The sequence below is a fragment of the Schistocerca nitens genome, unplaced genomic scaffold (genome assembly GCF_023898315.1).
Source record: "Schistocerca nitens isolate TAMUIC-IGC-003100 unplaced genomic scaffold, iqSchNite1.1 HiC_scaffold_495, whole genome shotgun sequence".
NCBI lineage: Eukaryota > Metazoa > Arthropoda > Insecta > Orthoptera > Acrididae > Schistocerca > Schistocerca nitens.
The window spans coordinates 176,792-248,880 of NW_026046028.1; positions in this window are offsets into that span (position 1 = coordinate 176,792).

Here is a 72,089-nt window from a genome sequence, read left to right on the forward strand (position 1 = left end):
AAGCGCGCCAAGTCACCAATGCGCAAAGCAGGGGCGCCCGTGCTTCCTCTATATTTCCAAACACAGACAGACATAGATAGGGCGGACACAGTTGCAGGGACGGCCACTCGAGGCCCAACCAGCATATCTGTGAGGAAATCGACTGCGACAGACGCGACTCCCGCAGACGTATTAGCGACAGACGGGACTGCAAATGACGAAACAAAAGCAGGCACGACTGCGACAGACGCGCCTCCCGCAGACGCACTAGTGACAGACGAGACTGCAAACGACGAACCAAAAGCAGGCACGTCCTCCGAAACACACAACACACATGACACACCGGCCCAAATACACGACACACCGGCCACAGACTCGCCCCAGAGCCCAGAGCCGGCACACACAGCCACCAGCGCTGCCGCAGAGAGTACGCCCGCCACAGCCGAGGAACCGGAAGATAACGGGACCTTCGAGCTGGCGCGGCGCACGGCCAAGGCCACGCCACCACCAACCGCGGCCAGCACTGCATGCGCCACACACAATAAATTCGCCGCGCTCGATGAAGACGCAGAAGCACAAGCACCACTACCACCAACGACACAACAAAACACAAACACCCCAAAGCACGAAAAACTGCCACCCATAGTAGCTACATTTCCTGACACCTACAAAAAGATGTATGATCTTATCACCGCCGCCATAGGAGACGAGCGTTTCCACGCAAAATCTGCCGGCGGTGATAAGATCAAAATCACACTAAAAACCCTAGACGACTACACCACCATCAAAAACACCCTAAAAACACACAATATAGCACACTACACGTACCCGACAGGCGCGCAGAAGACCCTCAAAGTCGTTCTGAGAGGCTTCCCCACACGCACCGATCCCGTCGATATCAAAGAAGCCATAACGGCGAAAGGATATGATGTAAGATCGGTGCGTAAACAGGGCTCAAACAACCGAGACCCACTATACTGCGCCGCACTAATCGACACCCCACAGCACCGGAAGTTGTTCCAGGAAACCCGAATAATGGGCCTTGGAATAACCACGGAACCACTAAAACAGAAATCAAGGGCACCTCAGTGCTTTAATTGCCAAATCATTGGGCATGTCAATTACCACTGCGAAATGCCACCACGCTGCGTGCGGTGCGCTGGCAACCATGCGTCTAGGGAGTGCCGAATGACGCCCCAAGACAAGCCAAAATGCGCAAACTGCAGCGGCGCCCACACAGCCAGTTACCAAGGCTGTCCAGCACACAAGAGGGCCAAGGCCCGACAAACAGGGCAGATCACAAACAACAGGAACACCAACCAAGCAATAACACGAAACAACACTAACAAACCAAACAGCACCACACAAAAAACGCAAACAGAAGACACTAAAACAAAACCGCGAAACAAAGAAAAAGAAGACAACACAAACACGCAAACTTCCAGCCCAAGTACACGGACACAGGACGACACACGCTCCTACGCAAGAGCAGTATCACCCGCACAGACCCCCACAACGGAATACACGAACCCAGCAGCAACGACAACACAAACAAGCAACACACCCATACACCACTTCTCCCAAGCCCTGACGGAAGTCATCAAGCTCATGGACAAGCTCATGCAGACCATGACAAAGAAATTTGACCAGCTCTCCGCCGACATTTCATCGGCAGTTAGGACCTCGCAGACCACTGCGACAACCAGTGATACAACACCGCATCATGGCTAGGCCAGCAATTCAGGGTTTTAAACTATGCACGTTTAACGCCATGAGCCTCTTCCCTCAGGGTCTAGAGTTTAGACAATTCCTGGCGGAAGAAGAAATAGACATATGCATGGTGCAGGAGACCAACCTGAAACCGGGAATCAGAGTTTCTGCACCAAACTACCTCTGCTACAGACGAGACCGACCAACTGCAGGGGGCGGGGTAGCAATCTATATAAAAAGGGGGATTCCGCACCACCAGATTCACACACCAGAAATGACGCAGTTGGAAACAGTAGCACTAGAGGTACAGACATCCACAGGACCGGTAACTGTGGTGTCAGCATATCGACAACCCAAAAACCACAGGTTAGTTGAAGACGACATCGTCAAATTAGGACAAATTGGAGGCAAGCTGATACTTGGAGGAGACCTTAACTCCAAGCACTCCGACTGGAACTCCAGGAGGACGAACCAAGCCGGCCGACAATTGAAAAGCATCGCGCGCATCCACCACATGCACGTGTGGGCCCCCGAGGAGCCCACACACTTTCCCAGAAATGGAAATAACCCGGATGTAATCGACGTAACAATCACTAAAGGTCTCGCAGGATTTGTGACGGCGCATTCACTGAATAGAATGTCGTCCGATCACAATCCTGTCACATTCGAGATTGACATGGGCGGCTGGCTACCGCACAACCAGCGTTCAATCTCGTACAAACGCATCGACTGGGAAAGATACAAAACACAAGTTATGGAAGAACTTACTAACACCCCGCTCCCGACAGAGGATACAGAACAAACGCTGAGTACTTTCACTGACACGGTCCTGCAAGCAGCACAGGGCGCAACACCTGAACTACCTCCGGCCCCTCCCCAAACACAGCGACTGCCACCCCAGCTGCTTGCCCAGATTAGGCACAAAAACAGGACCGCGAAGGAATGGAAACTTACGCGAAATCCGGACACCAGGAAGCTGCTTAATAGGCTACAGAGAGAACTTAAGGTAGCGCTCACTGAGCACAGAAACCAGCAATGGTCAAACCGCCTTACAGCTCTCAAAGTGCAGGATAACAGCCTCTGGCAAGCCACCAAGCAGTTCACTAAAAGACGCGCAAGAATGCCGCCTCTGCACGGCGAGAGAGGACTAGTGTTCAGCGCCCAAGATAAAGCCAACGCACTCGCCGACGTCTTCGAGAAACAGTTCACACCAGCAGAGGCGCAGGACCACGAACACGAAAGAATGGTCCGCAGACAACTAACCGCATTTCTGGCAGCGGATGACGACGTCGATGAAGATCCACCTGCCTTCTCCACGGAGGAGGTAGCGAAAGCCATCAAATCGCTGCCCAACAAGAAAGCCCCAGGTCACGATCTCCTCACCAATGAACTGCTTAAGCACCTGCCCCAGGTAGCGATAGAAAAATTGACAGAAACGTTTAACGAAATCACGCGATCACAAAAATTCCCTAAACAGTGGAAACACGCGGAAGTGGTCGCGATCGCTAAGCCTGGAAAAGATCCCATCTTTCCCCAGCACCACCGCCCCATAAGCCTACTCCCAACACTGAGTAAGCTGTACGAGCGCCTCTTCCTAGTGCACATAGACAGGCACATAAGGAGAGAGAACATGCTCCCCAAATTCCAGTTCGGATTTCGCAACCAACACTCAGCACCCCAACAACTCATGCGAGTGGTCGAAGCCGCAACAGAAGCCTTTAACCGGAAAGGCTTCTGTGGACTAGTGCTACTAGACGTAGCCAAGGCCTTCGACAGTGTGTGGCACACTGGACTACTGTACAAATTGTACACGTTAGGATTCCCCGGCCATGTCGTTAAGCTCCTGAAGAGCTACCTAGCCAACCGCACATTTTGCGTCAAAGTGGACACTGCGAGGTCCACAAAACGCACCATCAAAGCTGGAGTACCACAGGGCTCGGTGTTAGGCCCAATACTGTACAATCTGTACACGGCCGACACACCGTCTGCCCCACAGACCCAGACAGCCCAATACGCCGACGACACGGCATTCTTCGCCGTTAGTACAAATAGGAGGATAGTGACGACAAGACTCCAAAACCTACTACACCAGACGGAAGCCTGGGCCAGGAAATGGCGAATTACAATAAATGGGGAGAAGACCCAAGCGATAATGCTCACCCAAAGGAGAGGCAAACGCAACCCTGCCCATCGCGCACGACAAAACAGACAACTACGACTACACAGACGCGACATCCCATGGAGGGCCACGGCCAAATACCTGGGTGTCACCCTTGACAAAAGACTGACATGGCGCGCACACATCGACGACATCAGAAGGAAGGCCAGCGCCAGACTCCACGACATCTACCCCCTTCTAAACACCGAAAGCAGCTTGGCGGCAACTACAGGAGTGAGGCTGTACTGTACGCTTGTCCGCCCTATCATCGAATATGCCTGCCCAGTCTGGGGCTATGCAGCCAAAACGCACCTACTAAGGCTGCAGCGAGTCCAAAATCGGGCACTCAGACGGGCAATTCACGTTAGGACGCGCTTCCCCACTGCCGACACCCACGAGGCAACGGAAGTAAAAATGTTGAAAGATAGGTTCAGAGAACTCGCGGTAGCATTTTACCAAACCGCGAGCCACTCTGAAAACCAACTGATCAACAACTTAGGGAATTACAACACCAACAACCTAAAATACAGGAGGCCAAAATGCATCCTAAATTAATAAAAAAGATTAACAAAAACACAACAGCGGTTCACAAAAATCAGCATATAAAGCAAGGATAAAACAAAAAGCAAGGTGCATTCACATGCAAATTTTAACGTACAAACTGGGAGGAAATGTCAAAGGACAAGAACCTCCACCACAAGACGACTCAACGTCCGAGAACGTCAAATATGCAAGCAGCAGCAGCCGCCGCCGGCACACGCACGCACTCCGCTGCTCGACTCGCTGCGGCTCGCACCGTTACGGTTACGTGTTTCACGCTTACGCCACTAGCCAAACGCCATGTCCGGACGCGGAAAGGGAGGCAAAGTCAAGGGCAAGTCAAAGTCCCGCTCAAGCAGGGCTGGGCTCCAGTTCCCGGTCGGCAGAATCCACCGCCTCCTGCGCAAGGGAAACTACGCCGAGCGCGTCGGCGCCGGGGCGCCCGTCTACCTCGCCGCCGTCATGGAGTACCTCGCGGCTGAGGTGCTCGAGCTGGCCGGAAACGCGGCCCGCGACAACAAGAAGACGCGCATCATCCCGCGCCACCTGCAGCTCGCCATCCGCAACGACGAGGAGCTCAACAAGCTCTTGTCGGGCGTCACCATCGCACAGGGTGGTGTCCTGCCCAACATCCAGGCCGTCCTGCTGCCAAAGAAGACCGAGAAGAAGGCCTAAACAGGGACCGCGGCGCTGCGCTTGCGTGCTCCCTGCACGCAAACGCAAACGCGCCTTTGCCTTGCCGGCTCGCCTCACAACAATCGGCCCTTTTCAGGGCCACCACACAAACCTACGTCCAAAGCAAAGTTTCCGTCGTCCTCGCCGCACTTTACAACAACGTCCACAGTCATTCATTCGCAGCCGGCGCCGGCGCACGTCCGCCATCTTGTCCACAGCCCGTGTGGCCGAACACACACACACATTTTTTCTGCACCCCTCCACGCACGCACAGTCGCGTTCCAAACAACGACAACGACATCAATACACCAATAATGTGATGTGATCATTGTTAATATGTTCATAATTAAAAGAGCGCGCGCGACACACACACAGCGCGTAACGGCCCGACGACGGACGACACGCGGGGCCGCCGCGCGCGCTCTCCAAACACACAGGCACAGCACAAACCAAACCAAACAGCTGATCCGATCGATGGTCCCGGCCCGCGCCACAAACAAACCACGCACACACCGGACTCAGCCGCGCCCTCCCGCATCCATCACACACACACGTCACGTCGAATCTCCAAACGGAACGCACGCACGCAAAGCAACAGAGGCGCACAACAACAACAAACACAGAGGCAGGCAGGCAACACAGACCCTTTCGCACTTTTCAATTTCCGAACAGTGTGGTGGCCCTGAAAAGGGCCGTTTTTCGTCTCTCCCACCAAGCACGGGCAACGGCACGGCCGCGGGAAGGCCACAGCACAGCACACCGGCTGCCTGCCTAACCGCCGAAACCGTACAGGGTGCGCCCCTGCCTCTTCAGGGCGTACACCACGTCCATGGCCGTCACAGTCTTGCGCTTGGCGTGCTCAGTGTACGTCACCGCGTCGCGGATCACGTTCTCCAGGAACACCTTCAGCACTCCGCGGGTCTCCTCGTAGATCAGACCAGAGATGCGCTTCACGCCGCCCCTGCGAGCCAGGCGGCGGATGGCGGGCTTCGTGATGCCCTGGATGTTGTCGCGCAACACCTTGCGGTGCCGCTTGGCGCCACCCTTCCCCAGCCCCTTTCCTCCCTTGCCGCGGCCTGTCATTCTTCCTCCTCCTCAAGCAAAAAAAGCACAAGCGGCAGCTCCTCACCCGGCGCTAGCGAGTCGGCTACGGTGCGCCGTGAGCTTTTTTTATATAGGATGGGGCCCCTCCACGCCCGCACCAACGTGGTGACCAACACAAAAGTTTTACTGTCACCTCCGTAAGCATGTTAGTTTAGAATCAGGCGTCACAGGATGCAGGCTGTGATGTTATCCATGCGTCTGGGTAAGGCTACTCATTAACATGGTCCATCAGGAGATAGTAGTGGTCGAAAACGATCGAAGGGTAGCGGTTTTAAGAGCAGAGGAAAAAAAGTGCCAAGGCCAGCGCCAAGGGAAAAAAACCTCTGCGACAGTAGGACGGGTGGTAAGGGCAGTAGCGGCTTGCTAGCTGCGACAGAGCATGCAAGGTGAGGGGTGGTTAGCGTGAGGTATCGTGCAACGTTACCTATGTACTGCGTGGTCGTTAGCTGGGTCAGGCCGGTGCTGCGGCTGGGCTCGCTTGTATTCTCCTGGGCCGGCCGCAATGGCTTCCTCCCTGTAACATAAAAAGTTCGGCGCGGCAACGCATGCGCTGCTGTTAGGCCCTCTGCTGCGCCTTGTCGTCAGTGACTTGGTGCAGCTTCATCAGGCTGGCGCAGAACGACGGCGATCGGCTACAGCGTCCTCCTCTACTGCACGGCGCAGCCCTTCTGCACTGCAGCTGTGAACTGGTCCGCTGTTCCACTGATCTGCGCCGCTTCAGCGTCGGAGAGATGCAAGCCGCTCGCTCGCGCTTGCGCGATGACGGCTGCCTTCCTCTCTTCTCGGCCCCTTGAGGGGTCGAATCCCGCAGCGGGCGGCGTCGCCACCGGCTCCTCTGGGGCGGCGGTTGTCTTCCCTGCGCCTCTCACCTGCGGTGCTGCTGGAACAAAAGCAGGGATAGGGGCGCGAACTTCCTTCTGCGAGGTCGCAGGAGTGTTCGCGGGTACGACTGCACTGAGGCCTTGGGCGAAAACTGCTCGCAGTTGCCTCAAGGCCTCTTCCTTCTCTGCAGCCACGGCGGCTGCGAAGGCAGCCCTCTCCGCCGCCATTACGGCTTTGAGGGCTGCTGTGGCCTCCTTCACGGCGGTGCCGAGTTCGAGGTCACATCTCTTCGCAGGAAGGCGAGCTGCGTCCTGGCTGCCCGTTTCCGAGCGGCCGTCCCTGCCCCTGGCAGGTGGATCTGCTGCTGCGCCGTCCCTCAGCTGCGCCGGGCTGTTCTGCGCCCTACGCCGTTTCCGACGTCGTCTTCTCTTCTGCTGCTGCGTCGGTGCGGCCGCGGCCGCCTCGCCGCCCCCGGCACGGCTGCGGCTTGAGAAAGCCGCACAGCCGCGCCAACTGGCGACGTGCGGGCCGCCACACCGGACACATGTCGGCAGAGCGTTGCTGCCGCGGTCGCAGGCGCGGCTGTCGTGCTCACCTGAGCACTTGACGCACCGCGCCGCGTTGCGGCAATACTTCGCTACATGGCCCTCGCCCTGGCACCTGAAGCACTGGGGCTGAGGATCCATGGCGGTCGGGAGAGCCTCCGTCGTAACCGGGAAGCCCAGCAACTTCCGCAAGTCGAAGATGTCACTCCCGCCGTCGACCGTTTGCACGGTCACGGCATAGAGCGGCGCCCTCTTCTTGTTGGTTCGGTTGTGCAACCTTGCGGCTGCACTACCAAACCCGGCTCGCAGCAGCCCTTCCCGGACCGCTGCCTCGTCACAGCACCAAGGCAACCCCCTGAGGAGTGCCTTAGTCGTCTTCACCCTTCCTACGGAAGGTGCCTTCTCTCGCGCCGGCGGCGCGTCGACGATGTGGTCGGCCACTGCGACCTTGATCGCCCTGTGGTCGGCCACGTTTGCGGCTCGAACGCAGATCAGCGAGTCTGTATCGACAGACTCGTAGACCACCTCGTTCCGAGCGCAGCTCGTCATGGTGTCGAACAGCGCTGTCCACCCGCCTTTGCACTTGACATACAAAGGGGGGACAGGCCGCGACTCGTCTTCTCTAGAGTTCCTTGCACGGTCGGCAGACTCAGTGAGTTGCACAACCGAAGGACCCTTCGTAGCGGCAGGTTTCCCTTGCGCACGCTTCTTCCCCATACTGCGAGGCGCGGAACACGACAATTTGCACGCGTTGTCAAAACAACGCACGACAATTTGCTTTCCGCAGCGCCCACAGCACAGAAAACCTCTTCACGAGCTCTCAACGGCCGAGTAAGCGAAGCGCGCAACACCAGCGATGCGCTCACCTCGCCAGCTCAGGCCGCTCTGGTGCTGTCGGTGCGCCGTGAGCGCGCGCCGCCCCCCTATATAGACTCTGGCCCGCCCTCCCCCCACCACGCGCACCGAGGGCATATAAGCGCAGCGCGGGCCCGCGCGGGCCCGTTGTCAAGGCAGCACCGGACGCTTCGCTACCGCACGCACCGCTAACCGCTATGGCCCGCACAAAGCAAACGGCCCGCAAGTCCACCGGCGGAAAGGCGCCGCGCAAACAGCTCGCCACCAAGGCGGCGAGGAAGAGCGCGCCCGCCACCGGCGGCGTCAAGAAGCCCCACCGCTACAGGCCGGGCACCGTCGCCCTGCGAGAAATCAGGCGCTACCAGAAGAGCACAGAGCTGCTCATCCGCAAGCTGCCGTTCCAGCGCCTAGTGCGCGAGATCGCCCAGGACTTCAAGACCGACCTGCGCTTCCAGAGCTCCGCAGTCATGGCCCTGCAGGAGGCCAGCGAGGCCTACCTCGTCGGCCTCTTCGAAGACACCAACCTGTGCGCAATCCACGCCAAGCGCGTCACCATCATGCCCAAGGACATCCAGCTCGCGCGCCGCATCCGCGGCGAGCGCGCCTAAACCGCTTAGCCGCGGCACGGCACCGCACGCGCGCAACACAAAAACGGCCCTTTTCAGGGCCACTAACATCTCTCCGTCGCGAGCAAAACTTTTGTCGGTCTTGCCGCCCAGCCTCTCTCTCTAGCCCCGTTAAAACAACCACCACAATTCCCACCCTCCCGTCCACAGCCGCTCTCGCCAACAATCACATTCGACGTCATCAACACCCCACCCCCTTCAGTACACACACACACACACACACACACAAACAAACAGCCGGACGACGTCACCCACGGGTGGCTGGCCGCCGCCGTCTCCGAGGCGCCACCGCGCCTTCCCAATTCCCGCCGGCCACTTCCACGTCTCAACGTCTCCCTTTCAGAGACAGAGGACACACACACACAAAAACAAGACGCGCCATCCGCAAAGCAAGCAGAGTCTCCAGAAACATGAGAAACCAACCGTCGGCCGCCGCACAAAATACAAAACACAAAACAAAAAAACGGCCACAACCGCTCCGCTACCGCGCGCCGCCGCCTACCGCCACCGGCCCCACAATCCATCCACCACGGCACGCAAACAGTACCCACAAGGGTCATACAGAAACGCCACACAAACATCAACCAACCACACACACACACACACACACACACACCGGCGCATGCACGCACGGCCACCCAAACAACACAACACAACGCGCCAGGCACGACAATCAACGCCTTCCCGACGTCCTCTGATGGCCCTGAGAAGGGCCGTTTTGGGCCGCGCGCAGCCGTGCCATCGCGCGCCACTAGACGACGCGGGGGAGGGGGGTGGGGGACGACGGGGTCAAGCGCCAGCCCTTCCCCTTTCCTTTCTTTACTTTACTTCACTTCACTTCTTCTTCTTGGGCGACGCCTTCGCCTTAGACGGCGTCGTCGCCTTCTTCGGGCGCGGCGCCTTCGGCTTCTTCGTCGGAACCTTGGCGGCCTTCTTCGCCTTCGACGGCGACTTGGCCTTGGCCGGCTTGGCCGCAGCCGCCTTCTTCGCACCCGCGGGAGCCGCCGACGCCGCAGACGCCTTCTTGGCGGCGCCCGCCTTCCGACCGGTCGCCGCCTTCACGCCACCAGCCTTCTTTGCGCCGGCCGCACGGGCGCCCTTCTTCTCCTTGCTGGCCGGAGCGGCGCGCTTCTTCTTCGCACCGCCGGCACGGGCCTTGCCGCCCTCGGCCGCCCCGCCGCCGGCGCCGGCAAGCTTGAAAGAGCCGGACGCGCCCTTCCCCTTCGTCTGCACCAGCTCGCCAGCCACGACGGCCGACTTGAGGTACTTCTTGATAAAGGGCGCCAGCTTCTCCGCGTCCAGCTTGTAGTGCGCGGCAATGTACTTCTTGATCGCCTGCAGCGACGAGCCGCCGCGCTCCTTCAGACTCTTGATGGCGGCCGTCACCATCTCAGAGGTGCGCGGGTGCGCAGGCTTGGCGCGCGGCTTCTTCGCAGACGCCGCAGACTTGGCCTTCTTCGTCGTGCCGGTGGCGGCGGGTGCCGCAGCAGTCTCGTTCGTAGCCGCCTGATCTGCCATTATTTCGACGGACGACGCGCGTACGCACACGAGAGCGAGAGCGAGAGCGGCAGGCGGCAAGCACGGCGGCAGAGAATAGCCGCCGCGCCGCCAGGCCCAGCCAGTGTCGCGGGCGGGCGCGGACGGCCGAGAGAGCGGCCGCCACTCTGCGCGCCGCCGCGCCGCGCCTCCCGCGCTTGCTACCGCCCAACGTCCGACAGCCTGTGCGGACCAGCCCCAAACCTGCGCCGCAACCACCCGCGCCGTTCAAACCACCGAGGATGGGGCTACACACGGCCACACCACAGTCGCCAACCAGTCGCCACGGCAGCGCCGCAAACCACGGCCAAACTGCAGCTACCGCGCGCTACAGCCTGGCTCGGCCCGCCGAGAATCGCCGCCCCCGCCCACATGCCGCCCCCACAGCCCCAGCCGACGACCCGCCACAATGGCCAAACCTTCGGCAAAACTGCCACACCGTCGCCGCGCCAGCCCGGCCAGCGCGGCCGCCGCCACAGCCACACAAGCGGAGGCGTGCGGCGATGCCGGCCGTGCAAACGCACCTCCGCCGCCCCATCGCCCTCCCACCGTTTCCCGATCGGCCCGCAGCCGTCGGGCCACCTCGCCCGCCAACATTCGCGCCCGTTTCTCACAAAATTGCCCGCCGCAAAGAAAACGGGCGCCGCCTGCGCAACATCGGCACCGGCCAACCGAGCGCCGCCGCCCCTCGCCGCTTACGCGAGGGGGGCTGACCGCCGTCCGCAACGACAGACACACCGCATCTGCCTTCAAGCACACACGACAGCCGACCTCCTACATTTGTACGCCGCAAGCCACCCAACGGTGTGTGGCGGAGGGCACTTTACGTGCCACTGTCATTACCACCCTTTGCCGTTCCAGTCGCGTATGTTACGCGGGAAGAACGACTGTCTGAAAGCCTCCGTGCGCGCTCGAATCTCTCTACTGTTACATTCGGGATCTCCTCGGGAGGTATATACGTACGGGGAAGCAATATGTTCGATACCTCATCCGGAAACGCACCCTCTCGAGAAAAACCTGGCGAGCAAGCTACACCGCGATGCAGGGCGCCTCCCTTGCAGAGTCTGCCACTTAGCCATCTCCGTAACGCTATCACGGTTACCACATACCCCTGTGACGAAAACGTTGGATCTTTCTCTATCTTCCTCCGTCAACCCGACCTGCTACGGGTCCCACACTGGTGGGCAACACTCACGTATGGGTCGGTCGAACGCGTGTTTCTGTAAGCCACCTCCTTTGTTGATGGACTACATTTTTTTGTTTTTGCTAAGCATTCTCCCAATGCATCTCAACCTGGTACCCGCCTTACCAACAATTTACTTTTATCTGATCATCATTCCACTTCCAAATCATTCCGCACGCCTACTCCCAGATACATATTTTACAGACGTCACAGCTACCAGTGTTTGTCCCGCTATCATATAATCAATCACACAGTAAAGGATCCTTCTTTCTGTATATTCGCAATACATTACATTTGTCTATGTTAAGGGGACAGTTGCCACTCCCCCTGCACCGGGTGCCTATCCGCTGCCGATCGTCCTGCAACCTCTCTGTATACTACATACAGCATCATCCGCGAAACGACGCATGGAACGTCCGCCACTATCTACTAGGTCATTTATATGATGTGAATTGTGAAAAAGCAATGGTCCCATAACACTCCCCCGTGGCACGCCAGGGGTTACTTTAACGTCTGTAGACGTCTGTCTCTCCATCGATAACAACATGCTGTGTTCCGTCTGCTGACATCTCTTCAATCCAGCCACACAGTTGGTCTGATATTCTGTAGACTCTTACGTCGTTGATCAGGCGACGGTGCGGAGCTGTCTCGAACGCCTTCCGGACGTCAAGGACAATGGCATCCACCTGGGAGCTTTCTGGGTCTCATGGGCAAATAAAGCGAGCCGGGTCTCACACACGATCGCTGTTTCCGGAATCCATGTTGATTCCTACATAGTAGACTCTGGAGTTTCCACAAACGACATGATACTCGAGCAAACAACATGTTCTACAACACATCGACGTCAGAGATATGGGTCTATGGTTTTGCGCATCTGCTCGACGACTGGGACTACCTGTGCTCTTTTCCAATCATTTGGAACCCTCCCTTCCTCTCCAGAGACTTGCGGTACACGGCTGTTAGGAGGGGGGCAGGTTGTTTCGCGTACCCTGTGTAGGAATCGCGAATTGGTAATCCCGTCGGGTCCGGCGGACTTTCCCATTCCTCCTTGGACACTTACTTCGATGTCAGCCAGTTTCTCGTTCGTGCGAGCATTTAGAAGACGGAACTGCAGAGTGCGGTCCGTCCTCTGTGAAACAGCTTTGGAAACAGGTGCTTAGGTATTTCACCACAGCTTTACGCGTGTCATCCTCTGTTTCAATGCCATCGCCATGCCGGAGTGTCTGGATATGCTGTTTCGAGCCACTTACCGATTCAACGCAAGACCGCAACGTCCTAGCATTTTCTGTCAACGTCGGTCGGTACATAGGGTTTGTTCTACTTTCGAATTCACTGAACGCTTCACGCATAGCCCTCCTTACGCTCACTTTGACATCGTTTAGCTTCCCGTTTGTCTCGGAGGATTTTGGCTGCGTTTTAAACTTTGGGTGAAGCTCTCTTTGCTTTCGCAATAGTTTCCTAACGTTGTTGTTGTTGTAGTAGTATACCACGGTGGGTTTTTTTTCCCATCCCTCACAGTTCTACACTCGGCACGTACCTGTCTAAAAACGCATTTTTACCATTGCCTTGCACTTTCTCCATGAACACTCAACATTGTCAGTGTCGGAACAGGCATTTGCGTTTTCATCTGTCAGGTCGTCTGGAAATCTGCCTTCTATTACTCTTGCTAGCCAAACAGATACACCGTCCTCCCTGCAACGGCCTTATGATCACTGCGTCCCTGTTCTGCACATACAGAGTCGAAACACGTTCGGGTCTGTTTGTCATCAGTAGGTCCACGATGTCATCTCCACGAGTCGGTTCTCTGTTCATTTTGCTCGAGGTACTTTTCGGACAGTGCACTCAGTATAATGTCACTCGATGCTCTCTGTCCCCCAACCACCCGTCCTGAACATCATCTGAGTGTCCCAGTCTATATCGGGTACATTGAAATCTCCACCTAAGACCCTAACATGCTGAGGAAAATGTATGTGAAATGTGTTTCCAAATCCGTCTCTCCGTTGTTCTGCCACTAATGCTGCTGCGTCGGGAGGTCGGTCAAAGGAGCCAATTATTATTAAACCTAGCTCGGTTGTTGAGTGTAACCTCCACCCACAATATTTCACAGGAACCACCCACTTCTACTTCACTACAGGATCAAAACCACTACTAAACAGCGACGAACACACCACCACCGGTTGCATGCAATCGAGCCTTTCTAAAACACCGTCCGTACCTTTGTGACAATTTCGGCAGAATTTATCCCTGGCGTCAGCCAGCTTTCTGTACCTTATAACGATTGCAGAGCTTCGGTGCTTTCTCTGTCAGCGCTTGCGGTTCCGGTACTGTACCAACGCAGCTTCGACAGTTGACAAACAATACCGATTGCTGCTTGGTCCCCGCACCCGTTGAGGCTGCTGTTGCCCCCTTTCTGTACTTGCCCAAGGCCATCTAACCTAACACAAACCGCCCAGCCCACGCCACACAACCCCTGCTACCCGTGTAGCCGCTTGTTGCGTGCAGTGCTCTCCACCTACGACTATAACATGCCTTCGACATTCGCACTGTACAACACCTTAGGTTAGGGTTGGCGTCGCTTGGGTTAGGTTAGGTTACGTTGGTTGGACGTGGGTTAGGTTAAGGGTTAAAGTTAGGTTAGGCGTCAAAGTTAGGTTAAGCGTTCGGACGTGAGGCGTCAGGTGGCCGCACCTACCTTACGGCCGGACATCTTAGGTTAGGCTAAGGGCGCCGAGGTCACGTTACGTTCACCTTCGGGCGCCACACGTAGCTGTCACAGGTAGGTCGTAGTTCGGTCGGTCGGTCGGTCGGTCGGTCGGTCGGTCGGTCGTCGGCAAGCCGCAAAAAAACTACAGACGACGTCGACAAAACCGCCGCAAGACCGAGCAGGAGGCAGATATATACCGAGCGCCAAAGAGACCGACCACACACACACACACACACACACACAACAAAAAAAAAACAAAAACAAAAACACACAAAAAACACCACCCACCGGCCAAACGGGCACCACAAAACCCACAAAGCCGAGCACCACACGTCGCGACCAGAGGCAACCCCGCAACCGCAACGGCGCTTTCCGCACCGGGCCGGATGCACGTACGACAACACCGCTACCCGTACACAAGGCCTCCCATTGCACACAGCCGCTCTGTGTTCAACATCATCAATGGCGCGCCCGCGGCTCGTCGCGGTCGCAGCCATGACGCCGCCGCCACTTTTGCACCAACACATTCACGCACCGCAAAACAGCTCGCCGACCCACCGACACAGCACAGCCGACAAACAAAAACAACCGCGGCGGCGGCAACAAAACAAACAACTCGCACCAAGCGTCCGACAGAAAACAAACGGACAAGCACAGGCCTCTGCTAACGACCACGACACAGCGGCACGCTGCTCCTTTCCCGCCACTCTCGATTCACAGCGCACGCGACCCCGTCGACGACGACGACGACGACGACAACGACACGCGACGGGCTCGCTTCCCGCAACCTACACCTTTCCGCCACCGCCACTACGCACGGCTCCACCCGACGCCCGTCGCAACGGCACTACTGCACGCACTATCACCCGCCGCCGCCGCCTCTCCCCCCCTTCCCGTACACAACAACACAGCCAAAAAACACACTCACGACCCAAACATGACAACATGATGGCACGTGCATCGGCGCACACCCCCAACCAGTCACCGTCGACACAACCACACGCAAGGCACGGAAACCGGCGTCCTTCCACGTTGCCATCAAAGCAGCACAAACAACCACAGGAGGAACCACCAACAACAGCCGGCCGGCCGGCAACCACCAAACGCACATTCCCGCTCGCCACCACACACCTCTCGGCAGCCGTTTCGCAAAGACAAGACATGACGCGACATCATCGCATCACGGGCGACGCACGCACACCGACCCACTTTCCCCGCCCGTCTCTCTCTCTCTTTTTCTTCCGACGCCTTCGGCCGAGCACACACGTACGTGGCACAACGCCCAACACAGTCACACACAGTCGACAGGCGCACGCCCAGGCACGCAACGACGCAGCGCAGCAAAGGCGCCCGCGACACATACCTCCTCTCCCGTCTCGCCGCCGACCGCCAGCCAGCCACTCGCAATGTGCACTGGCCAACCGGACACACGTCCACCGCGCCGCCTCCGACCACCCGCCAGGGGGCGCTCACGTCCGCGACAACAGCGCGGCCCGCCGCCGGGCGGGCCCAGCCCGGCCCAGGCGGCGCGCGCTGCTCTGCACTCGGCGCGCCGCGCCCCACATCCTGCTGCAGACCGGGCTCGTCTCTCTGTACGCGTCTGCGTCTGCCCGCATCTCATCTTCCTGCGCATCGACACAACGAGGCCACGTGAGCAAACCCCCGTCACAACGCCACATCACGCACTGCCTTGTCGACCGCCTAAATGCACTCACCCACCAGCCATCCGCTTCGTCCTCTTCTTGCTTACTCGTTGTTCGTCGTCGTTGCTGCTGCACCAGCAGCAGCGGCGGCGGCGGCGGCAGCGCACACAGCCCCAGCCGGCCGCATCCGAGGGGGCCCCGCCGCCAGCGTCGCCTCCTTGGGCACAGGTGCGGTGCTGTGGCCGCCCATCCAACCGCATTTGCTGGCCGTCCCAGCCGCCAGGCAGGCGTTCCCACTGCCGCGCACCGCCTCTGCTGCAGAAGACGAACAAACGAAACGTACAAACATACACGCGCCCGAAGCGTGGCCACACACGGACGGGACCGACAGGCTCCAAGGCGACCAAACGATGGAAACACAAACACAAAAACAAAAGACACGCGAGCGAGCGGGCGAGCACGCAAGCAGTCGCCTCGCCTCTGTCCTCCCGCCCCCGCCCTTCTCCCCACCACATGCCCACAAACACCACCGCCTGCCCGCATCTCCACATTCGCCCCCTCCATTTGTTCCCTTGCGTTCGTTCGTTCCTTCCTTCCATGTGTCTGCGTGCGCGGCGCCTCTCCAACATCCGCCGTCCGTCCCGTTTTCGCCGTACCACACGCCACCGTCGGCGCCGCCTCGCCTCGCCTCCTCCCAGGCCACCACCGCCGCCGCCCCTGTCCGCCCCGCACACCACCATACACCGCTGCTTGTCCTGGCCGTTGCCACCAAAGGCGCCAGCCGCAAACCGCGCCAAACGCCGCAGCGCGCGTGCGTCCTTCCTTCCTTCCTTCCTTCCTTGCTTGCTTGCTTGCTTGCTTCTCCGTGCCGACGCTGCCTCTATTCCCGCACTGCGCGTACCGGAGTGACACGCGCACCCCCCTCGCGAACGCACGACTCATTGTCCTTGTTGTTTCTCCTCTTTCTTACGTCTTTGTTTCTTGTTTTTTTTTTTTGTTTTGTTTTTGTTTTTTCTTTTTCCTCCCACCGCCGCATGTGACACAATGGCCTCCCTCCCCCTTTCGTTCGTTGTCGCCGCTTTGTTTCTCTTTCCCATTGGTGCACGTCCGACGCGCTCCATTTCCACCACACCACGGCCATCGGCCTCCTCAACGGGCAGGCGCAGTGTGCCATTCTCCGGCGCCCAAGCACACCGCGCGGCTCGCTCTCCTCGCCCCCACGCCACGCCACGCCACGCCACGCCACGCCACGCCACGCCACGCCACGCAGCACAAATGCTGCCGTCTCGCAACACGACACACGGTGCGCACACCCCCGACCGCGCGGCTCTTAAAAGGCATGGCACCGGCGACATGCGCCGCCCCGGCCCGCACCCGTCGTCTCACGTTCACTGCCGGCCGCGTCTGCGGCTACAACCGCACCACAACAACGGTCCCCTCCCGGCAACACATTTGTTGCACAAACACAACCGCCGAGCGCAGCGCGAGCCACCCACACGCGCCCTCCCCGTCTTTAAAGCCTCCGCGTCTCCTTTCTCCTTTCGCGCCCCCTCCCATCTCCCGAATATGCCAGCAGCGGTGCCACTACCGCGAAACGGACACGCCTTCCGGGCCACATGCAAGGGCACGCCCACCACCAACTACTGCCATATTCGCGGACGCAGTTAGGCAACACGCAACGCACTCTCTCTCCACCTACTTTCACTCTCTCTCTCTCTCTCGTCCCTTCTCTTTAAAACACACAAACCAACCAACCAACCACGGCTAACACACTTTTTCGCGACACCTTTGACTGCCGTGACGGCAGCTATCGACCTTCTAAACACACACACACACACCCACCCACCCCTACATACACACCCTTCGCTACACCGGACAACAACAGCGTACACAACAGGAGGGCACACGAAACGGCAGGCAAGGGCAAGGCATTCTCATAGATTCCTCCTCCGAGCCATGTCGGCGAACGCTTTTTTTTTCATCCGGGAAGGCAATGCAATTCAGCCGTCGCCACGGCCGACACTTGCAGCCGCGCCGTAAACGCCTCTCAGTGCGGCTGCAATGCACGGGAACGTTCCGCTGCTATAGACAGCGCCTCTCCGTTTTTCCCTGCTTCGTTTTCCGGTGATTGCTTCTCCATTTTGTTTGTTTGTTTTATTACTTTCCGTTCCCCTCCTCCACCATTGTTTCCGTCCCCAACAGTTTTGCTCATTCCACACGTTCTGCCCAGACACGACACTCGACCGATCAAAGGTCAGCCTTTCGTCACCGTTCGCGGCGCCGACGGTGCCACAGTGCGACTGGTGTTCACACCGACACGTTGCCATGACGCCGGTGTATCGCGCCGATATTGACAGTTACTCAGAGCCGCCGGATCGGATCACATCACCGACACACCTGCCATTTCACACCGGGGGACACAGACCAACGAAACGCGTGTACGCCCATAGCCTCACGCTTACTGTACTCAACCGAACACACGTGCACCTTGAATGACGTGCGTGCGCACAACAGTCCAATCAATCATCAGTCAAACTGCAAGAAACGGCTATCATCACAAATCAAGGGCAACCGTGCGTGTCGCCTACCCCACCCGCCCGTACATTTCTTGGCGACATCGTAATGGATATGCATGATAGTACGACACGTCCATTTAAAACGTCAACCAACACACCAACGCGCCGTACAGCAAAGGGAATAGTCGACGGCAACACAACATTTCACCCTCGCCATCATGTATGATGTGACAACAGACACCCGCAGACGGCCGTAACGGTGACAGCCAACAATCAATCAATCGCGAGGACTTTCAATTGCAGTCACGTGACTAACCGGGCAGACGGAGACAAAGAAATGAATCAGCGCCACAGACAGCACCAACACCTCCTATCTATCTATCTATCTATCTATCTATCTATCTATGTGTCGACAAACAACCACGCCAGGACTCGTGCACGCATTCCACGTCACACCGGCGGCAACCAAACCCTCGCGGCCGTACCCCAGTAACCACAACCACATTCGAGACCACACCACCAGCTGCCTCGCAACCACAACCAAACCGGGTAGCTATGCCGCCCCCCTCTCACACACACACACACACACACACACACACACACAAACAATTCCGCTCTTCCCGCAAAGGCAATTTGGTGGCCCTGAAAAGGGCCGTTTTGCCGCTCTCGCAACGGAGGGAGCTTCCTTCCTTCCAAGAGCCGAAGTAACAACCTCCCCTCCTTACTTGGAGCTCGTGTACTTGGTCACCGCCTTCGTGCCCTCGCTCACGGCGTGCTTGGCCAGCTCGCCAGGCAGCAAGAGCCGCACAGCCGTCTGGATCTCGCGGGACGTGATGGTCGAGCGCTTGTTGTAGTGCGCCAGGCGAGACGCCTCGGCCGCAATGCGCTCGAAAATGTCGTTCACGAAGCTGTTCATGATGCTCATCGCCTTCGACGAGATGCCCGTGTCGGGGTGCACCTGCTTCAGCACCTTGTAGATGTAGATGGCATAGCTCTCCTTCCTCTTGCGCTTCTTCTTCTTGTCGCCCTTCGAAATGTTCTTCTGCGCCTTGCCGGCCTTCTTGGCGGCCTTCCCGCTAGTCTTGGGCGGCATCTCGAACGTACAACAACAAGCAGCAAGCGCTCCGCTCTAGTCAGCGTCTCCCCACACAGTGGCACCCGCCGCTACCGCAACACCGCACCTTTACCAGCTCGCCCTGTTGCGGCCGCCGACCAATGGGGCGCGCGCGCAACCGGCCGCCGCACCCGAGCCCATAAAGGGACCCCCACCCCGCCGCCGCCACATTCCCGCTCACGCCGCGGAGAGTTGCGCATAAGCTGATTGTCGCTGTTGCCACTCGAGATGCCTGGACGCGGAAGTGGACGCAAAGCTGCTGCCTTGGCGGAGTTGCTGCTCACGTTAGCAGGAACATCCGGCAAGAAGAAGCGGAAGACTGTATTGCAGTGCTTTCGCTGCCAAAAGCTTGGCCACGTGGCTAAGCATTGCAGCGGAGCAGTCGCGTGCTTGAAGTGTGCGCAAGCACACGACACACGTGACTGCAAGAAGCAGAAGGACGTCCCCTGCACCTGCGCCAACTGCGGTGGCGCACACGCGGCCAACGCCCGTTCCTGCGCCTACAGAAGAAACTGGCGCGGACCGGAGAAGAAGACGCAGAAGCAAGTGACCACAACACACGAAGAGGTGGTCACTTGCACAGAAGACGTCGTCTCCAGGCGCCTTAACGACGCCGTACAAGACGCCATGTCCGCCTTCAAATCCGCCATGGCGGAAGAGAGGGCGATCATGCGGGCGGAACTGGGCCAGGCTCGGCGTCAGATTGCTGAGCTGACGCAGGAGCTTCGCTCAGCCAAAGCAGCTTCCGCCACAGCAGTCGACACCGCCACCCAGACGACTCCTCCACGAGAGAAGAAGTTCGCGACGGTGGCCACGCAGACCGACGTGCCTGCCGAAGGGGAGGCAACACAGCCCAAGACGGACCACGAAGCAGCAGCGCAAGAAGGGGAGTGGGAGGAAGTCCCATTCCTCCCGCTTCCAGACATGTACAGCGCAAGCGCTGTTACGCAGAAGATCGCTGCATCGCTTCGCGATGGCACGTACCCCCACCACGACAACCCTTACCCTTTCCTTCCACCTAACCGTCCTAAACCTCCACCCCCACACCAACCGATTGGGTATCCAGAAGGCCTTGTCGGCCTTTCTAGGGAGGATTACAACCTGATTAATTCCTACCCTATCTTTACCGAGTGGCAAATGCGCTACATTATCTTCGCTCTGGCCAGCGGAGAATACGAAGAAGCAGGGCACACTGTACCCAGCACCCCAACCGAGGGAGAGCCCTCAGCAACAGCCAAGAAGAAGAAGAAAAACCGTCATACCGACAAGCACAGAAGATAGGTCATCGGCACTCCTTGCCAGTCAAGAAAAACCTACAAGTACAGTACGAAGATTCGAAGAGATTCCCAGGGGAGTAAAGGCCAACAGGCCACAAACTTCCACCCGAACCTCCTCACAGTGAGGAAGTCATCAAAGGAGCAGCAGCAGCGCCGCCGCCGGCACACGCACGCACTCCGCTGCTCGACTCGCTGCGGCTCGCACCGTTACGGTTACGTGTTTCACGCTTACGCCACTAGCCAAACGCCATGTCCGGACGCGGAAAGGGAGGCAAAGTCAAGGGCAAGTCAAAGTCCCGCTCAAGCAGGGCTGGGCTCCAGTTCCCGGTCGGCAGAATCCACCGCCTCCTGCGCAAGGGAAACTACGCCGAGCGCGTCGGCGCCGGGGCGCCCGTCTACCTCGCCGCCGTCATGGAGTACCTCGCGGCTGAGGTGCTCGAGCTGGCCGGAAACGCGGCCCGCGACAACAAGAAGACGCGCATCATCCCGCGCCACCTGCAGCTCGCCATCCGCAACGACGAGGAGCTCAACAAGCTCTTGTCGGGCGTCACCATCGCACAGGGTGGTGTCCTGCCCAACATCCAGGCCGTCCTGCTGCCAAAGAAGACCGAGAAGAAGGCCTAAACAGGGACCGCGGCGCTGCGCTTGCGTGCTCCCTGCACGCAAACGCAAACGCGCCTTTGCCTTGCCGGCTCGCCTCACAACAATCGGCCCTTTTCAGGGCCACCACACAAACCTACGTCCAAAGCAAAGTTTCCGTCGTCCTCGCCGCACTTTACAACAACGTCCACAGTCATTCATTCGCAGCCGGCGCCGGCGCACGTCCGCCATCTTGTCCACAGCCCGTGTGGCCGAACACACACACACATTTTTTCTGCACCCCTCCACGCACGCACAGTCGCGTTCCAAACAACGACAACGACATCAATACACCAATAATGTGATGTGATCATTGTTAATATGTTCATAATTAAAAGAGCGCGCGCGACACACACACAGCGCGTAACGGCCCGACGACGGACGACACGCGGGGCCGCCGCGCGCGCTCTCCAAACACACAGGCACAGCACAAACCAAACCAAACAGCTGATCCGATCGATGGTCCCGGCCCGCGCCACAAACAAACCACGCACACACCGGACTCAGCCGCGCCCTCCCGCATCCATCACACACACACGTCACGTCGAATCTCCAAACGGAACGCACGCACGCAAAGCAACAGAGGCGCACAACAACAACAAACACAGAGGCAGGCAGGCAACACAGACCCTTTCGCACTTTTCAATTTCCGAACAGTGTGGTGGCCCTGAAAAGGGCCGTTTTTCGTCTCTCCCACCAAGCACGGGCAACGGCACGGCCGCGGGAAGGCCACAGCACAGCACACCGGCTGCCTGCCTAACCGCCGAAACCGTACAGGGTGCGCCCCTGCCTCTTCAGGGCGTACACCACGTCCATGGCCGTCACAGTCTTGCGCTTGGCGTGCTCAGTGTACGTCACCGCGTCGCGGATCACGTTCTCCAGGAACACCTTCAGCACTCCGCGGGTCTCCTCGTAGATCAGACCAGAGATGCGCTTCACGCCGCCCCTGCGAGCCAGGCGGCGGATGGCGGGCTTCGTGATGCCCTGGATGTTGTCGCGCAACACCTTGCGGTGCCGCTTGGCGCCACCCTTCCCCAGCCCCTTTCCTCCCTTGCCGCGGCCTGTCATTCTTCCTCCTCCTCAAGCAAAAAAAGCACAAGCGGCAGCTCCTCACCCGGCGCTAGCGAGTCGGCTACGGTGCGCCGTGAGCGCGCGCCGCCCCCCTATATAGACTCTGGCCCGCCCTCCCCCCACCACGCGCACCGAGGGCATATAAGCGCAGCGCGGGCCCGCGCGGGCCCGTTGTCAAGGCAGCACCGGACGCTTCGCTACCGCACGCACCGCTAACCGCTATGGCCCGCACAAAGCAAACGGCCCGCAAGTCCACCGGCGGAAAGGCGCCGCGCAAACAGCTCGCCACCAAGGCGGCGAGGAAGAGCGCGCCCGCCACCGGCGGCGTCAAGAAGCCCCACCGCTACAGGCCGGGCACCGTCGCCCTGCGAGAAATCAGGCGCTACCAGAAGAGCACAGAGCTGCTCATCCGCAAGCTGCCGTTCCAGCGCCTAGTGCGCGAGATCGCCCAGGACTTCAAGACCGACCTGCGCTTCCAGAGCTCCGCAGTCATGGCCCTGCAGGAGGCCAGCGAGGCCTACCTCGTCGGCCTCTTCGAAGACACCAACCTGTGCGCAATCCACGCCAAGCGCGTCACCATCATGCCCAAGGACATCCAGCTCGCGCGCCGCATCCGCGGCGAGCGCGCCTAAACCGCTTAGCCGCGGCACGGCACCGCACGCGCGCAACACAAAAACGGCCCTTTTCAGGGCCACTAACATCTCTCCGTCGCGAGCAAAACTTTTGTCGGTCTTGCCGCCCAGCCTCTCTCTCTAGCCCCGTTAAAACAACCACCACAATTCCCACCCTCCCGTCCACAGCCGCTCTCGCCAACAATCACATTCGACGTCATCAACACCCCACCCCCTTCAGTACACACACACACACACACACACACAAACAAACAGCCGGACGACGTCACCCACGGGTGGCTGGCCGCCGCCGTCTCCGAGGCGCCACCGCGCCTTCCCAATTCCCGCCGGCCACTTCCACGTCTCAACGTCTCCCTTTCAGAGACAGAGGACACACACACACAAAAACAAGACGCGCCATCCGCAAAGCAAGCAGAGTCTCCAGAAACATGAGAAACCAACCGTCGGCCGCCGCACAAAATACAAAACACAAAACAAAAAAACGGCCACAACCGCTCCGCTACCGCGCGCCGCCGCCTACCGCCACCGGCCCCACAATCCATCCACCACGGCACGCAAACAGTACCCACAAGGGTCATACAGAAACGCCACACAAACATCAACCAACCACACACACACACACACACACACACACCGGCGCATGCACGCACGGCCACCCAAACAACACAACACAACGCGCCAGGCACGACAATCAACGCCTTCCCGACGTCCTCTGATGGCCCTGAGAAGGGCCGTTTTGGGCCGCGCGCAGCCGTGCCATCGCGCGCCACTAGACGACGCGGGGGAGGGGGGTGGGGGACGACGGGGTCAAGCGCCAGCCCTTCCCCTTTCCTTTCTTTACTTTACTTCACTTCACTTCTTCTTCTTGGGCGACGCCTTCGCCTTAGACGGCGTCGTCGCCTTCTTCGGGCGCGGCGCCTTCGGCTTCTTCGTCGGAACCTTGGCGGCCTTCTTCGCCTTCGACGGCGACTTGGCCTTGGCCGGCTTGGCCGCAGCCGCCTTCTTCGCACCCGCGGGAGCCGCCGACGCCGCAGACGCCTTCTTGGCGGCGCCCGCCTTCCGACCGGTCGCCGCCTTCACGCCACCAGCCTTCTTTGCGCCGGCCGCACGGGCGCCCTTCTTCTCCTTGCTGGCCGGAGCGGCGCGCTTCTTCTTCGCACCGCCGGCACGGGCCTTGCCGCCCTCGGCCGCCCCGCCGCCGGCGCCGGCAAGCTTGAAAGAGCCGGACGCGCCCTTCCCCTTCGTCTGCACCAGCTCGCCAGCCACGACGGCCGACTTGAGGTACTTCTTGATAAAGGGCGCCAGCTTCTCCGCGTCCAGCTTGTAGTGCGCGGCAATGTACTTCTTGATCGCCTGCAGCGACGAGCCGCCGCGCTCCTTCAGACTCTTGATGGCGGCCGTCACCATCTCAGAGGTGCGCGGGTGCGCAGGCTTGGCGCGCGGCTTCTTCGCAGACGCCGCAGACTTGGCCTTCTTCGTCGTGCCGGTGGCGGCGGGTGCCGCAGCAGTCTCGTTCGTAGCCGCCTGATCTGCCATTATTTCGACGGACGACGCGCGTACGCACACGAGAGCGAGAGCGAGAGCGGCAGGCGGCAAGCACGGCGGCAGAGAATAGCCGCCGCGCCGCCAGGCCCAGCCAGTGTCGCGGGCGGGCGCGGACGGCCGAGAGAGCGGCCGCCACTCTGCGCGCCGCCGCGCCGCGCCTCCCGCGCTTGCTACCGCCCAACGTCCGACAGCCTGTGCGGACCAGCCCCAAACCTGCGCCGCAACCACCCGCGCCGTTCAAACCACCGAGGATGGGGCTACACACGGCCACACCACAGTCGCCAACCAGTCGCCACGGCAGCGCCGCAAACCACGGCCAAACTGCAGCTACCGCGCGCTACAGCCTGGCTCGGCCCGCCGAGAATCGCCGCCCCCGCCCACATGCCGCCCCCACAGCCCCAGCCGACGACCCGCCACAATGGCCAAACCTTCGGCAAAACTGCCACACCGTCGCCGCGCCAGCCCGGCCAGCGCGGCCGCCGCCACAGCCACACAAGCGGAGGCGTGCGGCGATGCCGGCCGTGCAAACGCACCTCCGCCGCCCCATCGCCCTCCCACCGTTTCCCGATCGGCCCGCAGCCGTCGGGCCACCTCGCCCGCCAACATTCGCGCCCGTTTCTCACAAAATTGCCCGCCGCAAAGAAAACGGGCGCCGCCTGCGCAACATCGGCACCGGCCAACCGAGCGCCGCCGCCCCTCGCCGCTTACGCGAGGGGGGCTGACCGCCGTCCGCAACGACAGACACACCGCATCTGCCTTCAAGCACACACGACAGCCGACCTCCTACATTTGTACGCCGCAAGCCACCCAACGGTGTGTGGCGGAGGGCACTTTACGTGCCACTGTCATTACCACCCTTTGCCGTTCCAGTCGCGTATGTTACGCGGGAAGAACGACTGTCTGAAAGCCTCCGTGCGCGCTCGAATCTCTCTACTGTTACATTCGGGATCTCCTCGGGAGGTATATACGTACGGGGAAGCAATATGTTCGATACCTCATCCGGAAACGCACCCTCTCGAGAAAAACCTGGCGAGCAAGCTACACCGCGATGCAGGGCGCCTCCCTTGCAGAGTCTGCCACTTAGCCATCTCCGTAACGCTATCACGGTTACCACATACCCCTGTGACGAAAACGTTGGATCTTTCTCTATCTTCCTCCGTCAACCCGACCTGCTACGGGTCCCACACTGGTGGGCAACACTCACGTATGGGTCGGTCGAACGCGTGTTTCTGTAAGCCACCTCCTTTGTTGATGGACTACATTTTTTTGTTTGCTAAGCATTCTCCCAATGCATCTCAACCTGGTACCCGCCTTACCAACAATTTACTTTTATCTGATCATCATTCCACTTCCAAATCATTCCGCACGCCTACTCCCAGATACATATTTTACAGACGTCACAGCTACCAGTGTTTGTCCCGCTATCATATAATCAATCACACAGTAAAGGATCCTTCTTTCTGTATATTCGCAATACATTACATTTGTCTATGTTAAGGGGACAGTTGCCACTCCCCCTGCACCGGGTGCCTATCCGCTGCCGATCGTCCTGCAACCTCTCTGTATACTACATACAGCATCATCCGCGAAACGACGCATGGAACGTCCGCCACTATCTACTAGGTCATTTATATGATGTGAATTGTGAAAAAGCAATGGTCCCATAACACTCCCCCGTGGCACGCCAGGGGTTACTTTAACGTCTGTAGACGTCTGTCTCTCCATCGATAACAACATGCTGTGTTCCGTCTGCTGACATCTCTTCAATCCAGCCACACAGTTGGTCTGATATTCTGTAGACTCTTACGTCGTTGATCAGGCGACGGTGCGGAGCTGTCTCGAACGCCTTCCGGACGTCAAGGACAATGGCATCCACCTGGGAGCTTTCTGGGTCTCATGGGCAAATAAAGCGAGCCGGGTCTCACACACGATCGCTGTTTCCGGAATCCATGTTGATTCCTACATAGTAGACTCTGGAGTTTCCACAAACGACATGATACTCGAGCAAACAACATGTTCTACAACACATCGACGTCAGAGATATGGGTCTATGGTTTTGCGCATCTGCTCGACGACTGGGACTACCTGTGCTCTTTTCCAATCATTTGGAACCCTCCCTTCCTCTCCAGAGACTTGCGGTACACGGCTGTTAGGAGGGGGGCAGGTTGTTTCGCGTACCCTGTGTAGGAATCGCGAATTGGTAATCCCGTCGGGTCCGGCGGACTTTCCCATTCCTCCTTGGACACTTACTTCGATGTCAGCCAGTTTCTCGTTCGTGCGAGCATTTAGAAGACGGAACTGCAGAGTGCGGTCCGTCCTCTGTGAAACAGCTTTGGAAACAGGTGCTTAGGTATTTCACCACAGCTTTACGCGTGTCATCCTCTGTTTCAATGCCATCGCCATGCCGGAGTGTCTGGATATGCTGTTTCGAGCCACTTACCGATTCAACGCAAGACCGCAACGTCCTAGCATTTTCTGTCAACGTCGGTCGGTACATAGGGTTTGTTCTACTTTCGAATTCACTGAACGCTTCACGCATAGCCCTCCTTACGCTCACTTTGACATCGTTTAGCTTCCCGTTTGTCTCGGAGGATTTTGGCTGCGTTTTAAACTTTGGGTGAAGCTCTCTTTGCTTTCGCAATAGTTTCCTAACGTTGTTGTTGTTGTAGTAGTATACCACGGTGGGTTTTTTTTCCCATCCCTCACAGTTCTACACTCGGCACGTACCTGTCTAAAAACGCATTTTTACCATTGCCTTGCACTTTCTCCATGAACACTCAACATTGTCAGTGTCGGAACAGGCATTTGCGTTTTCATCTGTCAGGTCGTCTGGAAATCTGCCTTCTATTACTCTTGCTAGCCAAACAGATACACCGTCCTCCCTGCAACGGCCTTATGATCACTGCGTCCCTGTTCTGCACATACAGAGTCGAAACACGTTCGGGTCTGTTTGTCATCAGTAGGTCCACGATGTCATCTCCACGAGTCGGTTCTCTGTTCATTTTGCTCGAGGTACTTTTCGGACAGTGCACTCAGTATAATGTCACTCGATGCTCTCTGTCCCCCAACCACCCGTCCTGAACATCATCTGAGTGTCCCAGTCTATATCGGGTACATTGAAATCTCCACCTAAGACCCTAACATGCTGAGGAAAATGTATGTGAAATGTGTTTCCAAATCCGTCTCTCCGTTGTTCTGCCACTAATGCTGCTGCGTCGGGAGGTCGGTCAAAGGAGCCAATTATTATTAAACCTAGCTCGGTTGTTGAGTGTAACCTCCACCCACAATATTTCACAGGAACCACCCACTTCTACTTCACTACAGGATCAAAACCACTACTAAACAGCGACGAACACACCACCACCGGTTGCATGCAATCGAGCCTTTCTAAAACACCGTCCGTACCTTTGTGACAATTTCGGCAGAATTTATCCCTGGCGTCAGCCAGCTTTCTGTACCTTATAACGATTGCAGAGCTTCGGTGCTTTCTCTGTCAGCGCTTGCGGTTCCGGTACTGTACCAACGCAGCTTCGACAGTTGACAAACAATACCGATTGCTGCTTGGTCCCCGCACCCGTTGAGGCTGCTGTTGCCCCCTTTCTGTACTTGCCCAAGGCCATCTAACCTAACACAAACCGCCCAGCCCACGCCACACAACCCCTGCTACCCGTGTAGCCGCTTGTTGCGTGCAGTGCTCTCCACCTACGACTATAACATGCCTTCGACATTCGCACTGTACAACACCTTAGGTTAGGGTTGGCGTCGCTTGGGTTAGGTTAGGTTACGTTGGTTGGACGTGGGTTAGGTTAAGGGTTAAAGTTAGGTTAGGCGTCAAAGTTAGGTTAAGCGTTCGGACGTGAGGCGTCAGGTGGCCGCACCTACCTTACGGCCGGACATCTTAGGTTAGGCTAAGGGCGCCGAGGTCACGTTACGTTCACCTTCGGGCGCCACACGTAGCTGTCACAGGTAGGTCGTAGTTCGGTCGGTCGGTCGGTCGGTCGGTCGGTCGTCGGCAAGCCGCAAAAAAACTACAGACGACGTCGACAAAACCGCCGCAAGACCGAGCAGGAGGCAGATATATACCGAGCGCCAAAGAGACCGACCACACACACACACACACACACACACACAACAAAAAAAAAACAAAAACAAAAACACACAAAAAACACCACCCACCGGCCAAACGGGCACCACAAAACCCACAAAGCCGAGCACCACACGTCGCGACCAGAGGCAACCCCGCAACCGCAACGGCGCTTTCCGCACCGGGCCGGATGCACGTACGACAACACCGCTACCCGTACACAAGGCCTCCCATTGCACACAGCCGCTCTGTGTTCAACATCATCAATGGCGCGCCCGCGGCTCGTCGCGGTCGCAGCCATGACGCCGCCGCCACTTTTGCACCAACACATTCACGCACCGCAAAACAGCTCGCCGACCCACCGACACAGCACAGCCGACAAACAAAAACAACCGCGGCGGCGGCAACAAAACAAACAACTCGCACCAAGCGTCCGACAGAAAACAAACGGACAAGCACAGGCCTCTGCTAACGACCACGACACAGCGGCACGCTGCTCCTTTCCCGCCACTCTCGATTCACAGCGCACGCGACCCCGTCGACGACGACGACGACGACGACGACAACGACACGCGACGGGCTCGCTTCCCGCAACCTACACCTTTCCGCCACCGCCACTACGCACGGCTCCACCCGACGCCCGTCGCAACGGCACTACTGCACGCACTATCACCCGCCGCCGCCGCCTCTCCCCCCCTTCCCGTACACAACAACACAGCCAAAAAACACACTCACGACCCAAACATGACAACATGATGGCACGTGCATCGGCGCACACCCCCAACCAGTCACCGTCGACACAACCACACGCAAGGCACGGAAACCGGCGTCCTTCCACGTTGCCATCAAAGCAGCACAAACAACCACAGGAGGAACCACCAACAACAGCCGGCCGGCCGGCAACCACCAAACGCACATTCCCGCTCGCCACCACACACCTCTCGGCAGCCGTTTCGCAAAGACAAGACATGACGCGACATCATCGCATCACGGGCGACGCACGCACACCGACCCACTTTCCCCGCCCGTCTCTCTCTCTCTTTTTCTTCCGACGCCTTCGGCCGAGCACACACGTACGTGGCACAACGCCCAACACAGTCACACACAGTCGACAGGCGCACGCCCAGGCACGCAACGACGCAGCGCAGCAAAGGCGCCCGCGACACATACCTCCTCTCCCGTCTCGCCGCCGACCGCCAGCCAGCCACTCGCAATGTGCACTGGCCAACCGGACACACGTCCACCGCGCCGCCTCCGACCACCCGCCAGGGGGCGCTCACGTCCGCGACAACAGCGCGGCCCGCCGCCGGGCGGGCCCAGCCCGGCCCAGGCGGCGCGCGCTGCTCTGCACTCGGCGCGCCGCGCCCCACATCCTGCTGCAGACCGGGCTCGTCTCTCTGTACGCGTCTGCGTCTGCCCGCATCTCATCTTCCTGCGCATCGACACAACGAGGCCACGTGAGCAAACCCCCGTCACAACGCCACATCACGCACTGCCTTGTCGACCGCCTAAATGCACTCACCCACCAGCCATCCGCTTCGTCCTCTTCTTGCTTACTCGTTGTTCGTCGTCGTTGCTGCTGCACCAGCAGCAGCGGCGGCGGCGGCGGCAGCGCACACAGCCCCAGCCGGCCGCATCCGAGGGGGCCCCGCCGCCAGCGTCGCCTCCTTGGGCACAGGTGCGGTGCTGTGGCCGCCCATCCAACCGCATTTGCTGGCCGTCCCAGCCGCCAGGCAGGCGTTCCCACTGCCGCGCACCGCCTCTGCTGCAGAAGACGAACAAACGAAACGTACAAACATACACGCGCCCGAAGCGTGGCCACACACGGACGGGACCGACAGGCTCCAAGGCGACCAAACGATGGAAACACAAACACAAAAACAAAAGACACGCGAGCGAGCGGGCGAGCACGCAAGCAGTCGCCTCGCCTCTGTCCTCCCGCCCCCGCCCTTCTCCCCACCACATGCCCACAAACACCACCGCCTGCCCGCATCTCCACATTCGCCCCCTCCATTTGTTCCCTTGCGTTCGTTCGTTCCTTCCTTCCATGTGTCTGCGTGCGCGGCGCCTCTCCAACATCCGCCGTCCGTCCCGTTTTCGCCGTACCACACGCCACCGTCGGCGCCGCCTCGCCTCGCCTCCTCCCAGGCCACCACCGCCGCCGCCCCTGTCCGCCCCGCACACCACCATACACCGCTGCTTGTCCTGGCCGTTGCCACCAAAGGCGCCAGCCGCAAACCGCGCCAAACGCCGCAGCGCGCGTGCGTCCTTCCTTCCTTCCTTCCTTCCTTGCTTGCTTGCTTGCTTGCTTCTCCGTGCCGACGCTGCCTCTATTCCCGCACTGCGCGTACCGGAGTGACACGCGCACCCCCCTCGCGAACGCACGACTCATTGTCCTTGTTGTTTCTCCTCTTTCTTACGTCTTTGTTTCTTGTTTTTTTTTTTTGTTTTGTTTTTGTTTTTTCTTTTTCCTCCCACCGCCGCATGTGACACAATGGCCTCCCTCCCCCTTTCGTTCGTTGTCGCCGCTTTGTTTCTCTTTCCCATTGGTGCACGTCCGACGCGCTCCATTTCCACCACACCACGGCCATCGGCCTCCTCAACGGGCAGGCGCAGTGTGCCATTCTCCGGCGCCCAAGCACACCGCGCGGCTCGCTCTCCTCGCCCCCACGCCACGCCACGCCACGCCACGCCACGCCACGCCACGCCACGCCACGCCACGCAGCACAAATGCTGCCGTCTCGCAACACGACACACGGTGCGCACACCCCCGACCGCGCGGCTCTTAAAAGGCATGGCACCGGCGACATGCGCCGCCCCGGCCCGCACCCGTCGTCTCACGTTCACTGCCGGCCGCGTCTGCGGCTACAACCGCACCACAACAACGGTCCCCTCCCGGCAACACATTTGTTGCACAAACACAACCGCCGAGCGCAGCGCGAGCCACCCACACGCGCCCTCCCCGTCTTTAAAGCCTCCGCGTCTCCTTTCTCCTTTCGCGCCCCCTCCCATCTCCCGAATATGCCAGCAGCGGTGCCACTACCGCGAAACGGACACGCCTTCCGGGCCACATGCAAGGGCACGCCCACCACCAACTACTGCCATATTCGCGGACGCAGTTAGGCAACACGCAACGCACTCTCTCTCCACCTACTTTCACTCTCTCTCTCTCTCTCGTCCCTTCTCTTTAAAACACACAAACCAACCAACCAACCACGGCTAACACACTTTTTCGCGACACCTTTGACTGCCGTGACGGCAGCTATCGACCTTCTAAACACACACACACACACCCACCCACCCCTACATACACACCCTTCGCTACACCGGACAACAACAGCGTACACAACAGGAGGGCACACGAAACGGCAGGCAAGGGCAAGGCATTCTCATAGATTCCTCCTCCGAGCCATGTCGGCGAACGCTTTTTTTTTCATCCGGGAAGGCAATGCAATTCAGCCGTCGCCACGGCCGACACTTGCAGCCGCGCCGTAAACGCCTCTCAGTGCGGCTGCAATGCACGGGAACGTTCCGCTGCTATAGACAGCGCCTCTCCGTTTTTCCCTGCTTCGTTTTCCGGTGATTGCTTCTCCATTTTGTTTGTTTGTTTTATTACTTTCCGTTCCCCTCCTCCACCATTGTTTCCGTCCCCAACAGTTTTGCTCATTCCACACGTTCTGCCCAGACACGACACTCGACCGATCAAAGGTCAGCCTTTCGTCACCGTTCGCGGCGCCGACGGTGCCACAGTGCGACTGGTGTTCACACCGACACGTTGCCATGACGCCGGTGTATCGCGCCGATATTGACAGTTACTCAGAGCCGCCGGATCGGATCACATCACCGACACACCTGCCATTTCACACCGGGGGACACAGACCAACGAAACGCGTGTACGCCCATAGCCTCACGCTTACTGTACTCAACCGAACACACGTGCACCTTGAATGACGTGCGTGCGCACAACAGTCCAATCAATCATCAGTCAAACTGCAAGAAACGGCTATCATCACAAATCAAGGGCAACCGTGCGTGTCGCCTACCCCACCCGCCCGTACATTTCTTGGCGACATCGTAATGGATATGCATGATAGTACGACACGTCCATTTAAAACGTCAACCAACACACCAACGCGCCGTACAGCAAAGGGAATAGTCGACGGCAACACAACATTTCACCCTCGCCATCATGTATGATGTGACAACAGACACCCGCAGACGGCCGTAACGGTGACAGCCAACAATCAATCAATCGCGAGGACTTTCAATTGCAGTCACGTGACTAACCGGGCAGACGGAGACAAAGAAATGAATCAGCGCCACAGACAGCACCAACACCTCCTATCTATCTATCTATCTATCTATCTATCTATCTATGTGTCGACAAACAACCACGCCAGGACTCGTGCACGCATTCCACGTCACACCGGCGGCAACCAAACCCTCGCGGCCGTACCCCAGTAACCACAACCACATTCGAGACCACACCACCAGCTGCCTCGCAACCACAACCAAACCGGGTAGCTATGCCGCCCCCCTCTCACACACACACACACACACACACACACACACACACACACAAACAATTCCGCTCTTCCCGCAAAGGCAATTTGGTGGCCCTGAAAAGGGCCGTTTTGCCGCTCTCGCAACGGAGGGAGCTTCCTTCCTTCCAAGAGCCGAAGTAACAACCTCCCCTCCTTACTTGGAGCTCGTGTACTTGGTCACCGCCTTCGTGCCCTCGCTCACGGCGTGCTTGGCCAGCTCGCCAGGCAGCAAGAGCCGCACAGCCGTCTGGATCTCGCGGGACGTGATGGTCGAGCGCTTGTTGTAGTGCGCCAGGCGAGACGCCTCGGCCGCAATGCGCTCGAAAATGTCGTTCACGAAGCTGTTCATGATGCTCATCGCCTTCGACGAGATGCCCGTGTCGGGGTGCACCTGCTTCAGCACCTTGTAGATGTAGATGGCATAGCTCTCCTTCCTCTTGCGCTTCTTCTTCTTGTCGCCCTTCGAAATGTTCTTCTGCGCCTTGCCGGCCTTCTTGGCGGCCTTCCCGCTAGTCTTGGGCGGCATCTCGAACGTACAACAACAAGCAGCAAGCGCTCCGCTCTAGTCAGCGTCTCCCCACACAGTGGCACCCGCCGCTACCGCAACACCGCACCTTTACCAGCTCGCCCTGTTGCGGCCGCCGACCAATGGGGCGCGCGCGCAACCGGCCGCCGCACCCGAGCCCATAAAGGGACCCCCACCCCGCCGCCGCCGGCACACGCACGCACTCCGCTGCTCGACTCGCTGCGGCTCGCACCGTTACGGTTACGTGTTTCACGCTTACGCCACTAGCCAAACGCCATGTCCGGACGCGGAAAGGGAGGCAAAGTCAAGGGCAAGTCAAAGTCCCGCTCAAGCAGGGCTGGGCTCCAGTTCCCGGTCGGCAGAATCCACCGCCTCCTGCGCAAGGGAAACTACGCCGAGCGCGTCGGCGCCGGGGCGCCCGTCTACCTCGCCGCCGTCATGGAGTACCTCGCGGCTGAGGTGCTCGAGCTGGCCGGAAACGCGGCCCGCGACAACAAGAAGACGCGCATCATCCCGCGCCACCTGCAGCTCGCCATCCGCAACGACGAGGAGCTCAACAAGCTCTTGTCGGGCGTCACCATCGCACAGGGTGGTGTCCTGCCCAACATCCAGGCCGTCCTGCTGCCAAAGAAGACCGAGAAGAAGGCCTAAACAGGGACCGCGGCGCTGCGCTTGCGTGCTCCCTGCACGCAAACGCAAACGCGCCTTTGCCTTGCCGGCTCGCCTCACAACAATCGGCCCTTTTCAGGGCCACCACACAAACCTACGTCCAAAGCAAAGTTTCCGTCGTCCTCGCCGCACTTTACAACAACGTCCACAGTCATTCATTCGCAGCCGGCGCCGGCGCACGTCCGCCATCTTGTCCACAGCCCGTGTGGCCGAACACACACACACATTTTTTCTGCACCCCTCCACGCACGCACAGTCGCGTTCCAAACAACGACAACGACATCAATACACCAATAATGTGATGTGATCATTGTTAATATGTTCATAATTAAAAGAGCGCGCGCGACACACACACAGCGCGTAACGGCCCGACGACGGACGACACGCGGGGCCGCCGCGCGCGCTCTCCAAACACACAGGCACAGCACAAACCAAACCAAACAGCTGATCCGATCGATGGTCCCGGCCCGCGCCACAAACAAACCACGCACACACCGGACTCAGCCGCGCCCTCCCGCATCCATCACACACACACGTCACGTCGAATCTCCAAACGGAACGCACGCACGCAAAGCAACAGAGGCGCACAACAACAACAAACACAGAGGCAGGCAGGCAACACAGACCCTTTCGCACTTTTCAATTTCCGAACAGTGTGGTGGCCCTGAAAAGGGCCGTTTTTCGTCTCTCCCACCAAGCACGGGCAACGGCACGGCCGCGGGAAGGCCACAGCACAGCACACCGGCTGCCTGCCTAACCGCCGAAACCGTACAGGGTGCGCCCCTGCCTCTTCAGGGCGTACACCACGTCCATGGCCGTCACAGTCTTGCGCTTGGCGTGCTCAGTGTACGTCACCGCGTCGCGGATCACGTTCTCCAGGAACACCTTCAGCACTCCGCGGGTCTCCTCGTAGATCAGACCAGAGATGCGCTTCACGCCGCCCCTGCGAGCCAGGCGGCGGATGGCGGGCTTCGTGATGCCCTGGATGTTGTCGCGCAACACCTTGCGGTGCCGCTTGGCGCCACCCTTCCCCAGCCCCTTTCCTCCCTTGCCGCGGCCTGTCATTCTTCCTCCTCCTCAAGCAAAAAAAGCACAAGCGGCAGCTCCTCACCCGGCGCTAGCGAGTCGGCTACGGTGCGCCGTGAGCGCGCGCCGCCCCCCTATATAGACTCTGGCCCGCCCTCCCCCCACCACGCGCACCGAGGGCATATAAGCGCAGCGCGGGCCCGCGCGGGCCCGTTGTCAAGGCAGCACCGGACGCTTCGCTACCGCACGCACCGCTAACCGCTATGGCCCGCACAAAGCAAACGGCCCGCAAGTCCACCGGCGGAAAGGCGCCGCGCAAACAGCTCGCCACCAAGGCGGCGAGGAAGAGCGCGCCCGCCACCGGCGGCGTCAAGAAGCCCCACCGCTACAGGCCGGGCACCGTCGCCCTGCGAGAAATCAGGCGCTACCAGAAGAGCACAGAGCTGCTCATCCGCAAGCTGCCGTTCCAGCGCCTAGTGCGCGAGATCGCCCAGGACTTCAAGACCGACCTGCGCTTCCAGAGCTCCGCAGTCATGGCCCTGCAGGAGGCCAGCGAGGCCTACCTCGTCGGCCTCTTCGAAGACACCAACCTGTGCGCAATCCACGCCAAGCGCGTCACCATCATGCCCAAGGACATCCAGCTCGCGCGCCGCATCCGCGGCGAGCGCGCCTAAACCGCTTAGCCGCGGCACGGCACCGCACGCGCGCAACACAAAAACGGCCCTTTTCAGGGCCACTAACATCTCTCCGTCGCGAGCAAAACTTTTGTCGGTCTTGCCGCCCAGCCTCTCTCTCTAGCCCCGTTAAAACAACCACCACAATTCCCACCCTCCCGTCCACAGCCGCTCTCGCCAACAATCACATTCGACGTCATCAACACCCCACCCCCTTCAGTACACACACACACACACACACACACAAACAAACAGCCGGACGACGTCACCCACGGGTGGCTGGCCGCCGCCGTCTCCGAGGCGCCACCGCGCCTTCCCAATTCCCGCCGGCCACTTCCACGTCTCAACGTCTCCCTTTCAGAGACAGAGGACACACACACACAAAAACAAGACGCGCCATCCGCAAAGCAAGCAGAGTCTCCAGAAACATGAGAAACCAACCGTCGGCCGCCGCACAAAATACAAAACACAAAACAAAAAAACGGCCACAACCGCTCCGCTACCGCGCGCCGCCGCCTACCGCCACCGGCCCCACAATCCATCCACCACGGCACGCAAACAGTACCCACAAGGGTCATACAGAAACGCCACACAAACATCAACCAACCACACACACACACACACACACACACACACCGGCGCATGCACGCACGGCCACCCAAACAACACAACACAACGCGCCAGGCACGACAATCAACGCCTTCCCGACGTCCTCTGATGGCCCTGAGAAGGGCCGTTTTGGGCCGCGCGCAGCCGTGCCATCGCGCGCCACTAGACGACGCGGGGGAGGGGGGTGGGGGACGACGGGGTCAAGCGCCAGCCCTTCCCCTTTCCTTTCTTTACTTTACTTCACTTCACTTCTTCTTCTTGGGCGACGCCTTCGCCTTAGACGGCGTCGTCGCCTTCTTCGGGCGCGGCGCCTTCGGCTTCTTCGTCGGAACCTTGGCGGCCTTCTTCGCCTTCGACGGCGACTTGGCCTTGGCCGGCTTGGCCGCAGCCGCCTTCTTCGCACCCGCGGGAGCCGCCGACGCCGCAGACGCCTTCTTGGCGGCGCCCGCCTTCCGACCGGTCGCCGCCTTCACGCCACCAGCCTTCTTTGCGCCGGCCGCACGGGCGCCCTTCTTCTCCTTGCTGGCCGGAGCGGCGCGCTTCTTCTTCGCACCGCCGGCACGGGCCTTGCCGCCCTCGGCCGCCCCGCCGCCGGCGCCGGCAAGCTTGAAAGAGCCGGACGCGCCCTTCCCCTTCGTCTGCACCAGCTCGCCAGCCACGACGGCCGACTTGAGGTACTTCTTGATAAAGGGCGCCAGCTTCTCCGCGTCCAGCTTGTAGTGCGCGGCAATGTACTTCTTGATCGCCTGCAGCGACGAGCCGCCGCGCTCCTTCAGACTCTTGATGGCGGCCGTCACCATCTCAGAGGTGCGCGGGTGCGCAGGCTTGGCGCGCGGCTTCTTCGCAGACGCCGCAGACTTGGCCTTCTTCGTCGTGCCGGTGGCGGCGGGTGCCGCAGCAGTCTCGTTCGTAGCCGCCTGATCTGCCATTATTTCGACGGACGACGCGCGTACGCACACGAGAGCGAGAGCGAGAGCGGCAGGCGGCAAGCACGGCGGCAGAGAATAGCCGCCGCGCCGCCAGGCCCAGCCAGTGTCGCGGGCGGGCGCGGACGGCCGAGAGAGCGGCCGCCACTCTGCGCGCCGCCGCGCCGCGCCTCCCGCGCTTGCTACCGCCCAACGTCCGACAGCCTGTGCGGACCAGCCCCAAACCTGCGCCGCAACCACCCGCGCCGTTCAAACCACCGAGGATGGGGCTACACACGGCCACACCACAGTCGCCAACCAGTCGCCACGGCAGCGCCGCAAACCACGGCCAAACTGCAGCTACCGCGCGCTACAGCCTGGCTCGGCCCGCCGAGAATCGCCGCCCCCGCCCACATGCCGCCCCCACAGCCCCAGCCGACGACCCGCCACAATGGCCAAACCTTCGGCAAAACTGCCACACCGTCGCCGCGCCAGCCCGGCCAGCGCGGCCGCCGCCACAGCCACACAAGCGGAGGCGTGCGGCGATGCCGGCCGTGCAAACGCACCTCCGCCGCCCCATCGCCCTCCCACCGTTTCCCGATCGGCCCGCAGCCGTCGGGCCACCTCGCCCGCCAACATTCGCGCCCGTTTCTCACAAAATTGCCCGCCGCAAAGAAAACGGGCGCCGCCTGCGCAACATCGGCACCGGCCAACCGAGCGCCGCCGCCCCTCGCCGCTTACGCGAGGGGGGCTGACCGCCGTCCGCAACGACAGACACACCGCATCTGCCTTCAAGCACACACGACAGCCGACCTCCTACATTTGTACGCCGCAAGCCACCCAACGGTGTGTGGCGGAGGGCACTTTACGTGCCACTGTCATTACCACCCTTTGCCGTTCCAGTCGCGTATGTTACGCGGGAAGAACGACTGTCTGAAAGCCTCCGTGCGCGCTCGAATCTCTCTACTGTTACATTCGGGATCTCCTCGGGAGGTATATACGTACGGGGAAGCAATATGTTCGATACCTCATCCGGAAACGCACCCTCTCGAGAAAAACCTGGCGAGCAAGCTACACCGCGATGCAGGGCGCCTCCCTTGCAGAGTCTGCCACTTAGCCATCTCCGTAACGCTATCACGGTTACCACATACCCCTGTGACGAAAACGTTGGATCTTTCTCTATCTTCCTCCGTCAACCCGACCTGCTACGGGTCCCACACTGGTGGGCAACACTCACGTATGGGTCGGTCGAACGCGTGTTTCTGTAAGCCACCTCCTTTGTTGATGGACTACATTTTTTTGTTTTTGCTAAGCATTCTCCCAATGCATCTCAACCTGGTACCCGCCTTACCAACAATTTACTTTTATCTGATCATCATTCCACTTCCAAATCATTCCGCACGCCTACTCCCAGATACATATTTTACAGACGTCACAGCTACCAGTGTTTGTCCCGCTATCATATAATCAATCACACAGTAAAGGATCCTTCTTTCTGTATATTCGCAATACATTACATTTGTCTATGTTAAGGGGACAGTTGCCACTCCCCCTGCACCGGGTGCCTATCCGCTGCCGATCGTCCTGCAACCTCTCTGTATACTACATACAGCATCATCCGCGAAACGACGCATGGAACGTCCGCCACTATCTACTAGGTCATTTATATGATGTGAATTGTGAAAAAGCAATGGTCCCATAACACTCCCCCGTGGCACGCCAGGGGTTACTTTAACGTCTGTAGACGTCTGTCTCTCCATCGATAACAACATGCTGTGTTCCGTCTGCTGACATCTCTTCAATCCAGCCACACAGTTGGTCTGATATTCTGTAGACTCTTACGTCGTTGATCAGGCGACGGTGCGGAGCTGTCTCGAACGCCTTCCGGACGTCAAGGACAATGGCATCCACCTGGGAGCTTTCTGGGTCTCATGGGCAAATAAAGCGAGCCGGGTCTCACACACGATCGCTGTTTCCGGAATCCATGTTGATTCCTACATAGTAGACTCTGGAGTTTCCACAAACGACATGATACTCGAGCAAACAACATGTTCTACAACACATCGACGTCAGAGATATGGGTCTATGGTTTTGCGCATCTGCTCGACGACTGGGACTACCTGTGCTCTTTTCCAATCATTTGGAACCCTCCCTTCCTCTCCAGAGACTTGCGGTACACGGCTGTTAGGAGGGGGGCAGGTTGTTTCGCGTACCCTGTGTAGGAATCGCGAATTGGTAATCCCGTCGGGTCCGGCGGACTTTCCCATTCCTCCTTGGACACTTACTTCGATGTCAGCCAGTTTCTCGTTCGTGCGAGCATTTAGAAGACGGAACTGCAGAGTGCGGTCCGTCCTCTGTGAAACAGCTTTGGAAACAGGTGCTTAGGTATTTCACCACAGCTTTACGCGTGTCATCCTCTGTTTCAATGCCATCGCCATGCCGGAGTGTCTGGATATGCTGTTTCGAGCCACTTACCGATTCAACGCAAGACCGCAACGTCCTAGCATTTTCTGTCAACGTCGGTCGGTACATAGGGTTTGTTCTACTTTCGAATTCACTGAACGCTTCACGCATAGCCCTCCTTACGCTCACTTTGACATCGTTTAGCTTCCCGTTTGTCTCGGAGGATTTTGGCTGCGTTTTAAACTTTGGGTGAAGCTCTCTTTGCTTTCGCAATAGTTTCCTAACGTTGTTGTTGTTGTAGTAGTATACCACGGTGGGTTTTTTTTCCCATCCCTCACAGTTCTACACTCGGCACGTACCTGTCTAAACGCATTTTTACCATTGCCTTGCACTTTCTCCATGAACACTCAACATTGTCAGTGTCGGAACAGGCATTTGCGTTTTCATCTGTCAGGTCGTCTGGAAATCTGCCTTCTATTACTCTTGCTAGCCAAACAGATACACCGTCCTCCCTGCAACGGCCTTATGATCACTGCGTCCCTGTTCTGCACATACAGAGTCGAAACACGTTCGGGTCTGTTTGTCATCAGTAGGTCCACGATGTCATCTCCACGAGTCGGTTCTCTGTTCATTTTGCTCGAGGTACTTTTCGGACAGTGCACTCAGTATAATGTCACTCGATGCTCTCTGTCCCCCAACCACCCGTCCTGAACATCATCTGAGTGTCCCAGTCTATATCGGGTACATTGAAATCTCCACCTAAGACCCTAACATGCTGAGGAAAATGTATGTGAAATGTGTTTCCAAATCCGTCTCTCCGTTGTTCTGCCACTAATGCTGCTGCGTCGGGAGGTCGGTCAAAGGAGCCAATTATTATTAAACCTAGCTCGGTTGTTGAGTGTAACCTCCACCCACAATATTTCACAGGAACCACCCACTTCTACTTCACTACAGGATCAAAACCACTACTAAACAGCGACGAACACACCACCACCGGTTGCATGCAATCGAGCCTTTCTAAAACACCGTCCGTACCTTTGTGACAATTTCGGCAGAATTTATCCCTGGCGTCAGCCAGCTTTCTGTACCTTATAACGATTGCAGAGCTTCGGTGCTTTCTCTGTCAGCGCTTGCGGTTCCGGTACTGTACCAACGCAGCTTCGACAGTTGACAAACAATACCGATTGCTGCTTGGTCCCCGCACCCGTTGAGGCTGCTGTTGCCCCCTTTCTGTACTTGCCCAAGGCCATCTAACCTAACACAAACCGCCCAGCCCACGCCACACAACCCCTGCTACCCGTGTAGCCGCTTGTTGCGTGCAGTGCTCTCCACCTACGACTATAACATGCCTTCGACATTCGCACTGTACAACACCTTAGGTTAGGGTTGGCGTCGCTTGGGTTAGGTTAGGTTACGTTGGTTGGACGTGGGTTAGGTTAAGGGTTAAAGTTAGGTTAGGCGTCAAAGTTAGGTTAAGCGTTCGGACGTGAGGCGTCAGGTGGCCGCACCTACCTTACGGCCGGACATCTTAGGTTAGGCTAAGGGCGCCGAGGTCACGTTACGTTCACCTTCGGGCGCCACACGTAGCTGTCACAGGTAGGTCGTAGTTCGGTCGGTCGGTCGGTCGGTCGGTCGGTCGGTCGGTCGTCGGCAAGCCGCAAAAAAACTACAGACGACGTCGACAAAACCGCCGCAAGACCGAGCAGGAGGCAGATATATACCGAGCGCCAAAGAGACCGACCACACACACACACACACACACACACAACAAAAAAAAAACAAAAACAAAAACACACAAAAAACACCACCCACCGGCCAAACGGGCACCACAAAACCCACAAAGCCGAGCACCACACGTCGCGACCAGAGGCAACCCCGCAACCGCAACGGCGCTTTCCGCACCGGGCCGGATGCACGTACGACAACACCGCTACCCGTACACAAGGCCTCCCATTGCACACAGCCGCTCTGTGTTCAACATCATCAATGGCGCGCCCGCGGCTCGTCGCGGTCGCAGCCATGACGCCGCCGCCACTTTTGCACCAACACATTCACGCACCGCAAAACAGCTCGCCGACCCACCGACACAGCACAGCCGACAAACAAAAACAACCGCGGCGGCGGCAACAAAACAAACAACTCGCACCAAGCGTCCGACAGAAAACAAACGGACAAGCACAGGCCTCTGCTAACGACCACGACACAGCGGCACGCTGCTCCTTTCCCGCCACTCTCGATTCACAGCGCACGCGACCCCGTCGACGACGACGACGACGACGACAACGACACGCGACGGGCTCGCTTCCCGCAACCTACACCTTTCCGCCACCGCCACTACGCACGGCTCCACCCGACGCCCGTCGCAACGGCACTACTGCACGCACTATCACCCGCCGCCGCCGCCTCTCCCCCCCTTCCCGTACACAACAACACAGCCAAAAAACACACTCACGACCCAAACATGACAACATGATGGCACGTGCATCGGCGCACACCCCCAACCAGTCACCGTCGACACAACCACACGCAAGGCACGGAAACCGGCGTCCTTCCACGTTGCCATCAAAGCAGCACAAACAACCACAGGAGGAACCACCAACAACAGCCGGCCGGCCGGCAACCACCAAACGCACATTCCCGCTCGCCACCACACACCTCTCGGCAGCCGTTTCGCAAAGACAAGACATGACGCGACATCATCGCATCACGGGCGACGCACGCACACCGACCCACTTTCCCCGCCCGTCTCTCTCTCTCTTTTTCTTCCGACGCCTTCGGCCGAGCACACACGTACGTGGCACAACGCCCAACACAGTCACACACAGTCGACAGGCGCACGCCCAGGCACGCAACGACGCAGCGCAGCAAAGGCGCCCGCGACACATACCTCCTCTCCCGTCTCGCCGCCGACCGCCAGCCAGCCACTCGCAATGTGCACTGGCCAACCGGACACACGTCCACCGCGCCGCCTCCGACCACCCGCCAGGGGGCGCTCACGTCCGCGACAACAGCGCGGCCCGCCGCCGGGCGGGCCCAGCCCGGCCCAGGCGGCGCGCGCTGCTCTGCACTCGGCGCGCCGCGCCCCACATCCTGCTGCAGACCGGGCTCGTCTCTCTGTACGCGTCTGCGTCTGCCCGCATCTCATCTTCCTGCGCATCGACACAACGAGGCCACGTGAGCAAACCCCCGTCACAACGCCACATCACGCACTGCCTTGTCGACCGCCTAAATGCACTCACCCACCAGCCATCCGCTTCGTCCTCTTCTTGCTTACTCGTTGTTCGTCGTCGTTGCTGCTGCACCAGCAGCAGCGGCGGCGGCGGCGGCAGCGCACACAGCCCCAGCCGGCCGCATCCGAGGGGGCCCCGCCGCCAGCGTCGCCTCCTTGGGCACAGGTGCGGTGCTGTGGCCGCCCATCCAACCGCATTTGCTGGCCGTCCCAGCCGCCAGGCAGGCGTTCCCACTGCCGCGCACCGCCTCTGCTGCAGAAGACGAACAAACGAAACGTACAAACATACACGCGCCCGAAGCGTGGCCACACACGGACGGGACCGACAGGCTCCAAGGCGACCAAACGATGGAAACACAAACACAAAAACAAAAGACACGCGAGCGAGCGGGCGAGCACGCAAGCAGTCGCCTCGCCTCTGTCCTCCCGCCCCCGCCCTTCTCCCCACCACATGCCCACAAACACCACCGCCTGCCCGCATCTCCACATTCGCCCCCTCCATTTGTTCCCTTGCGTTCGTTCGTTCCTTCCTTCCATGTGTCTGCGTGCGCGGCGCCTCTCCAACATCCGCCGTCCGTCCCGTTTTCGCCGTACCACACGCCACCGTCGGCGCCGCCTCGCCTCGCCTCCTCCCAGGCCACCACCGCCGCCGCCCCTGTCCGCCCCGCACACCACCATACACCGCTGCTTGTCCTGGCCGTTGCCACCAAAGGCGCCAGCCGCAAACCGCGCCAAACGCCGCAGCGCGCGTGCGTCCTTCCTTCCTTCCTTCCTTCCTTGCTTGCTTGCTTGCTTGCTTCTCCGTGCCGACGCTGCCTCTATTCCCGCACTGCGCGTACCGGAGTGACACGCGCACCCCCCTCGCGAACGCACGACTCATTGTCCTTGTTGTTTCTCCTCTTTCTTACGTCTTTGTTTCTTGTTTTTTTTTTTTGTTTTGTTTTTGTTTTTTCTTTTTCCTCCCACCGCCGCATGTGACACAATGGCCTCCCTCCCCCTTTCGTTCGTTGTCGCCGCTTTGTTTCTCTTTCCCATTGGTGCACGTCCGACGCGCTCCATTTCCACCACACCACGGCCATCGGCCTCCTCAACGGGCAGGCGCAGTGTGCCATTCTCCGGCGCCCAAGCACACCGCGCGGCTCGCTCTCCTCGCCCCCACGCCACGCCACGCCACGCCACGCCACGCCACGCCACGCCACGCCACGCAGCACAAATGCTGCCGTCTCGCAACACGACACACGGTGCGCACACCCCCGACCGCGCGGCTCTTAAAAGGCATGGCACCGGCGACATGCGCCGCCCCGGCCCGCACCCGTCGTCTCACGTTCACTGCCGGCCGCGTCTGCGGCTACAACCGCACCACAACAACGGTCCCCTCCCGGCAACACATTTGTTGCACAAACACAACCGCCGAGCGCAGCGCGAGCCACCCACACGCGCCCTCCCCGTCTTTAAAGCCTCCGCGTCTCCTTTCTCCTTTCGCGCCCCCTCCCATCTCCCGAATATGCCAGCAGCGGTGCCACTACCGCGAAACGGACACGCCTTCCGGGCCACATGCAAGGGCACGCCCACCACCAACTACTGCCATATTCGCGGACGCAGTTAGGCAACACGCAACGCACTCTCTCTCCACCTACTTTCACTCTCTCTCTCTCTCTCGTCCCTTCTCTTTAAAACACACAAACCAACCAACCAACCACGGCTAACACACTTTTTCGCGACACCTTTGACTGCCGTGACGGCAGCTATCGACCTTCTAAACACACACACACACACCCACCCACCCCTACATACACACCCTTCGCTACACCGGACAACAACAGCGTACACAACAGGAGGGCACACGAAACGGCAGGCAAGGGCAAGGCATTCTCATAGATTCCTCCTCCGAGCCATGTCGGCGAACGCTTTTTTTTTCATCCGGGAAGGCAATGCAATTCAGCCGTCGCCACGGCCGACACTTGCAGCCGCGCCGTAAACGCCTCTCAGTGCGGCTGCAATGCACGGGAACGTTCCGCTGCTATAGACAGCGCCTCTCCGTTTTTCCCTGCTTCGTTTTCCGGTGATTGCTTCTCCATTTTGTTTGTTTGTTTTATTACTTTCCGTTCCCCTCCTCCACCATTGTTTCCGTCCCCAACAGTTTTGCTCATTCCACACGTTCTGCCCAGACACGACACTCGACCGATCAAAGGTCAGCCTTTCGTCACCGTTCGCGGCGCCGACGGTGCCACAGTGCGACTGGTGTTCACACCGACACGTTGCCATGACGCCGGTGTATCGCGCCGATATTGACAGTTACTCAGAGCCGCCGGATCGGATCACATCACCGACACACCTGCCATTTCACACCGGGGGACACAGACCAACGAAACGCGTGTACGCCCATAGCCTCACGCTTACTGTACTCAACCGAACACACGTGCACCTTGAATGACGTGCGTGCGCACAACAGTCCAATCAATCATCAGTCAAACTGCAAGAAACGGCTATCATCACAAATCAAGGGCAACCGTGCGTGTCGCCTACCCCACCCGCCCGTACATTTCTTGGCGACATCGTAATGGATATGCATGATAGTACGACACGTCCATTTAAAACGTCAACCAACACACCAACGCGCCGTACAGCAAAGGGAATAGTCGACGGCAACACAACATTTCACCCTCGCCATCATGTATGATGTGACAACAGACACCCGCAGACGGCCGTAACGGTGACAGCCAACAATCAATCAATCGCGAGGACTTTCAATTGCAGTCACGTGACTAACCGGGCAGACGGAGACAAAGAAATGAATCAGCGCCACAGACAGCACCAACACCTCCTATCTATCTATCTATCTATCTATCTATCTATCTATGTGTCGACAAACAACCACGCCAGGACTCGTGCACGCATTCCACGTCACACCGGCGGCAACCAAACCCTCGCGGCCGTACCCCAGTAACCACAACCACATTCGAGACCACACCACCAGCTGCCTCGCAACCACAACCAAACCGGGTAGCTATGCCGCCCCCCTCTCACACACACACACACACACACACACACAAACAATTCCGCTCTTCCCGCAAAGGCAATTTGGTGGCCCTGAAAAGGGCCGTTTTGCCGCTCTCGCAACGGAGGGAGCTTCCTTCCTTCCAAGAGCCGAAGTAACAACCTCCCCTCCTTACTTGGAGCTCGTGTACTTGGTCACCGCCTTCGTGCCCTCGCTCACGGCGTGCTTGGCCAGCTCGCCAGGCAGCAAGAGCCGCACAGCCGTCTGGATCTCGCGGGACGTGATGGTCGAGCGCTTGTTGTAGTGCGCCAGGCGAGACGCCTCGGCCGCAATGCGCTCGAAAATGTCGTTCACGAAGCTGTTCATGATGCTCATCGCCTTCGACGAGATGCCCGTGTCGGGGTGCACCTGCTTCAGCACCTTGTAGATGTAGATGGCATAGCTCTCCTTCCTCTTGCGCTTCTTCTTCTTGTCGCCCTTCGAAATGTTCTTCTGCGCCTTGCCGGCCTTCTTGGCGGCCTTCCCGCTAGTCTTGGGCGGCATCTCGAACGTACAACAACAAGCAGCAAGCGCTCCGCTCTAGTCAGCGTCTCCCCACACAGTGGCACCCGCCGCTACCGCAACACCGCACCTTTACCAGCTCGCCCTGTTGCGGCCGCCGACCAATGGGGCGCGCGCGCAACCGGCCGCCGCACCCGAGCCCATAAAGGGACCCCCACCCCGCCGCCGCCGGCACACGCACGCACTCCGCTGCTCGACTCGCTGCGGCTCGCACCGTTACGGTTACGTGTTTCACGCTTACGCCACTAGCCAAACGCCATGTCCGGACGCGGAAAGGGAGGCAAAGTCAAGGGCAAGTCAAAGTCCCGCTCAAGCAGGGCTGGGCTCCAGTTCCCGGTCGGCAGAATCCACCGCCTCCTGCGCAAGGGAAACTACGCCGAGCGCGTCGGCGCCGGGGCGCCCGTCTACCTCGCCGCCGTCATGGAGTACCTCGCGGCTGAGGTGCTCGAGCTGGCCGGAAACGCGGCCCGCGACAACAAGAAGACGCGCATCATCCCGCGCCACCTGCAGCTCGCCATCCGCAACGACGAGGAGCTCAACAAGCTCTTGTCGGGCGTCACCATCGCACAGGGTGGTGTCCTGCCCAACATCCAGGCCGTCCTGCTGCCAAAGAAGACCGAGAAGAAGGCCTAAACAGGGACCGCGGCGCTGCGCTTGCGTGCTCCCTGCACGCAAACGCAAACGCGCCTTTGCCTTGCCGGCTCGCCTCACAACAATCGGCCCTTTTCAGGGCCACCACACAAACCTACGTCCAAAGCAAAGTTTCCGTCGTCCTCGCCGCACTTTACAACAACGTCCACAGTCATTCATTCGCAGCCGGCGCCGGCGCACGTCCGCCATCTTGTCCACAGCCCGTGTGGCCGAACACACACACACATTTTTTCTGCACCCCTCCACGCACGCACAGTCGCGTTCCAAACAACGACAACGACATCAATACACCAATAATGTGATGTGATCATTGTTAATATGTTCATAATTAAAAGAGCGCGCGCGACACACACACAGCGCGTAACGGCCCGACGACGGACGACACGCGGGGCCGCCGCGCGCGCTCTCCAAACACACAGGCACAGCACAAACCAAACCAAACAGCTGATCCGATCGATGGTCCCGGCCCGCGCCACAAACAAACCACGCACACACCGGACTCAGCCGCGCCCTCCCGCATCCATCACACACACACGTCACGTCGAATCTCCAAACGGAACGCACGCACGCAAAGCAACAGAGGCGCACAACAACAACAAACACAGAGGCAGGCAGGCAACACAGACCCTTTCGCACTTTTCAATTTCCGAACAGTGTGGTGGCCCTGAAAAGGGCCGTTTTTCGTCTCTCCCACCAAGCACGGGCAACGGCACGGCCGCGGGAAGGCCACAGCACAGCACACCGGCTGCCTGCCTAACCGCCGAAACCGTACAGGGTGCGCCCCTGCCTCTTCAGGGCGTACACCACGTCCATGGCCGTCACAGTCTTGCGCTTGGCGTGCTCAGTGTACGTCACCGCGTCGCGGATCACGTTCTCCAGGAACACCTTCAGCACTCCGCGGGTCTCCTCGTAGATCAGACCAGAGATGCGCTTCACGCCGCCCCTGCGAGCCAGGCGGCGGATGGCGGGCTTCGTGATGCCCTGGATGTTGTCGCGCAACACCTTGCGGTGCCGCTTGGCGCCACCCTTCCCCAGCCCCTTTCCTCCCTTGCCGCGGCCTGTCATTCTTCCTCCTCCTCAAGCAAAAAAAGCACAAGCGGCAGCTCCTCACCCGGCGCTAGCGAGTCGGCTACGGTGCGCCGTGAGCGCGCGCCGCCCCCCTATATAGACTCTGGCCCGCCCTCCCCCCACCACGCGCACCGAGGGCATATAAGCGCAGCGCGGGCCCGCGCGGGCCCGTTGTCAAGGCAGCACCGGACGCTTCGCTACCGCACGCACCGCTAACCGCTATGGCCCGCACAAAGCAAACGGCCCGCAAGTCCACCGGCGGAAAGGCGCCGCGCAAACAGCTCGCCACCAAGGCGGCGAGGAAGAGCGCGCCCGCCACCGGCGGCGTCAAGAAGCCCCACCGCTACAGGCCGGGCACCGTCGCCCTGCGAGAAATCAGGCGCTACCAGAAGAGCACAGAGCTGCTCATCCGCAAGCTGCCGTTCCAGCGCCTAGTGCGCGAGATCGCCCAGGACTTCAAGACCGACCTGCGCTTCCAGAGCTCCGCAGTCATGGCCCTGCAGGAGGCCAGCGAGGCCTACCTCGTCGGCCTCTTCGAAGACACCAACCTGTGCGCAATCCACGCCAAGCGCGTCACCATCATGCCCAAGGACATCCAGCTCGCGCGCCGCATCCGCGGCGAGCGCGCCTAAACCGCTTAGCCGCGGCACGGCACCGCACGCGCGCAACACAAAAACGGCCCTTTTCAGGGCCACTAACATCTCTCCGTCGCGAGCAAAACTTTTGTCGGTCTTGCCGCCCAGCCTCTCTCTCTAGCCCCGTTAAAACAACCACCACAATTCCCACCCTCCCGTCCACAGCCGCTCTCGCCAACAATCACATTCGACGTCATCAACACCCCACCCCCTTCAGTACACACACACACACACACACACACAAACAAACAGCCGGACGACGTCACCCACGGGTGGCTGGCCGCCGCCGTCTCCGAGGCGCCACCGCGCCTTCCCAATTCCCGCCGGCCACTTCCACGTCTCAACGTCTCCCTTTCAGAGACAGAGGACACACACACACAAAAACAAGACGCGCCATCCGCAAAGCAAGCAGAGTCTCCAGAAACATGAGAAACCAACCGTCGGCCGCCGCACAAAATACAAAACACAAAACAAAAAAACGGCCACAACCGCTCCGCTACCGCGCGCCGCCGCCTACCGCCACCGGCCCCACAATCCATCCACCACGGCACGCAAACAGTACCCACAAGGGTCATACAGAAACGCCACACAAACATCAACCAACCACACACACACACACACACACACACCGGCGCATGCACGCACGGCCACCCAAACAACACAACACAACGCGCCAGGCACGACAATCAACGCCTTCCCGACGTCCTCTGATGGCCCTGAGAAGGGCCGTTTTGGGCCGCGCGCAGCCGTGCCATCGCGCGCCACTAGACGACGCGGGGGAGGGGGGTGGGGGACGACGGGGTCAAGCGCCAGCCCTTCCCCTTTCCTTTCTTTACTTTACTTCACTTCACTTCTTCTTCTTGGGCGACGCCTTCGCCTTAGACGGCGTCGTCGCCTTCTTCGGGCGCGGCGCCTTCGGCTTCTTCGTCGGAACCTTGGCGGCCTTCTTCGCCTTCGACGGCGACTTGGCCTTGGCCGGCTTGGCCGCAGCCGCCTTCTTCGCACCCGCGGGAGCCGCCGACGCCGCAGACGCCTTCTTGGCGGCGCCCGCCTTCCGACCGGTCGCCGCCTTCACGCCACCAGCCTTCTTTGCGCCGGCCGCACGGGCGCCCTTCTTCTCCTTGCTGGCCGGAGCGGCGCGCTTCTTCTTCGCACCGCCGGCACGGGCCTTGCCGCCCTCGGCCGCCCCGCCGCCGGCGCCGGCAAGCTTGAAAGAGCCGGACGCGCCCTTCCCCTTCGTCTGCACCAGCTCGCCAGCCACGACGGCCGACTTGAGGTACTTCTTGATAAAGGGCGCCAGCTTCTCCGCGTCCAGCTTGTAGTGCGCGGCAATGTACTTCTTGATCGCCTGCAGCGACGAGCCGCCGCGCTCCTTCAGACTCTTGATGGCGGCCGTCACCATCTCAGAGGTGCGCGGGTGCGCAGGCTTGGCGCGCGGCTTCTTCGCAGACGCCGCAGACTTGGCCTTCTTCGTCGTGCCGGTGGCGGCGGGTGCCGCAGCAGTCTCGTTCGTAGCCGCCTGATCTGCCATTATTTCGACGGACGACGCGCGTACGCACACGAGAGCGAGAGCGAGAGCGGCAGGCGGCAAGCACGGCGGCAGAGAATAGCCGCCGCGCCGTGCCGTCGTGCATAAGTGTGTGTGTGACGCAGTTTCTGCGTTCACACTCGTGTGGAAGTTTGCAGCGTGCTTGACGCTCTTTCTTCCGGAAGTAGGGAGGAACATGTTAGGTAAGTCTTTCGGTGATTTAGTCTTGTTCTGCACTGAAACATCCCTTGAGGAAAGTCATCACTTCGCGGCACTATTGTTGCAGTCGAAGGAGATCTGGCCAGCGCAGCGTGGCGCGCCAGTGTGGTCGGTGGCCGAGATCGCGCACCTTGGGGTTACGCGATACTTCGACCTTCTCGTAGAAGTCTTGGGCAGCAAGTTGGAACCGCTGTCTGAGGAGAGGCACACCTGCGACGTGGTGTAGTTCCGCGGTGTTGAAGTCCCACGGAAGATGCAGCACCGTTCTGAGGGCCCTGTTTTGGACCGTCTGTAGACGGCGGATGTTGGTCTCGGCTGCGTTGCCCCACACCACCGCTGCATAATCAAACAGCGGGCTGATGGTAGCTTTAAACAGGGTGAGACCTAAGTCTGCTGGTAGCGATGATGTGGGGTTGATGACCGGGTACAGCATGCGCAATCTACCCAGTGCCTTCCTCCTCACTTCTTCGATGTGTTGGCGCCACGTTAGACGCTTGTCTAGCGTGACGCCAAGATATTTGGCACTGTTGTTCCACGGTACAGGGCGTCCGCGGACTGTCAGCTGCTCGAGGTCTGCCGGGACATGCCTGAGCGCGATTATGATCGCCTGGCTTTTCTCGGGATTATAAGCCAGACGCCATTTCGTGGCCCATTCTTCTAGCGCCGCGGTTGCCGCTTGCAGACGCCGTTGTAGAGCTCGGGGGCATCTGCTGCGGCCGTAGACGGCGGTATCGTCCGCGTACAGGGCGTTGTTCACTGCGCCTGTACGTGGGAGGTCCGCTGTGTAGAGCGAGTAAAGCGTCGGGCCGATGACCGAGCCTTGCGGTACACCCGCGAGTACCCGGCGCTCCGTGGAGATTCCACTGTCTGCCCGAACGTGGAACGTCCTGTCCCGCAGGTAAGTCTGCAGGAGACTCACGTGTGACACGGGTACCCCCAGTACAAGCAACTTGTACAGGAGGCCTTCGTGCCACACCGAGTCAAAGGCGCGTGACACGTCAAGCATAAGAGCACCGAAATACTCGCGTCGGTCAACTGCTCCGAACGCTTCCTCAGTCAGCCGTAGGACTTGGTGTGTGGCAGAGTGTCCTCGTCGGAACCCAAATTGCTCATCAGGCAGAATTTGTTCGTCAGTGATATGACGCAGGAGGCGCGTCATGTATAGCCGCTCAAAGAGTTTGGATAGCGCCGGCAGCAAGCTAATCGGACGGTAGTTTTTTGCCATCCGCGCGTCCTTCCCTGGTTTTGGTAGGGCCACTATTTCTGCGTGCTTCCAAATTTGCGGAAACTCTTCTGTTCGAAGCACTTCATTGAAGAGTTCTGTGAGTTTGGCCACTGCTTGTTCTGGGAGTTGCCTGAGGAGCGAATTTGTCACCATGTCCGGCCCCGCGGCTTTGCGACCTTGAAGGTGACGCAGCAGCAGATTCACCTCGTCGACGGCTATCGGCGTGATGTGGTCGTCAGGGTCTCTCGCCGCAAGGTAGCGGGGAAGACGATCCCTGACGAGTCGAATGTGCGCTGCGTCGACTGGGTCCTCCATCGGTGTGAAATTAGCGGCGAACGCATCGGCCAGGCAGTTGGCCTTTGCATTCGGCTCGCTGACAAAATCTGCTCCGACCTGGAGTGGAGGAATTTTCATCGTACGACGGATGAAGCTCTTAACCGTTCTCCACGCCGAACCATCTTCCGTGTTGAGCTGGGAGATCTTGGTCGCCCACTCCTGGTGCCTGTGTTGTTCTGCTGCGACCTTGATTTCCCGGCGCAACCGATTGAGTGTCGGTTTGATGGCCGGATTGCGGGTGCGTTGCCATTCTCTGGCAACCCGGTTTTTCTCGGAGATTAGGTTCTCCAGGTCTCGTGGCAGACGCTGTGGTTTGCAGCTTCGGTGGTCGGCTGCTGGTCTGGGCGGCGTGGCGTTGGTTGCTGCTTCCACCATGCAGTTTGTGTACTGCTGCAGAGCCACGTTTGCGCCGTTCGCGGCCGGGTGCGGGAGTTGATCCAACGCTGCCACCATGGCTTCGCGGTATTGGTCCCAGTTTATTCCGCGTAAGTCAAGCCCTCTTCTTGGTATTGACGCAAGTTCCGCCTCAACTTCGAACATGACTGGGACATGATCGGAGTTGATTGGCGGCCTTGTGCTCGCTGTCAGGTTCTGTCGGACGCCTTTGTTGATCAGTATGTCGATCACGTCAGGCAGCCCTCTAGGAGGAAAAATGGTCGGTTCATGTGGGGCGACAACTACGGCATTATGGCGCTCTACGATGCGTTGCAGCTGCCGCCCACTCGTGTTCGTAAGTCTGGAGTTCCAGACTTGATTCTTGGAATTGTAGTCACCTCCCAGGAGAAGTTTACCTGGGAGTGACAACAGATTGTCGATGTCTTCACGTTGCAGGCGCCGACGTGGCGACTTGTACACGACACCGACCGTTATTTTTCCGTGCGCCGTGTTTACTGCGACCGCGGTCGCCTCGGCTGTCTGCAGTGGCGGCAGGTGGATCTTGAAGTGATTTAGTGTCCGACGGACATATATTGCCGTTCCCCCTCCGTGGGTTGGCCTGTCGTCGCGGTGACACACATAATTCGGAATCCCGACGCGGACTCCGGGCTTCAAGAAGGTCTCTGTTACGAGACATAAATCCACATTTTCTCGGCGAATTAACTCGCGAAATTCTGCGGCCTGTTCTCGTAGGCCGCGGGCATTCCAGAGGCATATTTTAATTTCTCGTGGCGCTGCCATGCTGGGCCGTGGGGTTGTTGATATTTGTTGCCTGCTGCATTGCGGCCGCAATCTTGGCGGGGAGCTCGCTGATGACGTTCACGACGAGGGAAATGAATTTTTCCATCATCGCGAACATTCGCTGCTCCATTGCCATCATCATGCGCTCATAGCTGGCGCTCATGCTGCCGACGGCGTCGTGGCGGTCGGCTAGTGGTGCGTTGTCGAGTGCTGCCTGGCGAGCGGCGGTCTCGCCGCCATTGCCGTTGCCGACAAGATGGCGCGTGGCCGCCTGGCCAGCGGCGAGCTCGCCGCCATTGCTGCTGCCGACAAGATGGCGCGTGGCTGCCTGGCCAGCTGCGGGCGCGCCGCCATTGCTGCTGCCGACAAGATGGCGCGTGGCTGCCTGGGGTCCGCCATGCTGTCGGCGCTCGCGCAGGCCGGGGAAGATGGCCGCATCATTCAGTGGCGGTGCAGCTGGGCCGCCATTTTGTGCCTCTGGCGCGGTGTTCTCCCAGCGGCGTGCTCTCTGGTTGGCGCGCGGGCGCTCAGTGGTGGGAGCGGTGGACGGTGTTACCTGCGTCTTGCGCCGCTCGGGGATTGCTCCGTCCGCGACGATGGCCGCGCTGGGCGGGGCTTGCCTGCCATTTTGTGCGCTGACTGTCTTCGGTTGGGCTGAAGTCTGCTCGGCCTGGGGACGGTGTGAAGTGTCACCTGGGCGGGGTTTGGAGGTCCTTACCCCGCGGCGGCGACCTTGACGACGGCGACCACCTTTTGTTCGTCCTTCCCCCTCGGCTCCGCGCTGTCTGGCGTTTCCCGCCAAAACTGTGCCTTTCTTCGGCGTCTCCGCTTTCCGGAGGCGCGCTGCGAAGGCTTTGTGCCGTGGACATCCTCGATAAGATGCCACGTGCTCGCCGTTACAGAGTTTACACTTCGGCTTGAAGTCCTTGTACGGCTCCCCCTTTACGTCGCACTCGATCGCAGCATGAGGAGCGGCACAACGCACACAGTACGGTTGCATTCCGCAGTGCTTGTCCACATGTCCTAACTCCAGACAGCGGTAGCACTGGGCATAGCCACCTGTTTGGCGCAAGTTTTCCGCTGTTACTTCACACGGGCCTATAAATTTCAACTTGAACAGCTCGCGGTTTTTGTCCGTGCTGTCCGCACACACGAGCACTAGAGGGCCGCGCCTGTTGGTTTTTGGGTCCCTCATTTTTGTTACAGATTGAACTATAAAGCCTTGGTCTTCTAAGTCCTCCTTCACGTGTTCATTGGAGTACTTCAGCGGTACTCCTTTGAATACGACCTTCAGAGGTCGTTTCCGCGAAGTGGAATACGTATAGTACTCCAAGCCTTGTGATCTCGCGGCGTGTAAGAGTTTGTTATACAAGTCACAGTTATTCACACGCACTTTGTACACAGTGTCACCCGCAGTACGCACTCGATAATTGTTTTTTCCCAGCAGAGCATTTAGCATGATCTGCATGCTACGGAAGTCTTTTTCATACGCGATCACAAGTGGCGGCCGCGCCGCCAGGCCCAGCCAGTGTCGCGGGCGGGCGCGGACGGCCGAGAGAGCGGCCGCCACTCTGCGCGCCGCCGCGCCGCGCCTCCCGCGCTTGCTACCGCCCAACGTCCGACAGCCTGTGCGGACCAGCCCCAAACCTGCGCCGCAACCACCCGCGCCGTTCAAACCACCGAGGATGGGGCTACACACGGCCACACCACAGTCGCCAACCAGTCGCCACGGCAGCGCCGCAAACCACGGCCAAACTGCAGCTACCGCGCGCTACAGCCTGGCTCGGCCCGCCGAGAATCGCCGCCCCCGCCCACATGCCGCCCCCACAGCCCCAGCCGACGACCCGCCACAATGGCCAAACCTTCGGCAAAACTGCCACACCGTCGCCGCGCCAGCCCGGCCAGCGCGGCCGCCGCCACAGCCACACAAGCGGAGGCGTGCGGCGATGCCGGCCGTGCAAACGCACCTCCGCCGCCCCATCGCCCTCCCACCGTTTCCCGATCGGCCCGCAGCCGTCGGGCCACCTCGCCCGCCAACATTCGCGCCCGTTTCTCACAAAATTGCCCGCCGCAAAGAAAACGGGCGCCGCCTGCGCAACATCGGCACCGGCCAACCGAGCGCCGCCGCCCCTCGCCGCTTACGCGAGGGGGGCTGACCGCCGTCCGCAACGACAGACACACCGCATCTGCCTTCAAGCACACACGACAGCCGACCTCCTACATTTGTACGCCGCAAGCCACCCAACGGTGTGTGGCGGAGGGCACTTTACGTGCCACTGTCATTACCACCCTTTGCCGTTCCAGTCGCGTATGTTACGCGGGAAGAACGACTGTCTGAAAGCCTCCGTGCGCGCTCGAATCTCTCTACTGTTACATTCGGGATCTCCTCGGGAGGTATATACGTACGGGGAAGCAATATGTTCGATACCTCATCCGGAAACGCACCCTCTCGAGAAAAACCTGGCGAGCAAGCTACACCGCGATGCAGGGCGCCTCCCTTGCAGAGTCTGCCACTTAGCCATCTCCGTAACGCTATCACGGTTACCACATACCCCTGTGACGAAAACGTTGGATCTTTCTCTATCTTCCTCCGTCAACCCGACCTGCTACGGGTCCCACACTGGTGGGCAACACTCACGTATGGGTCGGTCGAACGCGTGTTTCTGTAAGCCACCTCCTTTGTTGATGGACTACATTTTTTTGTTTTTGCTAAGCATTCTCCCAATGCATCTCAACCTGGTACCCGCCTTACCAACAATTTACTTTTATCTGATCATCATTCCACTTCCAAATCATTCCGCACGCCTACTCCCAGATACATATTTTACAGACGTCACAGCTACCAGTGTTTGTCCCGCTATCATATAATCAATCACACAGTAAAGGATCCTTCTTTCTGTATATTCGCAATACATTACATTTGTCTATGTTAAGGGGACAGTTGCCACTCCCCCTGCACCGGGTGCCTATCCGCTGCCGATCGTCCTGCAACCTCTCTGTATACTACATACAGCATCATCCGCGAAACGACGCATGGAACGTCCGCCACTATCTACTAGGTCATTTATATGATGTGAATTGTGAAAAAGCAATGGTCCCATAACACTCCCCCGTGGCACGCCAGGGGTTACTTTAACGTCTGTAGACGTCTGTCTCTCCATCGATAACAACATGCTGTGTTCCGTCTGCTGACATCTCTTCAATCCAGCCACACAGTTGGTCTGATATTCTGTAGACTCTTACGTCGTTGATCAGGCGACGGTGCGGAGCTGTCTCGAACGCCTTCCGGACGTCAAGGACAATGGCATCCACCTGGGAGCTTTCTGGGTCTCATGGGCAAATAAAGCGAGCCGGGTCTCACACACGATCGCTGTTTCCGGAATCCATGTTGATTCCTACATAGTAGACTCTGGAGTTTCCACAAACGACATGATACTCGAGCAAACAACATGTTCTACAACACATCGACGTCAGAGATATGGGTCTATGGTTTTGCGCATCTGCTCGACGACTGGGACTACCTGTGCTCTTTTCCAATCATTTGGAACCCTCCCTTCCTCTCCAGAGACTTGCGGTACACGGCTGTTAGGAGGGGGGCAGGTTGTTTCGCGTACCCTGTGTAGGAATCGCGAATTGGTAATCCCGTCGGGTCCGGCGGACTTTCCCATTCCTCCTTGGACACTTACTTCGATGTCAGCCAGTTTCTCGTTCGTGCGAGCATTTAGAAGACGGAACTGCAGAGTGCGGTCCGTCCTCTGTGAAACAGCTTTGGAAACAGGTGCTTAGGTATTTCACCACAGCTTTACGCGTGTCATCCTCTGTTTCAATGCCATCGCCATGCCGGAGTGTCTGGATATGCTGTTTCGAGCCACTTACCGATTCAACGCAAGACCGCAACGTCCTAGCATTTTCTGTCAACGTCGGTCGGTACATAGGGTTTGTTCTACTTTCGAATTCACTGAACGCTTCACGCATAGCCCTCCTTACGCTCACTTTGACATCGTTTAGCTTCCCGTTTGTCTCGGAGGATTTTGGCTGCGTTTTAAACTTTGGGTGAAGCTCTCTTTGCTTTCGCAATAGTTTCCTAACGTTGTTGTTGTTGTAGTAGTATACCACGGTGGGTTTTTTTTCCCATCCCTCACAGTTCTACACTCGGCACGTACCTGTCTAAAAACGCATTTTTACCATTGCCTTGCACTTTCTCCATGAACACTCAACATTGTCAGTGTCGGAACAGGCATTTGCGTTTTCATCTGTCAGGTCGTCTGGAAATCTGCCTTCTATTACTCTTGCTAGCCAAACAGATACACCGTCCTCCCTGCAACGGCCTTATGATCACTGCGTCCCTGTTCTGCACATACAGAGTCGAAACACGTTCGGGTCTGTTTGTCATCAGTAGGTCCACGATGTCATCTCCACGAGTCGGTTCTCTGTTCATTTTGCTCGAGGTACTTTTCGGACAGTGCACTCAGTATAATGTCACTCGATGCTCTCTGTCCCCCAACCACCCGTCCTGAACATCATCTGAGTGTCCCAGTCTATATCGGGTACATTGAAATCTCCACCTAAGACCCTAACATGCTGAGGAAAATGTATGTGAAATGTGTTTCCAAATCCGTCTCTCCGTTGTTCTGCCACTAATGCTGCTGCGTCGGGAGGTCGGTCAAAGGAGCCAATTATTATTAAACCTAGCTCGGTTGTTGAGTGTAACCTCCACCCACAATATTTCACAGGAACCACCCACTTCTACTTCACTACAGGATCAAAACCACTACTAAACAGCGACGAACACACCACCACCGGTTGCATGCAATCGAGCCTTTCTAAAACACCGTCCGTACCTTTGTGACAATTTCGGCAGAATTTATCCCTGGCGTCAGCCAGCTTTCTGTACCTTATAACGATTGCAGAGCTTCGGTGCTTTCTCTGTCAGCGCTTGCGGTTCCGGTACTGTACCAACGCAGCTTCGACAGTTGACAAACAATACCGATTGCTGCTTGGTCCCCGCACCCGTTGAGGCTGCTGTTGCCCCCTTTCTGTACTTGCCCAAGGCCATCTAACCTAACACAAACCGCCCAGCCCACGCCACACAACCCCTGCTACCCGTGTAGCCGCTTGTTGCGTGCAGTGCTCTCCACCTACGACTATAACATGCCTTCGACATTCGCACTGTACAACACCTTAGGTTAGGGTTGGCGTCGCTTGGGTTAGGTTAGGTTACGTTGGTTGGACGTGGGTTAGGTTAAGGGTTAAAGTTAGGTTAGGCGTCAAAGTTAGGTTAAGCGTTCGGACGTGAGGCGTCAGGTGGCCGCACCTACCTTACGGCCGGACATCTTAGGTTAGGCTAAGGGCGCCGAGGTCACGTTACGTTCACCTTCGGGCGCCACACGTAGCTGTCACAGGTAGGTCGTAGTTCGGTCGGTCGGTCGGTCGGTCGGTCGGTCGGTCGGTCGTCGGCAAGCCGCAAAAAAACTACAGACGACGTCGACAAAACCGCCGCAAGACCGAGCAGGAGGCAGATATATACCGAGCGCCAAAGAGACCGACCACACACACACACACACACACACACACACACAACAAAAAAAAAACAAAAACAAAAACACACAAAAAACACCACCCACCGGCCAAACGGGCACCACAAAACCCACAAAGCCGAGCACCACACGTCGCGACCAGAGGCAACCCCGCAACCGCAACGGCGCTTTCCGCACCGGGCCGGATGCACGTACGACAACACCGCTACCCGTACACAAGGCCTCCCATTGCACACAGCCGCTCTGTGTTCAACATCATCAATGGCGCGCCCGCGGCTCGTCGCGGTCGCAGCCATGACGCCGCCGCCACTTTTGCACCAACACATTCACGCACCGCAAAACAGCTCGCCGACCCACCGACACAGCACAGCCGACAAACAAAAACAACCGCGGCGGCGGCAACAAAACAAACAACTCGCACCAAGCGTCCGACAGAAAACAAACGGACAAGCACAGGCCTCTGCTAACGACCACGACACAGCGGCACGCTGCTCCTTTCCCGCCACTCTCGATTCACAGCGCACGCGACCCCGTCGACGACGACGACGACGACGACGACAACGACACGCGACGGGCTCGCTTCCCGCAACCTACACCTTTCCGCCACCGCCACTACGCACGGCTCCACCCGACGCCCGTCGCAACGGCACTACTGCACGCACTATCACCCGCCGCCGCCGCCTCTCCCCCCCTTCCCGTACACAACAACACAGCCAAAAAACACACTCACGACCCAAACATGACAACATGATGGCACGTGCATCGGCGCACACCCCCAACCAGTCACCGTCGACACAACCACACGCAAGGCACGGAAACCGGCGTCCTTCCACGTTGCCATCAAAGCAGCACAAACAACCACAGGAGGAACCACCAACAACAGCCGGCCGGCCGGCAACCACCAAACGCACATTCCCGCTCGCCACCACACACCTCTCGGCAGCCGTTTCGCAAAGACAAGACATGACGCGACATCATCGCATCACGGGCGACGCACGCACACCGACCCACTTTCCCCGCCCGTCTCTCTCTCTCTTTTTCTTCCGACGCCTTCGGCCGAGCACACACGTACGTGGCACAACGCCCAACACAGTCACACACAGTCGACAGGCGCACGCCCAGGCACGCAACGACGCAGCGCAGCAAAGGCGCCCGCGACACATACCTCCTCTCCCGTCTCGCCGCCGACCGCCAGCCAGCCACTCGCAATGTGCACTGGCCAACCGGACACACGTCCACCGCGCCGCCTCCGACCACCCGCCAGGGGGCGCTCACGTCCGCGACAACAGCGCGGCCCGCCGCCGGGCGGGCCCAGCCCGGCCCAGGCGGCGCGCGCTGCTCTGCACTCGGCGCGCCGCGCCCCACATCCTGCTGCAGACCGGGCTCGTCTCTCTGTACGCGTCTGCGTCTGCCCGCATCTCACCTTCCTGCGCATCGACACAACGAGGCCACGTGAGCAAACCCCCGTCACAACGCCACATCACGCACTGCCTTGTCGACCGCCTAAATGCACTCACCCACCAGCCATCCGCTTCGTCCTCTTCTTGCTTACTCGTTGTTCGTCGTCGTTGCTGCTGCACCAGCAGCAGCGGCGGCGGCGGCGGCAGCGCACACAGCCCCAGCCGGCCGCATCCGAGGGGGCCCCGCCGCCAGCGTCGCCTCCTTGGGCACAGGTGCGGTGCTGTGGCCGCCCATCCAACCGCATTTGCTGGCCGTCCCAGCCGCCAGGCAGGCGTTCCCACTGCCGCGCACCGCCTCTGCTGCAGAAGACGAACAAACGAAACGTACAAACATACACGCGCCCGAAGCGTGGCCACACACGGACGGGACCGACAGGCTCCAAGGCGACCAAACGATGGAAACACAAACACAAAAACAAAAGACACGCGAGCGAGCGGGCGAGCACGCAAGCAGTCGCCTCGCCTCTGTCCTCCCGCCCCCGCCCTTCTCCCCACCACATGCCCACAAACACCACCGCCTGCCCGCATCTCCACATTCGCCCCCTCCATTTGTTCCCTTGCGTTCGTTCGTTCCTTCCTTCCATGTGTCTGCGTGCGCGGCGCCTCTCCAACATCCGCCGTCCGTCCCGTTTTCGCCGTACCACACGCCACCGTCGGCGCCGCCTCGCCTCGCCTCCTCCCAGGCCACCACCGCCGCCGCCCCTGTCCGCCCCGCACACCACCATACACCGCTGCTTGTCCTGGCCGTTGCCACCAAAGGCGCCAGCCGCAAACCGCGCCAAACGCCGCAGCGCGCGTGCGTCCTTCCTTCCTTCCTTCCTTCCTTGCTTGCTTGCTTGCTTGCTTCTCCGTGCCGACGCTGCCTCTATTCCCGCACTGCGCGTACCGGAGTGACACGCGCACCCCCCTCGCGAACGCACGACTCATTGTCCTTGTTGTTTCTCCTCTTTCTTACGTCTTTGTTTCTTGTTTTTTTTTTTTGTTTTGTTTTTGTTTTTTCTTTTTCCTCCCACCGCCGCATGTGACACAATGGCCTCCCTCCCCCTTTCGTTCGTTGTCGCCGCTTTGTTTCTCTTTCCCATTGGTGCACGTCCGACGCGCTCCATTTCCACCACACCACGGCCATCGGCCTCCTCAACGGGCAGGCGCAGTGTGCCATTCTCCGGCGCCCAAGCACACCGCGCGGCTCGCTCTCCTCGCCCCCACGCCACGCCACGCCACGCCACGCCACGCCACGCCACGCCACGCCACGCCACGCCACGCAGCACAAATGCTGCCGTCTCGCAACACGACACACGGTGCGCACACCCCCGACCGCGCGGCTCTTAAAAGGCATGGCACCGGCGACATGCGCCGCCCCGGCCCGCACCCGTCGTCTCACGTTCACTGCCGGCCGCGTCTGCGGCTACAACCGCACCACAACAACGGTCCCCTCCCGGCAACACATTTGTTGCACAAACACAACCGCCGAGCGCAGCGCGAGCCACCCACACGCGCCCTCCCCGTCTTTAAAGCCTCCGCGTCTCCTTTCTCCTTTCGCGCCCCCTCCCATCTCCCGAATATGCCAGCAGCGGTGCCACTACCGCGAAACGGACACGCCTTCCGGGCCACATGCAAGGGCACGCCCACCACCAACTACTGCCATATTCGCGGACGCAGTTAGGCAACACGCAACGCACTCTCTCTCCACCTACTTTCACTCTCTCTCTCTCTCTCGTCCCTTCTCTTTAAAACACACAAACCAACCAACCAACCACGGCTAACACACTTTTTCGCGACACCTTTGACTGCCGTGACGGCAGCTATCGACCTTCTAAACACACACACACACACCCACCCACCCCTACATACACACCCTTCGCTACACCGGACAACAACAGCGTACACAACAGGAGGGCACACGAAACGGCAGGCAAGGGCAAGGCATTCTCATAGATTCCTCCTCCGAGCCATGTCGGCGAACGCTTTTTTTTTCATCCGGGAAGGCAATGCAATTCAGCCGTCGCCACGGCCGACACTTGCAGCCGCGCCGTAAACGCCTCTCAGTGCGGCTGCAATGCACGGGAACGTTCCGCTGCTATAGACAGCGCCTCTCCGTTTTTCCCTGCTTCGTTTTCCGGTGATTGCTTCTCCATTTTGTTTGTTTGTTTTATTACTTTCCGTTCCCCTCCTCCACCATTGTTTCCGTCCCCAACAGTTTTGCTCATTCCACACGTTCTGCCCAGACACGACACTCGACCGATCAAAGGTCAGCCTTTCGTCACCGTTCGCGGCGCCGACGGTGCCACAGTGCGACTGGTGTTCACACCGACACGTTGCCATGACGCCGGTGTATCGCGCCGATATTGACAGTTACTCAGAGCCGCCGGATCGGATCACATCACCGACACACCTGCCATTTCACACCGGGGGACACAGACCAACGAAACGCGTGTACGCCCATAGCCTCACGCTTACTGTACTCAACCGAACACACGTGCACCTTGAATGACGTGCGTGCGCACAACAGTCCAATCAATCATCAGTCAAACTGCAAGAAACGGCTATCATCACAAATCAAGGGCAACCGTGCGTGTCGCCTACCCCACCCGCCCGTACATTTCTTGGCGACATCGTAATGGATATGCATGATAGTACGACACGTCCATTTAAAACGTCAACCAACACACCAACGCGCCGTACAGCAAAGGGAATAGTCGACGGCAACACAACATTTCACCCTCGCCATCATGTATGATGTGACAACAGACACCCGCAGACGGCCGTAACGGTGACAGCCAACAATCAATCAATCGCGAGGACTTTCAATTGCAGTCACGTGACTAACCGGGCAGACGGAGACAAAGAAATGAATCAGCGCCACAGACAGCACCAACACCTCCTATCTATCTATCTATCTATCTATCTATCTATCTATCTATCTATGTGTCGACAAACAACCACGCCAGGACTCGTGCACGCATTCCACGTCACACCGGCGGCAACCAAACCCTCGCGGCCGTACCCCAGTAACCACAACCACATTCGAGACCACACCACCAGCTGCCTCGCAACCACAACCAAACCGGGTAGCTATGCCGCCCCCCTCTCACACACACACACACACACACACACACACAAACAATTCCGCTCTTCCCGCAAAGGCAATTTGGTGGCCCTGAAAAGGGCCGTTTTGCCGCTCTCGCAACGGAGGGAGCTTCCTTCCTTCCAAGAGCCGAAGTAACAACCTCCCCTCCTTACTTGGAGCTCGTGTACTTGGTCACCGCCTTCGTGCCCTCGCTCACGGCGTGCTTGGCCAGCTCGCCAGGCAGCAAGAGCCGCACAGCCGTCTGGATCTCGCGGGACGTGATGGTCGAGCGCTTGTTGTAGTGCGCCAGGCGAGACGCCTCGGCCGCAATGCGCTCGAAAATGTCGTTCACGAAGCTGTTCATGATGCTCATCGCCTTCGACGAGATGCCCGTGTCGGGGTGCACCTGCTTCAGCACCTTGTAGATGTAGATGGCATAGCTCTCCTTCCTCTTGCGCTTCTTCTTCTTGTCGCCCTTCGAAATGTTCTTCTGCGCCTTGCCGGCCTTCTTGGCGGCCTTCCCGCTAGTCTTGGGCGGCATCTCGAACGTACAACAACAAGCAGCAAGCGCTCCGCTCTAGTCAGCGTCTCCCCACACAGTGGCACCCGCCGCTACCGCAACACCGCACCTTTACCAGCTCGCCCTGTTGCGGCCGCCGACCAATGGGGCGCGCGCGCAACCGGCCGCCGCACCCGAGCCCATAAAGGGACCCCCACCCCGCCGCCGCCGGCACACGCACGCACTCCGCTGCTCGACTCGCTGCGGCTCGCACCGTTACGGTTACGTGTTTCACGCTTACGCCACTAGCCAAACGCCATGTCCGGACGCGGAAAGGGAGGCAAAGTCAAGGGCAAGTCAAAGTCCCGCTCAAGCAGGGCTGGGCTCCAGTTCCCGGTCGGCAGAATCCACCGCCTCCTGCGCAAGGGAAACTACGCCGAGCGCGTCGGCGCCGGGGCGCCCGTCTACCTCGCCGCCGTCATGGAGTACCTCGCGGCTGAGGTGCTCGAGCTGGCCGGAAACGCGGCCCGCGACAACAAGAAGACGCGCATCATCCCGCGCCACCTGCAGCTCGCCATCCGCAACGACGAGGAGCTCAACAAGCTCTTGTCGGGCGTCACCATCGCACAGGGTGGTGTCCTGCCCAACATCCAGGCCGTCCTGCTGCCAAAGAAGACCGAGAAGAAGGCCTAAACAGGGACCGCGGCGCTGCGCTTGCGTGCTCCCTGCACGCAAACGCAAACGCGCCTTTGCCTTGCCGGCTCGCCTCACAACAATCGGCCCTTTTCAGGGCCACCACACAAACCTACGTCCAAAGCAAAGTTTCCGTCGTCCTCGCCGCACTTTACAACAACGTCCACAGTCATTCATTCGCAGCCGGCGCCGGCGCACGTCCGCCATCTTGTCCACAGCCCGTGTGGCCGAACACACACACACATTTTTTCTGCACCCCTCCACGCACGCACAGTCGCGTTCCAAACAACGACAACGACATCAATACACCAATAATGTGATGTGATCATTGTTAATATGTTCATAATTAAAAGAGCGCGCGCGACACACACACAGCGCGTAACGGCCCGACGACGGACGACACGCGGGGCCGCCGCGCGCGCTCTCCAAACACACAGGCACAGCACAAACCAAACCAAACAGCTGATCCGATCGATGGTCCCGGCCCGCGCCACAAACAAACCACGCACACACCGGACTCAGCCGCGCCCTCCCGCATCCATCACACACACACGTCACGTCGAATCTCCAAACGGAACGCACGCACGCAAAGCAACAGAGGCGCACAACAACAACAAACACAGAGGCAGGCAGGCAACACAGACCCTTTCGCACTTTTCAATTTCCGAACAGTGTGGTGGCCCTGAAAAGGGCCGTTTTTCGTCTCTCCCACCAAGCACGGGCAACGGCACGGCCGCGGGAAGGCCACAGCACAGCACACCGGCTGCCTGCCTAACCGCCGAAACCGTACAGGGTGCGCCCCTGCCTCTTCAGGGCGTACACCACGTCCATGGCCGTCACAGTCTTGCGCTTGGCGTGCTCAGTGTACGTCACCGCGTCGCGGATCACGTTCTCCAGGAACACCTTCAGCACTCCGCGGGTCTCCTCGTAGATCAGACCAGAGATGCGCTTCACGCCGCCCCTGCGAGCCAGGCGGCGGATGGCGGGCTTCGTGATGCCCTGGATGTTGTCGCGCAACACCTTGCGGTGCCGCTTGGCGCCACCCTTCCCCAGCCCCTTTCCTCCCTTGCCGCGGCCTGTCATTCTTCCTCCTCCTCAAGCAAAAAAAGCACAAGCGGCAGCTCCTCACCCGGCGCTAGCGAGTCGGCTACGGTGCGCCGTGAGCGCGCGCCGCCCCCCTATATAGACTCTGGCCCGCCCTCCCCCCACCACGCGCACCGAGGGCATATAAGCGCAGCGCGGGCCCGCGCGGGCCCGTTGTCAAGGAGTAGTTTTCTTGGTTCTTCACTTTTTGTTGTTGTCTTCTCTTTGGCCCTGTTCAGGTTTGGTTGTCTTCAGTGTGCCCGCATGTGCGGACAACGGTGCTGGCCCGTGGCGGGCCGACTGCAGTCCTCCCGGCGCGGACGGCGCAGGGAGCGCCTCACTGCGGCTGCTGCTTGGCGGCCGCTAGTGTGGCCGTCATCAATGTCTCTGCAACTCGCTGCAGCGTCTCGGCAAGGTTTGCAACCTTGTCGATTGCCGCAGACAGTGCAGAGACGGCTGCGACCAGGATGTCTTCGTTCGCTGCAGTTGCAGCGTCTCGCGGTGCGCCGTGAGCGCGCGCCGCCCCCCTATATAGACTCTGGCCCGCCCTCCCCCCACCACGCGCACCGAGGGCATATAAGCGCAGCGCGGGCCCGCGCGGGCCCGTTGTCAAGGCAGCACCGGACGCTTCGCTACCGCACGCACCGCTAACCGCTATGGCCCGCACAAAGCAAACGGCCCGCAAGTCCACCGGCGGAAAGGCGCCGCGCAAACAGCTCGCCACCAAGGCGGCGAGGAAGAGCGCGCCCGCCACCGGCGGCGTCAAGAAGCCCCACCGCTACAGGCCGGGCACCGTCGCCCTGCGAGAAATCAGGCGCTACCAGAAGAGCACAGAGCTGCTCATCCGCAAGCTGCCGTTCCAGCGCCTAGTGCGCGAGATCGCCCAGGACTTCAAGACCGACCTGCGCTTCCAGAGCTCCGCAGTCATGGCCCTGCAGGAGGCCAGCGAGGCCTACCTCGTCGGCCTCTTCGAAGACACCAACCTGTGCGCAATCCACGCCAAGCGCGTCACCATCATGCCCAAGGACATCCAGCTCGCGCGCCGCATCCGCGGCGAGCGCGCCTAAACCGCTTAGCCGCGGCACGGCACCGCACGCGCGCAACACAAAAACGGCCCTTTTCAGGGCCACTAACATCTCTCCGTCGCGAGCAAAACTTTTGTCGGTCTTGCCGCCCAGCCTCTCTCTCTAGCCCCGTTAAAACAACCACCACAATTCCCACCCTCCCGTCCACAGCCGCTCTCGCCAACAATCACATTCGACGTCATCAACACCCCACCCCCTTCAGTACACACACACACACACACACACACACAAACAAACAGCCGGACGACGTCACCCACGGGTGGCTGGCCGCCGCCGTCTCCGAGGCGCCACCGCGCCTTCCCAATTCCCGCCGGCCACTTCCACGTCTCAACGTCTCCCTTTCAGAGACAGAGGACACACACACACAAAAACAAGACGCGCCATCCGCAAAGCAAGCAGAGTCTCCAGAAACATGAGAAACCAACCGTCGGCCGCCGCACAAAATACAAAACACAAAACAAAAAAACGGCCACAACCGCTCCGCTACCGCGCGCCGCCGCCTACCGCCACCGGCCCCACAATCCATCCACCACGGCACGCAAACAGTACCCACAAGGGTCATACAGAAACGCCACACAAACATCAACCAACCACACACACACACACACACACACACACACACCGGCGCATGCACGCACGGCCACCCAAACAACACAACACAACGCGCCAGGCACGACAATCAACGCCTTCCCGACGTCCTCTGATGGCCCTGAGAAGGGCCGTTTTGGGCCGCGCGCAGCCGTGCCATCGCGCGCCACTAGACGACGCGGGGGAGGGGGGTGGGGGACGACGGGGTCAAGCGCCAGCCCTTCCCCTTTCCTTTCTTTACTTTACTTCACTTCACTTCTTCTTCTTGGGCGACGCCTTCGCCTTAGACGGCGTCGTCGCCTTCTTCGGGCGCGGCGCCTTCGGCTTCTTCGTCGGAACCTTGGCGGCCTTCTTCGCCTTCGACGGCGACTTGGCCTTGGCCGGCTTGGCCGCAGCCGCCTTCTTCGCACCCGCGGGAGCCGCCGACGCCGCAGACGCCTTCTTGGCGGCGCCCGCCTTCCGACCGGTCGCCGCCTTCACGCCACCAGCCTTCTTTGCGCCGGCCGCACGGGCGCCCTTCTTCTCCTTGCTGGCCGGAGCGGCGCGCTTCTTCTTCGCACCGCCGGCACGGGCCTTGCCGCCCTCGGCCGCCCCGCCGCCGGCGCCGGCAAGCTTGAAAGAGCCGGACGCGCCCTTCCCCTTCGTCTGCACCAGCTCGCCAGCCACGACGGCCGACTTGAGGTACTTCTTGATAAAGGGCGCCAGCTTCTCCGCGTCCAGCTTGTAGTGCGCGGCAATGTACTTCTTGATCGCCTGCAGCGACGAGCCGCCGCGCTCCTTCAGACTCTTGATGGCGGCCGTCACCATCTCAGAGGTGCGCGGGTGCGCAGGCTTGGCGCGCGGCTTCTTCGCAGACGCCGCAGACTTGGCCTTCTTCGTCGTGCCGGTGGCGGCGGGTGCCGCAGCAGTCTCGTTCGTAGCCGCCTGATCTGCCATTATTTCGACGGACGACGCGCGTACGCACACGAGAGCGAGAGCGAGAGCGGCAGGCGGCAAGCACGGCGGCAGAGAATAGCCGCCGCGCCGCCAGGCCCAGCCAGTGTCGCGGGCGGGCGCGGACGGCCGAGAGAGCGGCCGCCACTCTGCGCGCCGCCGCGCCGCGCCTCCCGCGCTTGCTACCGCCCAACGTCCGACAGCCTGTGCGGACCAGCCCCAAACCTGCGCCGCAACCACCCGCGCCGTTCAAACCACCGAGGATGGGGCTACACACGGCCACACCACAGTCGCCAACCAGTCGCCACGGCAGCGCCGCAAACCACGGCCAAACTGCAGCTACCGCGCGCTACAGCCTGGCTCGGCCCGCCGAGAATCGCCGCCCCCGCCCACATGCCGCCCCCACAGCCCCAGCCGACGACCCGCCACAATGGCCAAACCTTCGGCAAAACTGCCACACCGTCGCCGCGCCAGCCCGGCCAGCGCGGCCGCCGCCACAGCCACACAAGCGGAGGCGTGCGGCGATGCCGGCCGTGCAAACGCACCTCCGCCGCCCCATCGCCCTCCCACCGTTTCCCGATCGGCCCGCAGCCGTCGGGCCACCTCGCCCGCCAACATTCGCGCCCGTTTCTCACAAAATTGCCCGCCGCAAAGAAAACGGGCGCCGCCTGCGCAACATCGGCACCGGCCAACCGAGCGCCGCCGCCCCTCGCCGCTTACGCGAGGGGGGCTGACCGCCGTCCGCAACGACAGACACACCGCATCTGCCTTCAAGCACACACGACAGCCGACCTCCTACATTTGTACGCCGCAAGCCACCCAACGGTGTGTGGCGGAGGGCACTTTACGTGCCACTGTCATTACCACCCTTTGCCGTTCCAGTCGCGTATGTTACGCGGGAAGAACGACTGTCTGAAAGCCTCCGTGCGCGCTCGAATCTCTCTACTGTTACATTCGGGATCTCCTCGGGAGGTATATACGTACGGGGAAGCAATATGTTCGATACCTCATCCGGAAACGCACCCTCTCGAGAAAAACCTGGCGAGCAAGCTACACCGCGATGCAGGGCGCCTCCCTTGCAGAGTCTGCCACTTAGCCATCTCCGTAACGCTATCACGGTTACCACATACCCCTGTGACGAAAACGTTGGATCTTTCTCTATCTTCCTCCGTCAACCCGACCTGCTACGGGTCCCACACTGGTGGGCAACACTCACGTATGGGTCGGTCGAACGCGTGTTTCTGTAAGCCACCTCCTTTGTTGATGGACTACATTTTTTTGTTTTTGCTAAGCATTCTCCCAATGCATCTCAACCTGGTACCCGCCTTACCAACAATTTACTTTTATCTGATCATCATTCCACTTCCAAATCATTCCGCACGCCTACTCCCAGATACATATTTTACAGACGTCACAGCTACCAGTGTTTGTCCCGCTATCATATAATCAATCACACAGTAAAGGATCCTTCTTTCTGTATATTCGCAATACATTACATTTGTCTATGTTAAGGGGACAGTTGCCACTCCCCCTGCACCGGGTGCCTATCCGCTGCCGATCGTCCTGCAACCTCTCTGTATACTACATACAGCATCATCCGCGAAACGACGCATGGAACGTCCGCCACTATCTACTAGGTCATTTATATGATGTGAATTGTGAAAAAGCAATGGTCCCATAACACTCCCCCGTGGCACGCCAGGGGTTACTTTAACGTCTGTAGACGTCTGTCTCTCCATCGATAACAACATGCTGTGTTCCGTCTGCTGACATCTCTTCAATCCAGCCACACAGTTGGTCTGATATTCTGTAGACTCTTACGTCGTTGATCAGGCGACGGTGCGGAGCTGTCTCGAACGCCTTCCGGACGTCAAGGACAATGGCATCCACCTGGGAGCTTTCTGGGTCTCATGGGCAAATAAAGCGAGCCGGGTCTCACACACGATCGCTGTTTCCGGAATCCATGTTGATTCCTACATAGTAGACTCTGGAGTTTCCACAAACGACATGATACTCGAGCAAACAACATGTTCTACAACACATCGACGTCAGAGATATGGGTCTATGGTTTTGCGCATCTGCTCGACGACTGGGACTACCTGTGCTCTTTTCCAATCATTTGGAACCCTCCCTTCCTCTCCAGAGACTTGCGGTACACGGCTGTTAGGAGGGGGGCAGGTTGTTTCGCGTACCCTGTGTAGGAATCGCGAATTGGTAATCCCGTCGGGTCCGGCGGACTTTCCCATTCCTCCTTGGACACTTACTTCGATGTCAGCCAGTTTCTCGTTCGTGCGAGCATTTAGAAGACGGAACTGCAGAGTGCGGTCCGTCCTCTGTGAAACAGCTTTGGAAACAGGTGCTTAGGTATTTCACCACAGCTTTACGCGTGTCATCCTCTGTTTCAATGCCATCGCCATGCCGGAGTGTCTGGATATGCTGTTTCGAGCCACTTACCGATTCAACGCAAGACCGCAACGTCCTAGCATTTTCTGTCAACGTCGGTCGGTACATAGGGTTTGTTCTACTTTCGAATTCACTGAACGCTTCACGCATAGCCCTCCTTACGCTCACTTTGACATCGTTTAGCTTCCCGTTTGTCTCGGAGGATTTTGGCTGCGTTTTAAACTTTGGGTGAAGCTCTCTTTGCTTTCGCAATAGTTTCCTAACGTTGTTGTTGTTGTAGTAGTATACCACGGTGGGTTTTTTTTCCCATCCCTCACAGTTCTACACTCGGCACGTACCTGTCTAAAAACGCATTTTTACCATTGCCTTGCACTTTCTCCATGAACACTCAACATTGTCAGTGTCGGAACAGGCATTTGCGTTTTCATCTGTCAGGTCGTCTGGAAATCTGCCTTCTATTACTCTTGCTAGCCAAACAGATACACCGTCCTCCCTGCAACGGCCTTATGATCACTGCGTCCCTGTTCTGCACATACAGAGTCGAAACACGTTCGGGTCTGTTTGTCATCAGTAGGTCCACGATGTCATCTCCACGAGTCGGTTCTCTGTTCATTTTGCTCGAGGTACTTTTCGGACAGTGCACTCAGTATAATGTCACTCGATGCTCTCTGTCCCCCAACCACCCGTCCTGAACATCATCTGAGTGTCCCAGTCTATATCGGGTACATTGAAATCTCCACCTAAGACCCTAACATGCTGAGGAAAATGTATGTGAAATGTGTTTCCAAATCCGTCTCTCCG